Source organism: Prunus persica, chromosome G1 (assembly GCF_000346465.2).
Source record: "Prunus persica cultivar Lovell chromosome G1, Prunus_persica_NCBIv2, whole genome shotgun sequence".
Classification (NCBI taxonomy): domain Eukaryota; kingdom Viridiplantae; phylum Streptophyta; class Magnoliopsida; order Rosales; family Rosaceae; genus Prunus; species Prunus persica.
This window is the reverse complement of record NC_034009.1, coordinates 46277540-46346552: the sequence shown is the minus strand read 5'-3', so window position 1 is coordinate 46346552 and position 69013 is coordinate 46277540. Positions and strand designations below refer to the sequence as shown.

At 36.6% G+C, this 69013-nt stretch overlaps 12 protein-coding genes and 1 long non-coding RNA gene across 14 annotated transcripts; 8 read left to right on the top strand and 5 right to left on the bottom strand.

Annotated features, from left to right (window-relative positions):
- On the top strand, positions 1172 to 7168 carry LOC18792356 (transmembrane emp24 domain-containing protein p24delta3). The gene is made up of 4 exons (XM_007225751.2): positions 1172 to 1582; positions 3893 to 4105; positions 6624 to 6700; positions 6795 to 7168. Exons 1-4 carry the CDS (start codon positions 1376 to 1378, stop codon positions 6937 to 6939), a joined length of 642 nt encoding a protein of 213 aa, XP_007225813.1. The 5' UTR covers positions 1172 to 1375; the 3' UTR covers positions 6940 to 7168.
- Positions 1593 to 2804, top strand: LOC109946473. Its single transcript, XR_002269619.1, has 2 exons — positions 1593 to 1868; positions 2453 to 2804. It is a non-coding gene; the product is annotated as an uncharacterized LOC109946473 (long non-coding RNA).
- Positions 8172 to 10912, top strand: LOC18792183 (transmembrane emp24 domain-containing protein p24delta3). Its single transcript, XM_020561059.1, has 4 exons — positions 8172 to 8522; positions 9775 to 9987; positions 10364 to 10440; positions 10527 to 10912. Exons 1-4 carry the CDS (start codon positions 8175 to 8177, stop codon positions 10669 to 10671), a joined length of 783 nt encoding a protein of 260 aa, XP_020416648.1. The 5' UTR covers positions 8172 to 8174; the 3' UTR covers positions 10672 to 10912.
- LOC18790108 (F-box protein At1g10780) lies at positions 11846 to 14657 on the bottom strand. The gene is made up of 4 exons (XM_007222538.2): positions 14232 to 14657; positions 12756 to 13498; positions 12323 to 12603; positions 11846 to 12234 (listed from the first exon to the last, which is right to left on the bottom strand). Exons 2-4 carry the CDS (start codon positions 13495 to 13497, stop codon positions 11998 to 12000), a joined length of 1260 nt encoding a protein of 419 aa, XP_007222600.1. The 5' UTR covers position 13498; positions 14232 to 14657; the 3' UTR covers positions 11846 to 11997.
- LOC109947699 (zinc finger MYM-type protein 1-like) lies at positions 19059 to 20135 on the bottom strand. Its single transcript, XM_020558537.1, has one exon. The coding sequence runs from the start codon at positions 20133 to 20135 to the stop codon at positions 19059 to 19061; it is 1077 nt and encodes a 358-aa protein (XP_020414126.1).
- On the top strand, positions 23977 to 31397 carry LOC18789090. The gene is made up of 5 exons (XM_020555232.1): positions 23977 to 24588; positions 28185 to 28294; positions 28385 to 28756; positions 29252 to 29858; positions 30780 to 31397. Exons 1-5 carry the CDS (start codon positions 24351 to 24353, stop codon positions 30866 to 30868), a joined length of 1416 nt encoding a protein of 471 aa, XP_020410821.1. The 5' UTR covers positions 23977 to 24350; the 3' UTR covers positions 30869 to 31397.
- Positions 37771 to 38987, top strand: LOC109947698 (extensin-like). Its single transcript, XM_020558526.1, has 3 exons — positions 37771 to 37905; positions 38410 to 38732; positions 38894 to 38987. Exons 1-3 carry the CDS (start codon positions 37771 to 37773, stop codon positions 38985 to 38987), a joined length of 552 nt encoding a protein of 183 aa, XP_020414115.1.
- Positions 41167 to 44681, bottom strand: LOC18792512 (RHOMBOID-like protein 10, chloroplastic). The gene is made up of 9 exons (XM_007226061.2): positions 44089 to 44681; positions 43732 to 43943; positions 43489 to 43543; positions 43313 to 43393; positions 43136 to 43232; positions 42983 to 43050; positions 42269 to 42367; positions 42068 to 42109; positions 41167 to 41482 (listed from the first exon to the last, which is right to left on the bottom strand). Exons 1-9 carry the CDS (start codon positions 44251 to 44253, stop codon positions 41339 to 41341), a joined length of 963 nt encoding a protein of 320 aa, XP_007226123.2. The 5' UTR covers positions 44254 to 44681; the 3' UTR covers positions 41167 to 41338.
- LOC18792471 (probable E3 ubiquitin-protein ligase RHC1A) lies at positions 44907 to 46280 on the bottom strand. 2 transcript variants are annotated; one of them, XR_002269698.1, is made up of 3 exons: positions 45429 to 46280; positions 45202 to 45328; positions 44907 to 45110 (listed from the first exon to the last, which is right to left on the bottom strand). XR_002269698.1 is itself a non-coding variant. In XM_007224654.2 (3 exons), exons 1-2 carry the CDS (start codon positions 46261 to 46263, stop codon positions 45294 to 45296), a joined length of 870 nt encoding a protein of 289 aa, XP_007224716.2. In that variant the 5' UTR covers positions 46264 to 46280; the 3' UTR covers positions 44907 to 45110; positions 45283 to 45293. The 2 variants fall into 2 exon arrangements, 1 of the variants encoding a protein (XP_007224716.2); XM_007224654.2 differs by having other exon boundaries at positions 45283 to 45328.
- On the top strand, positions 48691 to 56458 carry LOC18791121 (protein RETICULATA-RELATED 1, chloroplastic). Its single transcript, XM_007225658.2, has 8 exons — positions 48691 to 49011; positions 50512 to 50676; positions 50794 to 50886; positions 51051 to 51166; positions 52760 to 52858; positions 52945 to 53250; positions 54655 to 54819; positions 55789 to 56458. Exons 1-8 carry the CDS (start codon positions 48691 to 48693, stop codon positions 56075 to 56077), a joined length of 1554 nt encoding a protein of 517 aa, XP_007225720.1. The 3' UTR covers positions 56078 to 56458.
- LOC18790136 (F-box protein At3g07870) lies at positions 58588 to 59526 on the bottom strand. Its single transcript, XM_007223989.2, has one exon. It carries the CDS (start codon positions 59524 to 59526, stop codon positions 58588 to 58590), a length of 939 nt encoding a protein of 312 aa, XP_007224051.2.
- Positions 61548 to 62833, top strand: LOC18790460 (elongation of fatty acids protein 3-like). Its single transcript, XM_007222814.2, has one exon. It carries the CDS (start codon positions 61810 to 61812, stop codon positions 62623 to 62625), a length of 816 nt encoding a protein of 271 aa, XP_007222876.1. The 5' UTR covers positions 61548 to 61809; the 3' UTR covers positions 62626 to 62833.
- Positions 65072 to 67047, top strand: LOC18789346 (putative elongation of fatty acids protein DDB_G0272012). The gene is made up of 2 exons (XM_007222839.2): positions 65072 to 66102; positions 66154 to 67047. The coding sequence occupies exon 1, from the start codon at positions 65280 to 65282 to the stop codon at positions 66087 to 66089; it is 810 nt and encodes a 269-aa protein (XP_007222901.1). The 5' UTR covers positions 65072 to 65279; the 3' UTR covers positions 66090 to 66102; positions 66154 to 67047.

Here is a 69013-nt window from a genome sequence, read left to right as displayed (position 1 = left end):
TTCCTTCTCCGTCTGACTTTCTCCAGCTATCGAAGTCAACTTCGAGTTTTATCTTGGATAATCAGGCCACTAATCGGGTAAAAAAAATTTTGAAATATAAATAATGGCTTTATTTTGGAAATTCAAAAACATTGGCCCTACGTGAAATTGGGCCTATATCACTTGCGTTATTGTAATCGATGAAATCTTGTTTGACATTCCATACAAGATTTCCAGTTTGATCGCGTTCAGTGAACTCACTCTCTAGCAAACACTTGCACACTTATGTTAGTATCTCTACACGAATGACCCGAGACTAGTCACCCTCCATATGGAGCATATATAGTGTGTAATAGTCGTTGCAGTTCATCAATGTCCAATTGAACGATTCTATGACCGAAAACTTTCATGGTGTGGGTTACAGAGAGAGGTTTCTCCACATCTAACATCTCTAAATCACCTTTCTTTTCTCACGAATCCATGGACTTGGCAATAGGCTAATGATCGCCATCTGGAGACCTGAGTTGAGATACCTGCCCTTAAGTGTTTAACCTAAATGGTTAATTTAAATGAAGTTTCCATGAAAGATTTAATCTAATGATTGGCATTTACGGCACATTTCTAACACATAGCACATGACTTAAATTGATGGAAGAATGGATGGAAAGTGGTGGATTTAGATGTTGGGGTGAACATTGGAGGAAAAAACTAATTTTTGGGCACCTCAAACTGTGCAGCCTTAGACTTGATCGATATCTTAAATAAGCTAAGTCAGCCTGAAACCGGCAAAATAATGTCGAACACCAAAAGGAAAGAAGAACACAAAGAACACTCAGAGATTTGGGAGAAATAATACTTGTATTGCTATGAAGAGAACTACACAACTCTGAGATGATTTGGCCAATCCTTGTCTTGAACTGATGACCAGGATCATACATCGTATCTAGACAGTACTAAAAGTCAACTCACATATTCAATTGTATGTGCAAAGATATAACGGGTTGGGCTATATAGACTGGGCTTGGCGGAAATGGGCCCCTCCTACTTGCAGGCTACAGCCGTAAAATAGCGGGTCCGTGACAATATAGGCAACCTAAAAGTTAATAATAATTAATGAAAGCTGGTGGAATAAGTGCAAATGGCGGGGTTAGATTTAAATAAGTCAAAACTTGAGTGGGATCTACATGAAATTAACCTTAGTAAAGGGTAAGAAGAAATTGAGAGAAGCAAGCAACTTGTGAGCGATAGATCCAAAGTGTTTATGCTGGTTTGGTCTTCGCAATCTTCAAAGACCAACTGTTTATGCTGGTTAGATTTCTTAACTTAATTTCTGATTTCTGTACAGAGAAAAACACAGAGAGAGAGAGAGAGAGAGAGAGAGAGAGAGAGAATTGCGATGACGAGTACGAGTGCGAGTGGGAGTTCGGTTGCCATCATTTTCTTGATCCTGTGCTTGGTACGGACGAGTCAAGCCATTTGGTTGACCTTACCCTCCTCCGGCACGAAGTGCGTTTCTGAGGAAATCCAGAACAACGTCGTCGTTTTGGCCGATTACGTCGTCATTCCCGACGATCACTCCCACACCCCCACCATCTCCGCCAAGGTCTGTTCGCTCCAACCCCTTTCCTTTAAATTCAGCTTGGTTTTATTTTAATTTGCTTTAATTTCGTGTATTTCATGTTGATCTTTGAATTAAGCCATCTTCTTTTGGGCATTGCATTGAAGCTTTGCCTTATCTTTTGCTTTAAGGTTTTCTGGAAACCCAAAAAAGAGAGAGGGGGGAAGGAGGTCTACGATTCAATGCCTAAACTCTTTCAACAATGCTTTGATGATTTGATATCTATGGGCTCATAAAATGGAGTGATTTTATAATGCATATCCACGTAAAGGTCCAGAATCCTTAGCTTGAGTAGCTTATTGAAACAGCTTTTGGCTTGAAGTCTTTGGATGTCTGCTATGTGAGCTGCAATTTTTGTGTGGGGGAGGGGAGAGTTGAGTAAATTTCTGTTTAACTTTGTATACCATGCTGTTTCTATACTTAAGCGGTCAAAATGTCACCATGTTGGTGTGCACTAGAAAGGAAAAGACATAAGCTTTCTAATAGGTGACATCCTAATTTAATTGGAAACAGGAAATTAAACATCAAAACTAATATTCTAGAAAGTCAGACTTGTAGGTTTTAATTTTCATCCCTAATTGTAAGTACGTAGATGCATATATTATCAATAAAACCCAATATATAGTGGATTGGTTTTTTCTGTCCTTGTGTAAAATTAAGAAGAAAAGAAGATTTAAAATGTAATAATCGGATCTTGTCTTCTGCTTTATATGTTTCTTGCTTTTTTTGTGTGAAAATGGAATCAACTTGGGATTCATATTGTGGACTTATTTATATTTCTGCATTGTCTGCATAAGCGTAAATAGATTCCGATGCATCAATCATTCAAAGGTATACTGCTTTGGTATTTGACAGTGGCAACCTTAGCCCTTGTTCAGTTTGCTGTGGAAGTATCTCCAATGTGGTCAGCCAAACACCAAGGACTTGCCAGGTTCTAGAACAAATACAAGTTCTGTCAAGGAAATTGCTTTGATCTGCAAGTTTGGTTGCAGGATTACGTCCACCTTTAGCCGGGTCACAATTTTTTTCAACAATAAGACTGTTGGCCATCTTAGTGGGAGTTAGTAAGTCCAAGGGATTCTCTGGCCTGTATTGGGAACAGTGGCTGAGTGGTTGTTGTTCATTGGTATCAGCTTTGTTTGAAGTGTACTTTTTAATATTACAATTCTTCTCTAGAATTCTAATATTAACCTCCTTAAAAAAGGAATTCTAATATTAGCCAACAGGAGAAAAGATACATTTTGCTAGAACATTAGATGCTTATACAATATTCAATCCTGTTATTACTTTGTTTCATTCAAGTTAGTTGAGCTGTAGATTTTCCCGTATGGATAACTCTAAATTGCAAAAGGAAAATAGTGGCAAATTGAAAATGAAGTTTTAAAGAGAAAGTAATTACATTGACGAGTTCTATATCATTTGACTTGGATATTATGTTTTCATTTGAGATTTTTTATTCTTGTTCTTTAGGTGACATTGCCTTATGGGAACAATCTTTATCACAGGGAGACTGCAACTTTAAGCATTCCCACCATTACCCAATATTTAGTTGATTGGCTCCTGCCCTTTTGTAAACATTAAGGAAATAGGAAATCTAAAATGTAGTAGTAATGACTACGCATTTTTCATTGGTGGTGGAGTACATTTAACCTTGGATCTTGGATACTACTTGGATGCTTTTGTTGCTGGTCAGTTGTCAAAGAATTTCCAATGTGGTCAGCCATTTACCAAGGAGTTTCCAGGTTCTAGTCTCTATCAAAAAGGGGTTATGTCAACTGTCAAAGGGGCAGTTGCTGAGATCTGCAGGTTTTGGCTGCATAGTCTCTTAGACCTTTTTAGCTGGGGTAAAGCTTTAAGTAAATCTGGTAACAATAAAACCATTGGCCATCTTAGTGATTTCTAGTAAGTCCAAATGGGTTCTGGTCTGTATTGGGAAATTTTATATTAGTATTTCTCTGTTTTTCTTCTCTAGAATTCTAAAATTAGGAAACTTGACAGAAGGTATTATCGCTGAACATCAGATACTTACATGGGATTCAAACCCGTAAGTTGATGTCTTAGGAGGGACTTAGCCGACTTCTTGAGCAAAGTTTTGTTTGTAGTCAAGTTAATTAACCATTATATTTTTCAGCTATGGATAAACCCTTTAGATTGCAAAAGAAAACATTACTGGAAAAATTGCAAATGAAGTGTTAAACAACTGTTGTTCCGTTTGACTTGTGTAATTACTTTTTCGTCTTAAATTTGGTTCTGCTTTCTTCAAACTTTAAATAGTACTTCTTGTGCTTCCTTTAGGTGACATCACCATATGGGAACAATCTTCATCAAAAGGAGAATTCAACACATGGTCAGTTTGCATTCACAACTCATGAGGCTGGAAACTACCTGGCATGTTTTTGGGTTGATGGTAATAATCCTGGAGGTGGTGGAGTAAGTGTCAACATTGACTGGAAAACTGGAATTGCAGCTAAGGATTGGGAATCAGTAGCAAGAAAGGAGAAGATTGAGGTAAGCACTTAATTCTTTTTATAGAATATATATACATATAGGGTTAGGATCCTGGGACAAAGCTCTTTACATACATTTTCACACTTCTTTATAGCCTTTAGATATTTTAAAATCCAAGGGTCTTACATAAAAGTTAAGATGATTCTCTTTATACTACAGAGTGATGTGGCAATGGCATGGAATTTAATTAAACTTTCAATTAATAAAATATGTTGATAAAAGAGTAATATGCTAACAACGTAAACACCTTCAGCCTCCACCCTCTTCTATGCCCTACACCATTGTTACTTCCCTGCCATAGACCTCCATGTTAGCAGAAAGAAAAAACTTAATCTCTGCCATGGTTCCCCAAGATTGATGGGCAATTTATAAGTTTGTTCAATGAGAAAATTACAACAATTTAGCAATCTAATGGAAGATTTACAATTTGTTTCTATGCTTGGTTTTTGTGTTAACACTTTAATTTTCCAACTTCTTGATTAGGAGTGAATTTTGCACTTCTTATAGAGATGGATGGATGGATCTCTATTTTCCATTCCAAATCATGATGATTGTTTCCAAAAGTTGTGATAGGGCCAGTCACTGAACTTTTGATCAGGCTAGTGTTTCAGATGAACTACACAATAGAGACATTAAAACTATACAAGTGTTTACTCTTGATTTTTTTTGTCGAAGTTTATTAATTCTATTGTCATATTGTTCAAAATTCATCTATGGCTGAGAAGTTGCATATCTGCAATGGAAGATAAGCGTTATTAAAGAAGAAGAAAAAAAATATTGAGCTAATTTTCTGTTTACACAATTCTTTTTTTCAAATTCTTTAAACTGATTTTTGTTTTAAATTTCCATGTTATTGCCACATCATTTGATTGTGTGATGACAAACATCTTGTTTTCTACTTAGGTCCCTTGGATGTAATTAGATCTAAACCCTCATATTTCGATTCTGTAAAAAAAAAAATTTAGATCTAAACCCTATGTGTAATTTTTTTTTTCCCAGGATGCTGACCTATACTTATATGTGTGTATTGCTTTTAGTAATGGTAACATTTATCTATGCCTTGCACTTTCCAGCTTCAGTACTAGTGTATATAGACTCAATACGTAGAACGCTGGTCTCTTAGGTGCAACATATGCTACCTAGAGACCATTAGCTGGGCTAGTTGGTGCTTTCATACGATTATTGTTATACCATTCCCATTGCTACTAAAGTTTCCAGCAATCTTTACTTTCATATTTTCTTTTGCATCCCTAAGCTTGATTTTGCTTGTTTCTATGTATCCGCCCACCAGAGGTAGATCGCTATAAAGCTAAACTAGCCTAGAGAGGTGAATAGGTGTCTAATCAGAATTTTTTGAATCACTCAGAAACACAGTATTAACTAATCTAATTGCCATCAAATCACCCTAACAAATATATCAACAAACATACAGCTTAAGCATGCAATGGAGTTAAGTCTTGAAGCTATCCAAGCCTACATGAATGTTAGAAAAATGTATACAGAAACTTGAATTGCTTGGCGCACAGTCAATCGCTAATCAGTAAAGTAACGTGCACAAGCCTTTACATGGGCAACCCAAAAGGGAAAACAACGAGATCCAGCAGCAAAATTCCACAACAAAAGCTGGCCAAAACATAAAAGCCCACCATGAGAATAACATTAACAACCAAATGAAACTCCACATTTGTACTTGCACAACGATTCATCAAATGATCTACTTCTGTGTATACATATTTTTTTTGTTTATTTGGCCCTTGACTAGAAGTATTATTTTCTATACCTTGACTCATGATGGACCTAAATTATTTTCTAAGGTTAAACGGGTCTCATACAATAGATGCACTCATCTCTTTTGCCATTGCTATGGTTTCTTCAAGTGATCTCAACTTCCACCCTCATTCTCCTGGACAAATTCCAAGGGGAAAAAAAAAAAGAAGCTTCTTTACGGAATTTATCCATCTTGATCTCCACCAAGACACAAGTTCTAATGCAGAAATTATGATCAAGATCCTAAAGTTTGTATACCTTTTATGGCACTTCTAAGAATCCCAGTATATTCAGAAGTAGGTTGTGGCCAAGCGGGGAGGTTTTAAATCAATAAAGAATGCAAAGTACATTGAAATTGACATTCCAAAAATTGGCGTTACAATGAAAACTCTCTGTGAGACACCATTTGAATGAGAGGAAAAAAAAACAATTGAATGAAAATTTAAAATGTATTGGGCTATAGGCTCAATCGTTATTTATCAGAAAATTTGGCTGCTCGATTTTTTGCTGAAAATCTGCCTGCACAAATACCTTTCACAAATGTATTATATGACAAATCGCATTCAGTAATGGGAGAAATAGGAAACCAATAGTTAACTTACTTCAATATGCAGCAATGCTTGATCTTCTGCACAGTTCTTGGGATTCAACTTCACTTAGAATTTTCACCCACTTGACTAAACTAAAAGACTCGAGTGTTTTGGATATTTAATTGCCAACACAGACATGGACTAACATTGCCCAAGTATAGGGTCTTGAGCTCGAGCTGCGGAAACTTGAAGGAGCAGTGGAGGCAATCCATGAGAATCTACTCTACCTCAAGGGCAGGTAATGTTTACCTACCTAATAGGAATGTCTACATTTCCTGTACTGTATTTGTGCTCTAACTTATTCCTTGTTTTTGTTTTGGATGTATTCTCAGAGAATCAGAGATGAGGGACGTGAGTGAAAGAACTAACGCGAGAGTGGCATGGTTCAGTATGATGTCCTTGGCTGTCTGCATTATAGTTTCAACTCTTCAGTTATGGCATTTGAAGAGTTTTTTCCTAAAGAAGAAGCTTATCTAAGTTATGCCACACTAGTTATCTATGTAGATGAAAATGATATTGAGAAAACAAAATTTGAATGCCATGTAATGTAACCTATTATTTCACAGAACGTCAGTTTCCCCCTTTTTTTCGAAAGAGACTTGAGAAAGGGAAAATAGTTAATAGATTTTAGTTGACTGAGTATTGTATAAGTGATCTCTGATTGCCTTGCTAAAATACAGAATTGCCTAGTGCTGACCAAGCTCAAGCATGAGTTGTCAACCAGTAAACTAATGTATGCTAGCTTTGTTGCCTTCTAGAGAATCTGAAAAGATAGGAACTGTTTAGTTTTCAACCACAGGTACGGTAAGCCACCTGGTATTGCCCAGCAAGCACTGCGTATATGAGATGTATTTCGAGGTCTTGTATACCATGGGGGATTAGATCGTGAGAATTTTCTTGGTCGCTCAAAAATTACTACCAAATTGAACTCCCCAAGATAAAGACCTTACGAAGACAAGACATGGCTCAAAGAGAGCAGATTACTGGTATGGTTTGCCAAGAAAAGATTGAAGGGAAGTTACTGGTATGTTTTGCCAAGAAAAGAAGAGGATGAGCACATTAGGTTTGTTGGCTTTGCGTAATTATTGAGGAGGAAGGAGATGCAAAAGGGTAGTTTTTAACTTCACATGGCCAATGAACTAATCAGGTTGGGGATCTCGCAAACCAGGTAGACATGCCTTTCTCTATGCAGCCACTTACCCTTACGGTGAGTTTGATTTATGTTTGATAAGGGTAGGCATAAGAAAAGGTTTCTTGGTTCATGGGAAATCAAGGCTATTTCCCTATTAGCAAGGAGCCGTCATCATAAACCATGGCGCATGAATCCCACGTAAGCAAGTGTGACCCTATGGCCACGTTGATGCTTAGGGTTGGATTAGATTATATTGCTTTGGATTAGATTCCTCACAAGATTCAAGGTATGTTACCTTCAATTTAAACAAAATTTAAACGTTTTCCTCTATTTCTTCATTTAGCATACCTTGAATCTAGTGAGTTGTCTAATCTAATCCAATTTTAGGCACCAAACGTGACCTAGATTGCTCAAAAGCATTGCTAAAGTCGTTTTGGCCCGAGGCGAGCGCATTATGCTTCATGAAATCTTGGGCTTTAGTTACTTTAATCCAAGGCCCATCAATGCCTTTTGGGCCATACCATCAATGTAGCCCTGTGGGACATTTATGTTGTTTCCTTTCCTTTTATTTTATACATTTATGCGCATTTATATTGTTTCTTGCTTTGATTACTTTCTTATGTTAATCTCCTCCGTTTTGAAACCCAAGAAACAGAGAAAAACTGAGGGAGGGAGTGAGAACAGAGAGAGAGAGAGAGAGAGAGAGAGAGAGAGAGAGGAGATTACGATGACGAGTAAAAGTGCGGTGGGCATCATCATCTTCTTCTTCATCCTGTGTTTGGTACGGACGGGTCAAGCCATTTGGATGACGTTACCGTCATCCGGTACAAAGTGCGTCTCCGAGGAAATCCAGAACAACGTCGTTGTTTTGGCCGACTACGTCGTCATTTCCGACGATCACTCCCACTCCCCCACCATCTCCGTCAAGGTCTGTGCTGCTCCAAAATTTCCTCCTTTTGCTCCTCCCCATCTCCCCTTTTTCCTTTAAATTATAATAATCAACTATCACATATGGTTTTTTTATTTTTTGTAATTTCTATTGTCAATGCATATACTAATATAGCAACAAAGAAAAACCCAAAATTTAGCTGATTGGTTTTTATCCTTATGCGCATAAATTAAGACGAAAAGAGATCTCAAATGTGATACAATTAGCATTTTTCTCATTGATGGTGGAAATGGAAAAATGCTAATTGTATCTTTTGTTTCTGCGTGTATGTATTTGTTGCTTATGAAATATATATATATATATATATATATATAATGATGATGATGATTTATGTAAAAGTGGGGTCAACTGGTGGTGCACATGTTATGGACTTATATTATTCATGTGCAATGCACGGTATTTTTGCACATTGCTAGAGGCTTGCTCTTGTTTAGATGTGATTTTGTTTCAAATGTAATCTTCCTGCAGTTTCTTGTTGAGCGTAAATAGACGACAATGCATCAAGGCATCATCGGATACTCTGCATTGGTATTCTAACAATGGCATCCTTAGCCCTTGTTCATTTGTGGTGAAAGTATTTCCAATGTGGTTGGTAAAGGTTCTAGAACAAATACTGGCTGTGTTAACTGTCCAGGCAGTGGCTTTGATCTGCAGGTTCTGAGTTAGTTAGACACCTTTTGCTGGGTTAGCTGCACACTAAAGATCACAGAAAACTGTGAATAAATTTTATTGACATGAAGGCCATTGGCCATCTTAGTGGGAGATATTTGATCCAGGGAAGGGGTTCTCTGGCCTGTATTGCAAATGTTGGCTGAGTGGTTGTGGTTCATTTGTGCTAAGATTTGTTTACAGTGGAGCTAATGAAAAGGATGCATTAGCAGTGGTTCTCTAGAGTCCTAATAGTAGCCAAAATGACAAAAGATACATCATTGCTAAGAACATTAAATACTTATACGAGATTCAAAACTGTTGTTACTTGATGTTTGAGGAGGGGTTTGAGTGACTTCGTACTCAAATTTTTTTGTTGTGTCAAGTTAATCAAGCTGTTGATTTTTCACTTCTGGATAACTCCCCTAAATTGCAAATGGAAAATTAATGGCAAACTGAAAATGAATTTTTAAAGGGAAAGTAATTACATTGGCGGTTTCTCTATATTTGACTTGTATAATTGTATTTTCATCTTACGTCTGGTGTGGTTTTCCTGTAACTTTTGGTTCTTGTGCTTCTGTAGGTGACATCGCCTTACGGGAACGATCTTCATCACAGGGATAATGCTACACATGGTCAGTTTGCCTTTACAACTCAAGAGGCTGGTAACTACCTGGCATGTTTTTGGGTTGATAGTAATAATCGTGGAGGCAGTGGGGTAAGTGTCAACCTTGACTGGAAAACTGGAATTGCAGCTCAGGATTGGGATTCAGTAGCAAGAAAAGAGAAGATTGAGGTGAGTGCTGGGAAAATACCTAATTTTTTTATTTACTAATATGCATATATACATACATGTTTTATGCATTTCATTAATGCTAAGATTTTGGTATCTGATAAGGGACATTAGTAGTGAACTGAGTGCTGTTGTGAAAAGTTTATTAAAGTTTTAGGTGTCTGCAATGGCATAGAAATGAATTTCTAGATTGAATGCTGTAAATTTATGTGACGGAAATTTGCTTTCCGACCACTACTAATGGTTTGCTATTGATTCTTGACTTATCAAGTGCAAGTCTTCACACTAGTATAGGTTATTGTGGGGCAGGATTATCAATATTCTTTTGGGCATCATTATCCTTTAACTGTGCTTATTCTAAGTATCTGCCCTCATATAGGGTCTTGAGCTTGAACTACGGAAACTGGAGGGGGCAGTGGAGGCCATCCACGATAATCTACTTTATATCAAGGGCAGGTAATCTTTGCGTTCCTAATAAGAATTCATTCAGCATGTCTATTTCTGTTGTAATTTATTCGTTGTTTTATCTTGGATATACTCAGAGAAGCGGATATGAGGAATTTAAGTGAACGAACAAACACAAGGGTGGCGTGGTTTAGCATGATGTCCTTGGGCGTCTGCATTGGAGTTTCAGGTCTGCAGTTATTGCACCTGAAGCAATTTTTCCAAAAGAAGAAGCTTATTTAAATTCTTCTACCCGAATTTTTCTTTCTAGACAAAAAGTGAAATAGAAAAGGAAAATTTTAAGACAAAGTAATGTAAACTATGAGTAGACAGACTGGCAGTTTTCTTGTTTTGGTCGAAAGAGAAATTTGAGAAAGGAAAAGCAATAAATTTTCAGGAAATAATGATAGTTTGAATTTCTTGTGTACCAATAGATACTTTGTTAACTGGGTAATTGATATGCATTCACTTTAGCTCTTCCTTATGCATTGGCTTTGTTGAGGTTCAAAATTGTGTAGTGTTGGCCAAGATGAAGCAAAAGTCGTTGTCAAGGAACCTCTTAATGAGTCTTTACTGAACCATTTGATGTGCATCAATGTACGGTCGCTTCGATATTTCGGATAACTTGAACTCTAGGACAAATTTGGTGTCCATCACTTCATATTGCCTGTGAAGTAGAAATTTGACATAGCAAATGGCTATTTCCATGAAGGGAAAAACTTCCCTAACACAACCATGTTCCTATTCTCTCGTCAGGTGATGAGATACATAAGAACATGGTTGTATAAAGTTGGTTACATCTGAGATAGGATTGGCAATTTCAGTCCTAGCAAATAAATTAATTATATAAAAAAGGGGGGAAACACCTTTGCTCAGGAGGCAAATAAAGGTAGCCAACAGAGGATGCTTAGAAGAGGCAGCTGAACGTGAGTTTTGCACTTTGCTTCATGATTAATCCAAATGAAGCATTTCTATTGTTCCATGAATTTTTTTTGAATTAAAATCCGCAATTTGACTCGATTGAATCCTAAATGCATTGAAGCTCTTGGTGTTAGCCTAAGTGATGAGGTGGGACAACGGGTTAGGATTAGGATAGGTCTAGGGCTTGATTCCATCCAATGTAACCAAGAATTGAATAAAACTGGACCCTGGATCTGATCCCAATCCATGCCACCTCTAAAAACACAGATGACTTTGTTTCCTACTTTAATGGCTTTTGCCCTATATCCACCCCTTAACTGGAACCAAGAGTTCCTCAATCAAAGAATCAATTACAAACCAATTACACCGTTAACACAAATTTAGCTGTTCACTTTTATTAGGTTTTTATTAGGTAAGGATTAGCTGCATTCAACTTTCTCAACAGACAACAGTTACATCCATAACTTAGGTGAAAATATAGCAAAAACATAGAACATACTTGGCGGTGTAAATTAAAGCTAACAAACTCAATTTTGAAACCATTAAGAATGATCATAGTTCAATCAAATTAGCAGTCATGCTGTAATCAGAGAATTAAAGGAATGAAGTGAGTAAAGAAGGAAAAATCAGGAAGTCCCCGAGCGAGCTTTATTCTATTCTAACTATCTTGCGGTTCATGTATCTAAACCTGCAAATCTCATCGAAGAAATCATCTGCACTGCTATGACTGCTCTTCATCTGAAGAATCTTTATTACAATTGCCTTTAGATTCTTCCCATACTTCAACAAGGACTCAAGAGTGCTCATTTTCTGTTCAGCATTCAGTGGTGATCTCACGGTGATCACCACTTCTTCCAGACAAGGAATTGCAAATCCTGAATCAACCTGATAAAAACAGAAATATAAACTCAATTATTACCTTGAAGATTGACCTAAATTGAAATAGCAAAGTTACAAAATAGTATCGACTTACATTTTTCAGACTGTTCTTCTGACAAAGAGCAGCAAACATGGCTCCATGGATATCAAACTTTTGCAGCTTGGGATGGTTATTGAAAAAATCAACGAAGTCAACCTCTGGAAAAGGTTGAAGGGTTTCAAAATCCCCTGTGAATTCCACCTTCATAAATAGGTGCTTCACTTCACTTGCCCATTGAAGCATATTGCTTATTGCGTCCCAACACCACTGGACACCCCTAATGGATAAGAACTCCAGAGCCCCAAGTTTTTCAAAATCAACCATGTAGACTCTCCCTAAAAACACACCAGAAAACACAAAGATAAATGAGTCATTACTATAATTCACAGCAATAAGGAAACGGCCTCTTGGGCGAAAAAGAAATTAACTGCACCCAATACTGTACTTTTTTCAAGTCATCCAAGGTAAGCTTGTAACCAGTTATTACCTGCATTATTGGCAATCGAAAGATTCCTCAAATACTTTGCCTCACGAACCCGAATCCAACTGCAACCTTGCACCTCAAGCACTTTAATTTTTGGGCACTCCATGGAAAATGAGCAGTTTCCCAGGCCATAAAAATCCAACTTGCACTGCTCCAGATATGGCAACTCGATCGAAACTGATCTCACTCCTTCACAACCAAGCAGCAACAAGTTGGTCAGATTAGGACAAGCCTGAAGCACAGTTGATAACGCAGGATCCTCCAATCTTGCACCAACAATTTCAAGGTTACTGAGTTTCTGGAAGACATCCCAATTGGGGGAGCGGGTCATTAAGACTCCCCAAAGTTTTAAAGACTCCAAATTTTCTGCAGCTATTAAGCAATCCAATTTTGAAGGGATTTCATGACAGGCCTGCTGTTCAGCAAGATTGTCCATTCGGAGCTCAAGATACCTAAGAGTTGGACCTATGAGCATTAACCACGAAGCAAGGCCAGCAGCTGAGAATGGGCTATACACAACCAGATTTTCTAATTTTTCAATCAGAGAAATCATCTTCAATACAATGTCATCAGGGCTGTCTCTGCCTAAATGGTTATCAAAGGAGTTTCTGGGGAAGTAAAGGCTCCTTATATAAGGGATTGAGTCCTTCCATCGTTTGGATACACAATTACATATTGCAACGTCTCGGGCATTATTCATATGCGACAATATGTATTGAACAATAGCATCAGGGAGAGAGTCCATTCTGTGAGGACAGCAATCAAACATTTAGCAGTCATTACCAAGATACTTACTACCTTAAGTTAAAAACTTGACAAAACTAATTAATACTACAGAATTAGTACAGTTTCAGAGAGAAATAAGATTGGTCAATAATATTTAGTTATTATGACCAGGCACTGGCGATGTAAAGGAAATCTGTACTCTTTGAAGCACTCTTGACTCTTGAGATTAGTGACTTGTGCTCAGCATTTAATAATGTTCCTTGTCCCGGGAACACTAAAATAAAATATGTTTCTTTAATTTCTGGGATGCAAAAGAAACCCAGAAATACTAAGATAATCATTCTATAAACAGAAAATCATAATTCAAGGAAACAAAATTATTGAAAATGCAGTTCGTAAGACTTGTAACTGAAACGAAGGAAGCTAAAGAAATTAGGAACAATCCATATGGGAAATGCGGAATTTACATGACTTGTGCAGATTGGATTAAGCTTTTGTTAGAAATTTATAAAACCCAGATAGAAGATGAAGATTTAGAGCAATTTGGGATGAACCCAAATGAGAAATTCCCAGTTAGGTTCCTAAGTGATTAAGAAAATGAAACCCAATTCAAACATCAGCTGTAGAGTGTGCTCCTTCAGGAGAGATATAACAAAATACCAATTAATATCAGTAGCAATGTTAGAGGCAGAAGCAAATCTGTGAAACAAATGAAGCACACAAGGATAAAAAAGAGAGAGAGAGGGAGCTTACAGATCAAAATTTGAATGTGGAATAAAGAAGAAGGGATCTGAGAGAGGCTTCGGCTCCCTGGCTCACTCTCTCCCTAACAACCAACAATTATATATACAGACTCAACACAAAGAGAGAGAGAGAGAGAGAGAGAGAGAGAGAGAGAGAGAGAAACGAGCGTGTCTTTGTGGGGAGGCGCGCTTGTGCCTCAGGGTTTGGGGGTCATTTCAAAATTCAAAAGCTTTTTTTAACGTTTTTCCTTTCAGTTTTTAGTTTTCTGTTTAAATTTGAACAAAAATATTTGTTTTTTCTTTTCTTTTCTTTTGTTGGAAATGCGCCGAATAAACAAAATAATCTATTTAATCTATTATTTAGGAGAATAATCTTTGTTGCATTATTCCCTTATTTAAATTACGCTAAATAAAGAAAGTTTAATAGAGTTTGAGCAAAAATACGATTATTTTCCTATTTCTCTTAACTTCTCCATAATAATTGTCTCAAGTGCATAGAATGTGTAGTTTTTGTTATCGAAAGAGTTTTTTTTTCGTGTTCAATTTTATAAAATAATTTTTTGTTCTTAGTAAATTTAGAAAAAGACAGAAGGAGTATAACTCAGTTGGTTGAATTCTTCAACCTTCATTTATTTAGGCAAAGATCTGAAACCTCCAAACACCCAACCCAATGAATATTTGCTTGTGAAAATCTCACTCTCCTAATCGCTTATACTAAAAACAAAAACAAAAAACTAATGATTCTTGCCAAATATGACTAGATCTTTTCCCCCTTTAGGTATTTTCCTTTTCCTCCATTTTAATTGCTTATAGCACGCTGTTTTTCAATTCATAGGATGCATGATAGGAAATTTAAAACCCAAAAGTGGCCCGGTAGGTTTAAAATTTTGAATTTTCGACCGTTCAAACATGTTTTTTGTTTTCAGTAATAATATTATTCAATTTCAAACATACGGGAGGGCTCCTCGCGATTGTTGCCTGCCCATATACAATACAAATCTTAGCACGTGCTGCGTAGAAATTGGTCGCTGCTGTTGAAAGAAAAAAAACTTTTATGAGCCGACAAATTGCTGACTCACATGTAGGATGGTGGGGCCCACTACTCTTCTTTTATATTATTTTTGCGTAATGTATAGTGTATTTGCTCACCGCCATTGATCCTCTTCATTCATTATCTTTAGAGGTGCGGATTGAAACCAAACCATTGGCAACCAAAGAGGAATTCAAGAATAAATTCATCAGTTCAATGAAGTTTAGGGTTTATAGAAACAGAAGTCGATGTATTTCTCATACAAGGTACATAAATTACGGACTCGTGCATTTTTTTTTTGGAGGTGAATGTGAGGTTATGCGTTCGTACCACAATACGAAAAATCGATAATTTCGCCTATAAAAATTAAAGAAAACTCACTTCACGCATGCAGGGGTTTGAACCCATTCCCCATTCTAAGATCTGCAGCCACTTAACCATCACGCTAGTCATCACTTTGTGATAATAAGCTATGGAATATGTATTTATAATACATGCGAGCTGTTTCTCAAAATAGAAATTAACATAATTACTTATTGTTTTATATTGTTAATCAGTTACTTAATTACTTAATATAATTGATTTCTTTTCTATTTAATCCATTTAATGTTATTGATTATTTTATTATTCATTATAAGTACTTATATTACTAAATTTCCCTTCAAATTGTTGCTTAATTACTTAAATCTCTATAATTATTTTCTTTGTTTACTACTTAATTCTTCCTTTGATAAATTTATTTATGTTATTAGTTAATTTTCAATCTTCACTATTATTTTTTAAGTATGGTAAAGTGCCTAATTTTCATGAAAAGTCAAGTTGGTTTAATTATTTTTCAATTTTTGATAAATAATAAATATAAGAACATGTACCATGTCCAATGAATAATGTGAAATAAGGTTACACATGTATCTTACCATGCAATTTATAAAGTGTAAAATATTGTACTAAAAAATGATAAATCAATTACTATGGGGTGTTTAATTCTCTTCATTAATCACTCCATATTTTCTAAGTCACGGAGTTTGTCAGCTCGCAATATAATCAACTTAAATCACTCAAACCCACTATGCAATGCATTTCCTTCTAATTTTTTGTGTCAAAATAATAGATGATTGACTAAATAAACTTCTTCTTAAGTTTCATTAAAAATTTCCATGTATTTATCACAATTTTTGTGGTTTTTATCTAATTTTTATCGATATCGATATTTTCCCGATATTTCCATCGATATTTCTGTGTTTTTGAACCACCGATATTTCCGAAACTATCGATATTTAAGACCTTGGTTCATACTACATATGTGTATGCAACATAAAGTAAACAAAATCTACGCAAAAAGATGCAAAATTCGATTCACAATACGAAAATTGTTTCTTGTTGTGCAGACACCATCCTAGTTGATTTACAAAATATTCCACTTCCTGGGCAATGCTGTACTTATCCTTTTCAGGCAAACCACAGCACTCAGCGGATGATCAGAAACTGCAAGCACACAAACAGATTTATTAACAAACAAAATCATAAAGAAAAACAATATAAGAGCTTTTGCCATGAAGAGGAAAAAAAAAACCTAAAACAATATCATGGCAATCAAAGAAACCATCAGACTGGCCAAGACTGCTTGCGGTGTTCACCCTCTGCAATGTTTATGCAAAATGTATTGCTTAAAATTTTTTTTTTTCTTCCGAAAGTACAACTCAAAAGACGAAGATAAGTTATGAGAGGCATAACTTGATATGAAATCACTATCGATTGTGTCATGAGCCATTGCACCAACCTGAACTTCAGATTAGTAAATGAAGTAATGAACCAAACACCTAATCTAATACCAAATGTGTAATGCAAACATAATCCCTTAAGTCAACTGCCTTCTGCGAACTCATGGAAAGGCATGAAGCGACAGATGTTTTCTGTCAAAGAAGCTTTTAAATGAAAACAGAACCGTGCACATTATTTTATTTGAGGCTTACCTATCTTGAGGGAATTGGAAGGTAAATGCTGATCTACAGGGTTCTTAACCACACGCAAGAGTCTTTCACGTCGACCCTGGGATTTAATCCTGAACTTTCGCAATAATTGTGCTGCAATATATATGAAGAAAGATAATAATGTGGACGAAAATAACCAAGAACAATAGTTCACTTTGTTATCAAAGAAAAACTAACACATCATAGCACAAAACTGTTGAAGAATATAAGTCCCACATCATAACACATCATAGCACATCATAGCTTAAAATAAAATATATAATGAATGGTTCTACTACTAACATCAACGAGGCTTTTTTGTGATAAAACCTCACATACTGGGCTTTATAGGTGGTAAAGTTAGGGATAATATCAATGTTGCTAGTAGTGGGCCGCTGTCCTCAATAGCGGATCCAGGAAATTTCCTTCCAGGGGTCAACCTCTAAAGGTTAAATTTTTTTTATACAAAATGCACCCATAGAAATGAAACGATAATATTTTAATTCATCATTAATAGAAAAAACCACATTACAATTGTCCACAACGAGTTTTCATATTCTGAAAACGTGACATTATAGTTTCATTAGCAATACAAGCAAACACATCTCTCTCAATATAAACAAGTAAGCTATCACTCAACCATTGATCTCCCATTCTGTTGCGAAGTGGACCTTTCACAATATTCATAGCAGAAAATGCTCTCTCCACAAAAGCGGTTGCAACCGGTAAAGTTAAGGCTAATGTGAGAAGCAAATAAACATAATTATATGTTCTATGCAACCCTTTCTCCACCATTTTTCTTGCAAAGCTACCAATCCATTTCAATTGAGAAAAATCAGTCATCGTATGCATATGATTAATATAAATCTCAAGTTGATCTTCAAGTCCCAAGAGATCTCGGGGATTAAAATCTTGAGGATAAAATTCAGCAAAACGAAGTAGTTTTTGTTTGTCAAAAGCTCTGAAAGAATTATCCGGACTCAAACATGTCAAACAAAGAAGTAACTTAGTATTTACCTCACTGAAGCGATGATTTAATTCCGTAAGTTGCCACTCAATGATTTGAATAAAGATGTCCACACGATAATGATGGAGGTGTGTTATTCTAGGAGCTCTTTGGTGTGATCTCCATTGAGCTACATATGCATCATCCATGTTTGGAACCAAGATATCATGTTTGACACAAAAGGAAGATACTTAATCAAGCAAGGCTTCAAATCTCTCTCATGTGTTGTAGTTGGTCCTTGCAAACTTTGACTAAAGTAATTGCATTCCCAATGTCTTGATATTTCCTTTGTAATGCTTGTGACAAGTCATTTGTGGCTCCCAATATAGATCTCATGAAAAATAAGTGAAATACAAACTCAAAAGATTGTATTTCTCTCAATGACCTATTTACTTCATTTAGATTATCAGTCGAGACATCCTCAATAATCAATTTAAGCACTCTCACCACAGATTTAAACATGGAGATGATACTAAGTAATGTACCATAATGTGAGTTCCAACGTGTATCACCGGGACGCTTGAGACAAGTTTCTTGATTTAAGCCTCGCTCTGTTGGAAAAGTATCTTTTTCAAGAACTCCCATAATATCCTTTTGGAGTTGATCTCTAAGCATATCACGATGCTTACACGATGCTCCAACAATATTAACCAAGCTATTGCAAGATGTGAAGAAAGTGGCAATATCAGCATTTCCATTCGTCATGGCCACAAGAGCTAATTGAAGTTGATGTGCAAAACAATGAATATAATAGGCACAAGGATTTTCTCTCAAAATCTGTGTTTTTTGACCATTGAACTCACCCTTCATATTACTAGCTCCATCATATCCTTATCCCCTTAGCATGGAAATACTCAATTCCTCTCTTGAAAACAATGTGTTAATAGCCTCCTTGAGTGAGGTTGATGTAGTGTCGCTAACATGTTGAATGCCCACAAACCTCTCAATTACATCCCCATTTTTGTCCACATAATGAAACACCATCGCCATTTGTTCTTTTACTGACACATCGCGTGATCCATCAACTAATAAAGAGAAGAATGCACCATCCACATCCTTAATGATTTTCTTAATAGTTTCAGTGGCACAAGCATTCACAAAATCTTTTTGAATTGTTGGAGCTATTAACTTGAGATTCCTGAGAGCATTTTCTAACACAACGGCTTTCACTTTCTCATCACGATCAGCAAGAAATTGTAAGAACTCCAAATAATTCCCTTTGTTGCTTGAAGTGTCACTCTCATCATGCCCTCGAAAAGAAAGACCTTGCCTCAACAAAAATCTCACACAATCAAGAGAAGCTGTCAAGCAAATACGATAATCAATACGAGCTTGCTCTGATTGCTTTATCAAAACTGTTCGAATGTGTTGCTTTTGATTCATAAGATCCGCACAATATTGTCTAGATTGATTATGAACACTTCCAACAGCTCCAACATGTTGCCTAATTTTATCTTTCTTCTTCCAATTCCTAAAACCCATCTCTGTGAAGGCATCACTACACCCTTGAGAAATTATGAAATTGGATTTGAAGAGATAACAATAAAAGCAAAATGCAACATCTTTACTAATATTGTACTCTAACCAGTCAAACTCATCAAACCACTTGACATTCAAGCGTCGATCATACCCTGAAAGATCAGTTTGTGAAAATGTGTGATCCTTAGGCTGACATGGACCCTTTTGTAGATATGCTCTTCGAACTTCGTCTCGAATGTTAGGATCATAATCCAACATTTGAGGTCGAAGTCCAGGGTCTGCAATAAGATTAGCCAAGATATCTTGCAACTCACTTTCTTTCGAACTATCCACATCACTTGAAATACCCACATCTCTCGAACTCGAACTATCCACATTATCCGAACTAGAAGTAGTTGATGCGAACCTTCTCTTAAAGTAGCGTTCCATAACTAAATTGGTAGAAATAATCATTCAAGCATCAACATTATAAATATAAAAAAATTGATTACTAACTTATGCAAACTAACCAAAATAAAATCTCTACTACTAATCAAATTTAACAAAATATAATTTAACATAAACACTAATTTATTCTAACTAACTAACCAAAATCAAAACCCTTAATTTAATCATGCTAACCAAGAGATATAATCTAACATAAAAGTAAAACCCTAACTTATTCAAACTAACTCACCAAAACCAAAACCCCTAATTTATTCAAACTAGCCAAGATATAATCTAACATAAAAATAAAACCCTAATTTATTCAAACTAACCAACTAAAACCAAAATTCCTATTTTATTCAAACTAAAATAAAAGCATAACCCTAATTTATTTAAACTAACAAACCAAAATAAAATCTCAACAACAAACAATAACAACAAATCAAGAAAAACACAAACATATAACAATCTTTACTAATTAATTAAAGCATAAAGAAATTAGAATAACATACCTTCAAAATTGAGGGACAAATCCACCTTTGAAAATTGAAATCATTTATGCAATTTGCTGCTGCGCCACTTTGCTGTCGCCGCCGCCACTTTGCTAGAGTCGCCGCCGGATTTGTGGGGGAAGGAAGTGAATGTTGAGTTGGGGATTTAGGGATGAGAGGTTTAGAGGTGAGAAGAAATAAGTTTTAACATTTGGGGAGGGGGGAATTATCGGGCAAAACATAACAGATCAGGTTGCTGCGCTTTTTTTTTTAATTTAAAAACTTGTGCCGAAACGACGTCATTTTGGTCAGTTTTTTTTTTTAAAGGCCTTTAGTGGAACGACGTCGTTTTGACGTCGAGCGAACAAAAAAAAAAAAGAAGGCCCGCACGTTTTGGTATAGGTTATAAAATAAAAAAAAATAAAAAAAGCTTTAGTGGAACGACGTTGTTTTGCCGTCGAGCGAACAAAAAAAAAAAGAAGGCGCGTGCAGCACACAGCTTCTTCTCCTCCATCTACGCACAGACACAGCTTGCCCTTTTGGGGCATTTCGTCGAACACTTTGCGAGGGTCAACTTCAACTGCTCTAATGGAGGATTTCAGAGGTTGCAAGGGTCAATTGACCACCCTTGTTCCTCTGTGGATCCGCCTTTGGCTGTCCCGTCTCTTTCTGAAAAGTTACTTAAGTTGCAACTTTCATAAATATTAAGCACATTATCAACGAATGTATTGAACTAATAAAATTCAAAATATACGAAGTATAAGATGCATATGATGAAATGTACATGTATATATACACCTAAAAAAAGGCTTACCCGCTTGTATCTGTATCGACACCTAAAAAAAGGGATATGTCGGCCGATATTTTCATCCTTGTCTATGACATTGAAAAACTTGATAATTTGAAATGCTTTGCTGATGGACGAAGTGGGGGATGCTTGGAATAATAAGCCTATAAAGAAAGAAGATTTGGATGAAGTGACTAGCTATAACAACTACTAGTAATAGTGGGGGAGATGTTGGCTGCGTGAAGAAGTGGGGCTGGGCTAAAAGATGGGGTGTCTGCTTGAGTGGGCGGCGAGGGTGCTTGTTTGGTTGGCTAAGTCGAGCTAGGGGGAGAGCTGGGAGGAGAGCGATGGAGGGATGGCAAAAATCCCCACGGGGGTGGGTCCTCGATCCTAACGGGGGGAGATTTCGGGGCCAAAAGGGTATCAGGTATGGGGATCCCCGAACTTGAAAAATCCCCGACAGGTATGGGGAGGGGATGGTATTGGCGTCCCCATCCCTGAACCCGACCTGAAATTATACATGTTTATATGTAAATAAATATATAATTATAATATTTATGTTTAACCTTAAGTTAACCTCCCTCTTCTAATTCTTCCTAATCTTCTTTGGAATTTCATATTGATGTGATTTTGAATGGTTGAGTTGAACTTTATTGTTAATTTGGGTGTATTGAATGATAATTTAATATGAAACTTAATGTTAAAATGTATGATAAATATTTTTTATGCAAAGGAAATCGGGGATTCGGGGCGGGTATAGGGGATAGTCTCCCGACGAGGACGGGGATGGGGATTCCCCGAAACTATTAAACGGGGATAGGTTTGGGGACGGGGGTGGGGACAGGGATGGTATTGTCATACCCAGCCCCTACCCGACCCATTGACATCCCTAGATGGAGAGATATTTTTGTTTTTTTTTCTTTTGATTTTTATTTTTAACTTTCAATAAATTTTTTATCTTTCCTTTTTTTTTTCTAGCTTTTGTTTGGACCGTAATGCCCCTCAACAAATAACGGCAGTTACTTTATTTTGAAAAAAAATTAGAATTTGTCTTTTAATTACTTAAATTGAAAACTACATAGACAAAATTGATTAAATTGAAACAATAGAGACCAAAGTGGTAAAAGTAGCAAACTACATGGACCAAAAACGACTTTTTGCCTTGTCTATCTGGGGAGATTCTCCAATAAGTATTTTATGTTAAGAATTGGTTACATACTAAAAGAAGACTTGTTCTCAACTCTACTAACTACTAGTTTACTTGCACCATTGCCCTTCGGCACATTTGCATAATTTCCCTTCGAAACCTAACTCGTGACACACAAGTATCATTTCTTTTGGTACCTACCTTGTGACACACAAGCATCTTGCCATTTGGCAATTGCCTTGCGACACACAAGTATTATGCCTTTCGACACCCCTCCTTCTTTCGGGATTTTACCTATCAGCACCTACCTTGCCACACACAAGTATCATGCCTTTTGGCACCCCGCCTATTGGCACGTTATCATTGACCAATTGGTACGATTTCAAGACTTTTCCCTTCAACATCCTTGCTTAGGCACCATAAAACAACATGATGGGGGACTTGGAAACCATTTGGTTTTTTTAATTCCCAAGTCATTCCCTTCAAGGTCCTTCTTACATGGGGACTTGGGGGGACTGGGTGTAGTGCACGATACGGCCTTGTAGACAAACTAAGAGGTTGCTCAGGACTCGAATTACAAGTCCCTAACCAAGAAGTACCCTCTTACTCAGGAACTTGGGGGGGGGGGGGGGGGGGAGAGGGTGGGGGACTTCTATTAGTATTGTGACTGGGAAAGCAACTAGAAATAACACCAAAAAGTCCCACTTCGACATATTGTAAGGGAGGACTCTCCCTCACCTATAAAATGAGACCACTCTCTACTTTTAAAGGGTGTTATCTCTCTTCTTCCTCTTCTCTTTGGGACCAACCCCTTGTACTACATCATCACAACTTATTATAATGAGAACATCTCTCTGTGGATGTAGCCCATTCAGGTGAACCATGTACATCTATTGTCTAATGTATGTATATATCTCACATATCCTAAGTTATGTCCAATTTTGAGCATCAACAAAACCTATGAATTATATTCTCATGTCTAACATCTACTCTTCTGAAGGTCGTTGGGCTGATTAAGTAAGAGTACGTCAGAGGATACAACACATTTGTGGCTATAAAGTTCAAAGTTTTAATTGGGGTGGAGCTTAGTAATGGTATTCATACATTTGTTTCAGGTCATGATAAATGGTGATTGGTGTGTATAGATGGACTAAGGTTAGGTTATAAGTATTATATAATTTATTGTCCTTTTACATTTAAAAAAAAAATGATGTGAACTCATACTTACATTGGATTTAAATAGAAAAATTCAAAGTTAAAAACATACATAAAAAATTAGCAATAGTGTTGAAATCCACCATGAATATGGTAGATAGCCACTTTTCAAATTAAAATCATTGTGGATGGAGCATTTTTTTGGTTTCACTTTTGTAAGATAATATTATCCATCAATAGCTTCATCTCTTTAATCTTTATGCTCTCTCACACTTTCTTTTTCAAACTTTGCTTCTTCTCAACGTTCGGTAGCCTAAAGAATAACTTGGAATAAAAAAAGATTAAAAAAAAAGAAGAATAGACTCAGTAGAGGAGTGTGTGAGTGACAGAGTGTAGAGAGAGAGACAGAGAGAGAGAGAGAGAGAGAGAGAGAGAGAGTGTGTGAGTAAAAAACGAAAAGAAAAGGAAAGAAGGTTATTGTCCTTTTAATGGTTTAAACAGGGCGATACCCACCATGAACACTTGTCCCTCACATCTTCACCTTAATCTTCTTCTTCTTCTTTTGCTTCTTGTGTCCTTTGTATTCTCTTCTCTTTAGACTGAGAAAGAAAGAGAGGGAAATCCCAGATGCTCTGCAAATGGGGAAGGGTGAGCAAAATCTGCATCAGCAGCAGAGTCATGGGGGTGAAAATTCTTCGGAACTCATCTGTCCTGGATGTTCGATGGTTTTTAATAGAATCGCCGAAGACTTCAGCTTTAGATGCGTTTTTGTGTTAATTCTCAGCTTATCAATTTTTCTCTCTGGGATCTTCTGGATCCTTCCTTACCGTTCAACCAAGTCTGGGTTTGATGCCAAAGAGGCAATTAAGCTCAGTGGTATGTCCTCTCTCTCTCTCTCTCTCTCTCTCTCTCTCTCTCTCTCTCTCTCTCATCTATATATAGATATATATTTATATATGCTTCACTTTGATTCTTCTTTTATTTATTTATTTATTTTTCATTATAAGATTTTTCTGATGCTTTGAGCAAATGGGTATGTGATTTATCTTTGTTGTAAATTTGGGGGTCTTTGAATGTTTTAAGCAAATGGGGTTTTGGCAGTTTACCTTGTTGTGTTGATGTGTGGTAGTAGTTTACCTAATTATTAGGGATTTTTGGTGATTTTAAATAAATGGGGTTTTATGGTTATTTTAGGGAAGGCGCAAGTGGTATTACACTGTGTTCTATAATTCAGGTCTTGCAATGTTTCACTCATCTGGCTATATATAGGATATGGCATTCTCGCTTCGTTTTAAGCATTTCTGATGTTCTGAGGAGATGGTTTATGCGTTATTTCACCTTCTGGTTAAGTAGTTAAGTTTTCAAGGTGTTTTGTGGATCTGGTACGAGTTAATTCACCTTAAATTTAGGATGAGGTGGGAAAGGAATTGGTTCTCTCATGATTTCTCATAATCTTGTGCGTGTGCACTTGCATACACTCCTGTGTGTCCTAGTTTCCTTGATGCTATTTTATATATGTCAGATGTGTGGCTCTGGCTAAAGCACAAACTGAAGATTATCATGCACAGATTTGCTCAGTACGGAGCTTTCCCTTAGATTTAGTTGAATTCAGGAGCATTTATGACGCTTAGGGTTGATGGATCTAGTTAGACACTAAGACCTAAATAAGTTTCATATTTCCAGAAATGCTTTTCTGCTGGTGGTGGATCTACTATAGGCTCGGAAGTGACCATAATGTCCTGTCATGTCAGAATTGCTATTCTAATAGTTACCAATAGATGTATTTGTCTTAGGTGTGCATTCACGAGGAACAGGGCTTCTGCAGTTGACTGCAGAGGTGAAAATTGTCTGAAATTGGATATCTCACCACGTAGTCTGCGTTCATGTAGCCAAATAATCTGTTTTCCATTAGTGGAAATAGCAGTTAATGAATTGTGTGGAATTACAATGTTAATGGTCTATGTTATTTCTCATATGTTTTCTCTGAAGTTGATTCTTGGAAAGAACTGAGAATAATAAATGTTTCATATTCAAGAAAAGTAACTTTTTATTTCCTCATGAGAAAGGAAATAGATATATACCTACGAAAAAGGGAAATAATTGACCAGCAGTCTTAATAGTTCTACTGATGTAGAGGGTGGTTATAGAGGCCATTTCAAGTTACAACTACACAAAGGAACAAAAATCAAATAACATATTATTCCCAGGATCAAGAAAGGACAGACTACACCAAAATCATGCTACCCTATCTCCATCTACTTTTGGATATTCCTGATGCAGGACATTGCAAGTTATGTTGCCTAGGGTTATGGTGGCCGTGGGCTTAAGATTGGAACTTTTAGAAGTAAAATATTTTAGCCAACAAACAAGCTGTGTATAATTGCTGTAATTTTAGAGAAATCAGAGAGATGGAGAAGAATTTAGAAAGAAGAGAGAGGAGAAGGTAGAGGGGATATGAAGGCACCAAGCCTTAAAAAACACTTATAATTTCATTCATCCAAGACTCATAAAGTATTATAGAAATATCCTTAGATTCATGATGAGTAACAGGAGACTCCTTTAAAACTTAAAGATATTGTGTTTTCCTAAGACCAAATAAATAGACTCTCATACCAATTGACTTGTACTCAAGATTAATAGCAATTGACCCAAATATATACTCTTGCCGTTAAGTTGTAGACTTTGAACTTTTTAGTTATTATCTCTTTTGATTTTCTGATTATTGTACTACCATGGGCATTTCTCTTATTCAGTCTCCTATTAAGTAAAAAAGAATGATGATAGACCTGAAAAGTTTTTCCTTTTTAAGAATAAAAACCAAAAATTTAATTGTAATGTAAATTAACTCATATAAAAAACTTGTCATGCAACCAAATTGACCTTAACGACATATGAATTCTGAGCAGTCTAAGAGTGTGCCTGGAGAATTTTCCAAAAGAACCATATCTGTTTTTAGTATCTGCAATGCCAGACAAAGTAAAAATTGTTACACAAGATTTGTATAGGTTACTATCGTGTACTTGTGATGAAGCAGGATACATCTTTATGTAAAAGTATCATGGCGAATCATTGAGTGGTCTGACCCTATTTTGGTGCCTTCTCCATTTATCCGAAAGAGAAAGATTGGAAAACAAAAAAGGGGGTCTGAGTTTGTATTAGAAGGTTAGATTAAAAGTTAATGCCCTAGCAAAAAATAAAAAAAAGTCAAGTAATGCCATGACAAATTCTGTTGCTAGATCTGTGATATTAATCACAGTCTCTTTGTTTATGCAGATTGGGGGCTGCTGTGTATCGAGTTTTTTGTGCGCTTTGGTTTCTTGTTTGTTGCTTTAACTCTGATCAAAATTGCCTGCTGATAGATTTTATTATTTTAGCTTCCGGGAACTGGTTGTTCACTGTTGTTGTACTTTTATCATTTTATTTTGATAATGGTGTTTTTCTTCTTATCAAAATAATAATTTACATAATTACAGTAACAATAATAAAGAGTAATAATAATGATAATAACAATAGCATTTGTCAATAGTAAATTCTAGAGAAATATCTTGTTAGGAAACACTAGTTTTTATGTATTTTTGGTCTCGTTAGAAAAGACTAGTTTTGATGATACAAGCAACTAACCTCAAATGCAAAATAAAAAACAATTGTCAACTTACGAACTGGAACTCCAGTATCCTAGCAATTACATAAAATAATATATACATCGTAATATTAGTACTGCCATAAACATGTTAGGTGTCATGTAATTCCCAAAAGTAAAGCATGTCCTACCATGCCTAAAACACAATACTCTAGGATCAACAAAAGTTTATGCCTCAAAGATAGAATGTGGATGGACAGAAATGTCATTATGTATAGTGAACTATATCAATTTCCAAATTTGGGCAATTCAGAGGTCTTAAGACAAATGTTTTCAGTCTAGGGATACCAACCTGAGACTCACTGAATTTCACCCCAAACAACTCCAAAAATCAACTGGGCTCCTAATGACTGCATGGTGCAGCGACTGGATTCTAATGCATGCATATTATTTGAGGGCAAGAGGCAATTAGATATATGATTATAGTAATTGGGGAAATATATTTTTTGATATTTCGATAGATAAATATAATTATATTAGTCTAGGCCGTATATGTGATTATGGTAATATTGTACCAATTTGCTAATGTCGGAGATAATTGCTGCTGAATTAAGACAACCCATTTATGTAATATCTTTGTACCTTCCATACCAGAACAATCTTTTTCACTGGTCGAAAAAGAAAAAAACCATTTAATGTTTTTAGAAATTAAAGATTAATTGGAAATTTGATATTTCCAATACTATTTTTGATGATTTGGAGCTAACATGCATGTTCTTTATTGCTTTAACCTTTCTATCTTTTTATTATTAAGATTTAAGGTTTCTGATTTCGTCTCATGCTTACAGAAGTAAAAAGGTGAATGCTTATGTGTTTCTTTATCTTTTTCCAGCCACAGTTCAGGCATACTTCAGACTGGAAAAGCCAGTTATGGACCTTGTTCCACACATCAGAAGATTAGAATATGATATCAATGGGGAAATAGGTGTCCCAGGGACAAAGGTACAATTTCAAGCTTTTGCATTATATACCATATCATATTGCTTTCATGCAAAGTGAATCGTCAAACTGAAGTATGCTTATTCTCAACAGGTGGCTATTTTGTCCATGCACCAAAATGATGCATATAACTGGACTGATGTGGTTTTTGGGGTTCTTTCCGATCCAATAAATGCTCCAATGATTCCAGTGTCCTTAAGTGTACTGAGGTCATCTTTCGTTGAGCTGTTCCTTAAGCAAACCAATCTTACGGTGACAACATCAATTTTTGGGCAGCCATCTATGTTTGAGATTCTGAAGTATCCGGCGGGAATCACTGTGATTCCTGGGCAATCTGCTTCGATCTGGCAGATACCCCAGATCCTGTTTAATTTTACTCTCAATAATTCTACATCAGACATAGTGGAAAACTTTGTTCAGTTAAAGGAGCAGTTGAGGTTTGGATTGCATCTAAGGTCTTATGAGGTATAACACCACTATTTGAGTAACTTTTCGCACTGTTCTTTCCAGGCACCAACTTTTGGGCTTCTGATTTATGAACTTTGGTACAGCACTATTTCCTAAAACTTTAGCTGTTAGAACGTGGGGCAACAGTTTATTTAATATTCTAACATGCTGGAATCATCATTTCAGATCCAAACCTTTCTTATAGCTGCTAAGTTCTGCACCATACATGAGATCTATGCAAGAATTGTTTTCAGTTATGAAATATAAATCTTAACAGTTATGGAAACAAAGACACCAAAAAGGTAGCAACATAGAGTACCGACCTTTCTTCCTGAAGATTTAAAAGGATAATGTGTATACAAGTGTGCATTTTCCAAATTTAAATGTCCATCTGGATTTTCATAGTTGTTAAGGACCCATATTATCAACTTAAACAATCTTGGTACTGGATGATGCTCTCAAGTTTGCATTGTACTTTAGTGATAAATAAGTGCAATTTTTCTCTTCATGCAGAATGTATTTTTGCAAATTACAAACAAATTGGGTTCAACTACAGATGCCCCAGTTGTAGTTCAAGCGTCTCTCATGTCTGAGTTTGGGGGCATTGTGCCACAGAGATTGAAGCAGTTGGCTCAAACAATCACTGGTTCTCCAGCAAAAAATCTTGGCCTTGATAACTCAGTCTTTGGTAAAGTTAAAAGTATCAGTTTATCTTCTTATCTTAAAGGTACACTTACTGCAACCTCCCCTACTCCTTCTCCCGCTCCATCTCCAGAGCCAACAATTTCTCCATATCCTGCTTCTCCAGTTCACTCTCCAGCACCCTCACCTGACAGTAATCATCTCCCACCAGCACCATCCAAGGTAGCCCCACATCCTCGTCCATGTCCATACCACGGTTCTGGAATTCCTCCAAGCTCCTCACCAACTTCTCATCCTAACCCTACTGTTCCTCCTACTTATGCACCTAATGGTTCCCCTTACTCGCCTTCTATGAGTCCCTCATCTCAATTGTCTCCCCATGTGTCACCTGCACCTGTAGTGTCCAATGCTCCAAGTCCAGGAAACAAGGGAAGTGCACAAGACTTAATTTCTCCATCACCTTCCCCATCCTTGTCATGTAAGTTACAAGCAGTAAGATTTACATTTTTTTTTTCCTCCTGTTTTTTAGTTGGCATGTATGTTTGGTGACTTAATGCATTATGTTGTTTGTTTTTTATGATTTTGGCAGTGTTAGTTATTCATATAGAATGCAGGCTCAGAGTTGGAGTTTATAAGAAATTATGATTCTTTGCTGTGTTAATAAGATATTAAGCATCTTTATTCATAATTTTGTCTTTTGGCAGTAGAGGTTTTTCTTAATTGAAAATAGGCCCCTCTGTAGTTGAGGTGTTGGTAGTCAGTTTATGTGACTTCTGATCTCATGAGTTGATAAGAGTAGAAATTGCCTGCTTTACTAATGCCGGGTTACGAGAAGTTAATCCTATAGACCAAAGAAATACTATTTGAGGTTTAGCAAGATTTAATTTTGAATCTGGTTATTTCTGCTAAATCCTTTGATTGGCTTTTCAATGCAATTAGTCATATGGCATACAGTTCATATTCAAATTACATAGGTATTTTATACAAGAATATACATTTGGAATTATATGAACTTGTCTACAAAACAAATATTTGAAGCAGATTTTGGAATCCTTTTGGATAAACAAATATACAAAATGAAATTTGGTGCAACCTTAATGGAGACTTGAGAATAAACTTTGACTTAAAACTGGTGGGACTAATGTGATATGATGATGAACCGAAATCAGTAATGGAATTTTAATACTGACCTGATCTGTAAAGAGCCAAATGTATGTAATAACTTAGGAATGCTGCAGCCATTTGACAACCAAAACAAATAAGCTAATGTTTTGTTAGATGCATCCATGGACATTGTCTTTTGCTGATTTCATTTACTTTTTGCCTTGCTTTGCATGCCAAATTATTTGATATTTACATCTGATATGCAAGTTAATCACATGATGTATGCATTTTGCAGCTTCAGCAGTAGGACCTTTCTACAAGGAGATCCGTTTCTTGGAATTTTCAGGACTCTTGATCTTTTATCTCCTCTGTTGGTTACGTTGATGGTTCGTTTTCTCTATGCAAAGGAGAATTTGCAAGGCATACAAAAACACAACAGCACAATGATGTGCCATGCTCAGTTTTGTTTTGGCGAGGATGGTAGAGTGCCCATGTGAAAAGTTTGACACAACAGGTTCTTTATGCAACAACACATATAAAAGTGAATCAGGAGATGATTGCAGGTCAAAGCCAAAAAGGTGGCAGGCCTCTCATCTCTCTTTTACATTTGTAATGTCGCAACTACCGGGCGGTCATTCCTAAGGGAAAACCTCCTAGAGATAGTGTGACCAGTTGAAGAATACTTGGCTTGCAGAATTTTCAAAGAGAACCTTATCTTTCTTGAAATCAATTGTAAAATATGCAGGCTCTTTTTGAGCATTTGCAATGCAAGGCAAAGTAAAAATTGATACACAATTTGTATAGGTTAGTATACTTGTGAAGGAGCGGTGACTACGTCTTTATATGAAGGAAAAAAGTATCATGGTGAATCATTGAGTGGCCTGATCCCTTTTTGGGTGCCTTGTGTTTTTAATTACAAAGTGAATCAAAAAGCCAAATAGTTCCTCAAAGAGGCCTTGTTATGCTCTGACCTTGGGATGAGGTGGCCTCTCCTATCCCTAAACTTTTCTTCTTTAAAAAAAAAAAAAAGAAAAAAAAAGAAAAGCAAAATAGTTGTAGTGATTTTTGAGTTTTTGTTTGCACCCACAAAATGCTCATCTCTCCAACTTTTCTACACTCAACATGAAAGCTTAAATTGTTTACTTCATCATACGTTCTATAACCTGTAAATTACCCTTAGTAGGTCTATACTTTTATTTTCTTGCTTTGGTCTATGTTATCTATTTGCTTGGAGATTGCCACTAATAACCGATACCTTCCGATTTCTTATATAGAGATGAGATCTTATTATGTTCAGGCATCTATTATCTAGAGATCACACACCAATGGCTTTTTTCAAGCGCTGGGACAATGCCCTCGGATTCCACAGGCTGGAAGCTCTCCAATTTTTTGTCCCTGGGGGTGTGGTGAGCGTATAGCCGATCGGCCATACTCATGGAATATATTTAAGGAGTGCAGCCGCTCGGCTATACTCTTGAAATATAGTATTTAAGCCAATCGGCTAATTTAAGGCGTACAGCCAAACGGATATACCTTTCAAAATATATTATTCAAAGAGTACAGCCGATTTTTCGAAAACTTGAATGGCCTTTTTTTTTTTTTTGGATTTCTTTTTTCGTGGCGGTTTGGCATCTCTGCAGATACATTTTTGTCAATTCTCAGTAATATAATCTGGGTGAAATGCAGTTTTTGGATCCATAAGAGGCCTAGGTATGCCCTGACCTTGAGATGGGGTAGCCTCCCCTCCTCCTAAACACATGCTAGAGCTTTCACTTCATATACTGCAAGGTGAGTCTTGTTTATGGCAAGGAGGTGCAGCTCATTCTGGTGAATTTGGATGTAAGTATCTGACAATGATCTCAACTCCTTCCCATCTGGAGTCTGCAACAATTTGCTTCTCTGTTTTTCCCATACAAAAATCTGAGGGTCAAAACGACGTCGTTAAATAACAGAAGTCTAGCCATGTGTAAAAGTAATATTGTAGTTTCCAATATGCATCAGCACCACAAGAAACTAGTACATTCAGAGTGTTCGAGAAGGTAAGGCTAGTGACTCTCTTTTGGAGTGACCCTCAAGCTTCCTTGTAACCTGCAAAATATAAAAATCAAGGCAATGACAAACTTTTCGGGTTTGCTTCATCACAACATCGAGCATGATTTGTTTTTTAACAAGAACAAACAAATTACCTCGTATGAGTGGAGATTGTATATTACAATGGTGGAATTATCCATGCCAATAACAACTATACCATCATCTCGGGAGTGAAAAGCAAGACATGTTGCCGCAAGTGGCGGTGGCATGACTTTCTTCATCGTATGCGTGTTTACGCAACAGATTTTTATGAGTACAATGAGTTAGAGCATGAGAAATTTGCAAACAGAACCTAAGTATATTGACAAACAAGATTTGGGAAGTTTTGGCTGGGCAAAGAAAATTTCAAGAATACTATGTGTTGGGTTTACCTTAAATGTTGTCATGTCAAAAATGGAGATCACCCCTCCTGTTGCTGACATGAGATATGAATCATTCTTGGACAAATCAAAGCAGGACATAGAGTCTTCAGGGTTGATGCTGGGCAGGTCATTGTTCATCAGCTCTAAGCCACTCCTTGGTTTCCATAAATTAGGGTGAACCTTGGGAGTTGCCTGCGTTCAATCAATATCATTAGAATCAAATGACCAACTGTCGCTTCGGTTTCAATTCGAAAGGAAAGAGAGGAGAAATCTAATAGGAAAGAATTATGGTTTCAATTCGAAAGGAAAGAGAGGAGAAATCTAATAGGAAAGAATTATAAAGCATGTCATTCTTTACCACTCCACTAGAATTAAGGTCCTGTGGCCATTTCCAGAGAAAATGAATGCCATTTGATGCTAACACCAAAATGGCATCACCTCCATTTGTGTAGAACAGCCTTGATATAATGAGAAGCTACCAAAACATTTTAATGGCGAAATTTGGAACTTAAATATTAGATATTCCCAAGCTGATATGCTCCTAATGCATAGGCAATGAAAAACTACAAATCAGTCTCAGAATTGAGAGACCTCATATTGAATTATTTATTTTTCTTTTTCTGAAAGATAGAGTACCTTCAAACAGAATTGCAATTATGAAACTTAAATATAGTATAGCAGCAAGACTATACTATTTATTTTATTTATAAAAATAAAAATTTATTTATTTATTTAAAAAAAATATATGGAACGGCCTAGCCCACCTAGGAGGCCCATTTTTCGAAAACTTGAATGGCATTTTTTTTAAAGAATTCTTTTTTCCTGGCGGGTCTGTTGCAATTATGAAACTTTAAATATAGTGTAGCCGCGCGGCTATACTATTTATTTTTATTAAAAAAAAAAGAACTGCCTAGCCCGCCTAGGCGGCCGATTTTTCAAAAACTTGAATGGAGTTTTTTTTTCAGATTTCTTTTTTCCTGGCCGGTCTGGCATCTCTGCAAATACATTTTGTCAACTCTCAGTACCATAAGAGTAAATCAAAAACTCCCAGAGAGATGCAAGATAATATAGCTGTTGGTATCGGTGGCAGCTTCTTAGGTCCTCTTCAAACAGGTTTAGATGATTCTTTCCATGCATATATTTTGCAGTCTTGTTTACTATTTCGTGTGAGTTTCCTTGTGAAAATGATTACGCTTTCTTTTCAATAAACTTTGGGTAGTGTTCACTGGTTTGATTACATTTTGCAGATCCAGAGGCAATCGAAACAGCAAAAGGGGAAGGCAACTGCATTTGTAAGTACTTACGTATCAATTTTTAAGTGATTATTTTCCAGTTCTCTATATCAATGAATTAAGAGCCGGTAAGATGCTAATGGTATGAATCCATGTCTTGAGGCTTTTGAAGTGATTTCCCACTACTGCTGTCAAACATTGCGGATTAGCTTTCTTTTAGCTCCTTCATTTTAGGACCTACCTGATTGGAACAATGAGATTGTCTGTGTTCATGAGTTTATTTCAGTGGCATAGTTCTTGAAGGAGGGATGCATTGATCTGTTAAAGACATGTAGAGAAGCATTTTGTATTTGACACGGCACATAGGATTTTAGGACATGGCATGCTTTTGCTAATGCTTTCAAATTTTCTTTTATTTTTTATTTTTGAAAGCAATCTGTATTCTGTGTGTTTGGTTGCAGTTGTGGTGGTTGAAGAAACATAGCCCATATTCAGAGACTATGTTAGATGCATTCTCTGTGTAAATATTTTTGGTTGTAGTCTTGGAAGTTGGGTTAAGGGATCAGATGCATTCTGTAAAAATCCACTAACATGGCCCATAAAGAGTGGCAGTATTCCATTTCTGATATTTGCAGTTGTGGTAGTTTCGAAGACCTTTACAACAGCTGAAACTATGTTGAATGTTTGAACCCTTAGGGAATGGATTTCATCTTCTCTCGGGTTAGTGCACTGCTAGCACTTCTTCAAGTATATGAACACGTTGTTTCAGTTCAGGATTTTTGCTTAATAATCTTTGGGTTAATTTAAACAAACGTGAATGAGCTTGGGAGCGGGCGGGAATGAATCATATTTGGAATAGCTTAGTAATTTTATAATTGAATAATTTTGTCCTCAAGATGGTATGATGGAGTGAAGGTTTATTATGTCTTTGTAGTTAATCATTGAGTTTGTCAGATAAAATGTAAGTTTTGAAGATCTGCCTGCTCCTCTCTCTTTCTCATGATTGAGCGTAACAATTTCAGGCTTGATGCAGTTGCAAAGCATATGGAATGGTAGCAGTCAGCACTAATCTTACAGTATGGAAATTTCCTTTTTGTTCTCTTGCCTTTAATTGATTAAACATTCAGATTATCACTAAATTTAATTAACAATATTTCATTATCCGTTGGTAATTCTGAATTTATGTGCTTTTTCCTTTTCGATTTTGACGGTGATGCTATTTATTGAGTTCATGAGGACAAAGGTTCTAAAGATATATCCTTGTTATTTCTATTTCATATTGACATATTGGAGACATCAAATCAGGTTGAGAGGAAAATTGTGAGGGTCATTTTTTGAAGAATTAAACTTAGTTTACCTAGACTGCAAAATGGTTCTTTTTCATTGCTCATGAGTTTGAACTCCAGCTCTTCAGTTAACTGCATCTAGAATATTGGTTTTGATCATTTTTTCATCCCTTTCAATCATATTTCAATGGATTCAGATGTTGAAGAACTGTTCAACGAGCATAAAGATCAATTTTCTCCGATATGAGCAGTCGAGTCAGTGTAAAACTATGAGGGACATCAGCGTAAGTTATGCATCTGCAGCGGCAAAGGTAGATGCCTGAAGATGTATTCTCCTTGGAGACATTAAGCAATTTAATTTTCATCAAATTGACTGTAATGTTTAACTCAAGTAAATATGCATTTCATGAACCCTCATAGGGTTCCTCCTGCTTGTAGATTGCCACTAATAACCGATACCTTCCGATTTCTTATATAGAGATGAGATCTTATTATGTTCAGGCCTCTATTATCTAGAGATCACACACCAATGGTTTTTTTCAAGCTGGGACAAATGCCCTCGGATTCCACAGGCTGGCAGCTCTCCAATTTTTTGTCCCGGGGGGGGGGGGGGAAAAGCGTATAGCCGGTCGGCTATGCTCTTGAAATATATTATTTAAGGCGTACAGCCAAACGGCTATAACGTTCAAAATATATTATTCAAAGAGTACAGCCGCCCGGCTATACTATTTATAAATAAAATAAAAAAAGAACCCGCCTAGCCCGCCTAGGCGGCCGATTCTTTTTTCCTGGCGGGTTCAGGCATCTCTGCAAATACATTTTTGTCAATTCAGTGATGTAATCTGGGTGAAATGCAGCTTTTGGATCCATAAGATGGGAAAAAAGAGTAAATCAAAAACTCCCAGAGAGATGCAAGATAATACAGCTGCTGTAGAAGAGGAAAAACCCTCATCTTTTCGGCCAAGAAATTGCTGAATCATTGGTTGAGATTCAGTTTAGTTTTACCATGCATATATTTTGGTTTTAATTTATGTTTCAATTACTAGGCATATATATGAAGCCTCGTCTGATCCTACTTTCTGCAACAGGAACACTTGGAGAGCAATGAGGGTGATCCTGAAGGATGTCATTGCTGTTGGCATCGGTGGCAGCTTCTTAGGTCCTCTTCAAACAGGTTTAGATGATTCTTTCCATGCATATATTTTGCAGTCTTGTTTACTATTTAGTGTAAGTTTCCTTGTGAAAATGATTAAGATTTCTTTGGAATAAACTTTGGGTAGTGTTCACTGGTTTGATTACATTTTGTAGATCCAAAGGCAGTCGAAACAGCAAGGGGAAGGCAACTGCATTTGTAAGTACTTACGTATCAATTTTTAAGTGCTTATGCTTTCAAATTTTCTGTGTGTTTATATTTGAAAGCAATCTATGTTCTGTGTATTGATTGGAGTTGTGGTGGTTGAAGAAACATAGCCCATATTCAGGGACTATGTTAGATGCATTATGTGTGTAAATATTTGGTTCTAGTCTTGGTAGTTGGGTTAAAGGATTATATGCGTATTTTATCTGAGGATGAATGATTCCGGTCTAAGGATATTCTAATAATTTGCTTTACCCTGTGTGCAATCTTGCAAACGTTGATCCTATTGACGTTGCCAGAAATACTACCCTTGGTAAGCATTTTACTTACGTGTATAATACAAATATTAAACGGAAAAATACTAAATTCTTTATATGTGTATTATTATCTCTTTACTGACATCTTGTGTTGTTTCATTATGCTTAACTTTTTGTTATTATATATCCCTTGACGTTAACCCTTACGAAATTTGGTGTCAGTGTTTGCACTTGACAGCTTTTCCAGAAGCTGTATCCAAAGGAAGAATTCTTTCCCGAGACACCCTCGCTTGAGAATTTGGAGGATGACATTCCGATTAATCTAGAGGACTGATAGTATTAAGCCATAACCCGAGTCTTTATTGCTCCATTTTAATTTTTCAATAATACATCCGTGTTCTGTACACATCTTAAAGACTTGGTAAAATTCATTTTTTTAAAAAATGCAAACATGCAATACGCTTATTATAATTATACATGTACGTACATATTTTTCATGTTTCAATGATACACACAACTTTACATATTATACATATAATTCTCACATATTATTGAATAAACATAATATATATTAAAAAGGTTTATATTCTTTTTTTTTATAAATAATAAATAGTATAGCCGGCCGGCTATACTCAGTTTTTTAAACAGTGTATCCGGACGGCTATACCAGGTTTTGCTAGATTTTGCTAACTTTTTAAGAAATGGCGTCGTTCTCCTCGCCTCCAAGACTTCCCAGGGGGCTCAGACGGCGGCTGAGTCTTGTCGACTGTAACAAGACTCCTAACACCACCGAAAAAATCGAAACCAAGCTCCGGTTCGCCGATCTTCGCCAACAGGTCTTTCTTTCTATCTCTCTTCTATTTTCATTTTTCACTTTCATTTTTTTTCTTTTTACCCTCATGAAAATTTGTCTCCTTGATTTTGTTCTCTCTCTCTCTCTTTTCTTGAATTTGTGATTTTCTGTTTGCTCATTGAGAAAATTTGATCATAGTTTGGTTGATCGAACAACTGAACTGACCCAAATAGTTAAGTCAAGAACTGTTTTTCTTTGAACTCAGTTTTTCTAAAGAAATAGGCTATACTCGGTTTTTAATTTTTTATAAGAAATCGTATAGCCGCGCGGCTATACTATGTCTATTTAAAAAGTATAGCCTAGTATAGCCGTGCGGCTATACTATTTATTAAAATAAAAAAATAAAAAAATAAAAAAATAACCCGCCTAGCCCGCCTAGGCGGCCCATTTTTTGAAAACTTGAATGGCGTGTGTTTTTTTTTTTTTCCGGCTTGATAACTCAGTCCGTGGTAAAGTTAAAAGTATCAGTTTATCTTCTTATCTTAAGGGTACACTTACTGCAACCCCTCCTACTCCTTCTCCCGCTCCATCTCCAGAGCCAACAATTTCTCCATATCCTGCTTCTCCAGTTCACTCTCCAGCACCATCACCTGACAGTAATCATCTCCCACCAGCACCATCCAAGGCACCTCCACATCCTCGTCCATGCCCATACCGCGGTTCTGGAATTCCTCCAAGCTCCTCACCAACTTCTCATCCTAACCCTACTGTTCCTCCTACTTATGCACCTAACGGTTCCCCTTACTCGCCTTCTACGAGTCCCTTATCTCAATTCCGCCAAGCTGAATCACTGGTTGAGATTCAGTTCAGGTTTACCTAAAACAAACATAACACTTAGTGAGTTTGACGGGATACTGTTGGACTACTCACGGCAACGTGCCACGCCTGAAACCTTGGAAATTGGCAGAGGTGGGGGAAGGATTGGGTGAATATAGTGTTTTCTAATTAATGTTGTCTATGCCACAATGCAGGCTGCATCCCTCAAAGAAAACATTAACCGAATGTTTGGTGGAGAGCATGTACGTTTCAAGTTTATCTTCCTTTGGTCGAGTATTATGTGGATAGAACTACCAGTAGAACAATAGCTAGTTGGTGTCTCCTATTTAAAATTAGGATGCCCAAATTTCTGACCTTTAACTGTCTGAAATCACAAAAACTTATATTTGATAGCTTTATAGGATTTATGGTAAAGATCATGAGACCAGCTTATTTCTGAAACCATTGTCATGTGATCCCTTTGCATTCTGTTTTTCTTTTTCTGGGTGGTGCCTTCTGATAAACAGCACAGAAAATAGATCAGTGCTTCATGTAGCTCTTCATGCTCCAAGGGATGCAGTCTTGTTTACTATTTAGTGTGAGTTTCCTTGTGAAAATGATTAAGCTCTCTTTGGAATAAACTTTGGGTAGTGTTCACTGGTTTGATTACATTTTGCAGATCCAAAGGCTATCGAAACAGCAAGGGGAAGGCAACTGCATTTGTAAGTACTAAGTACATACGTATCAATTTTTAAGTGATTATTTTCCAGTTCTCTATATCAATGAATTAAGAGCTGGTAAGATGCTAATTGTATGAATCCATGTCTTGAGGCTTTTGAAGTGATTTCCCACTACTGCTGTCAAACATTGCGGATTATCGTTCATTCATTGCTGAAACTACGTTGAATGTTCGAAGACCTATACTTTTTAAATATATTATTTGAAGAGTACCGCCGGACGGCTATACCTTTTACATATATTATTTAACGAGTAAAGCCGTTCACTATACGTTTTAAATATATTATTTAACGAGTATAGCCGCTCGGCTATACTATTTATAAATAATAAAAAAAGGAGCCGCCTAGCCCTCCTAGGCGGCCGATTTTTCGAAAACTTGAATGGGGTTTTTTTTTTTGGATTTCCTTTTTCCTGGCGGGTCTGGTATCTTTGCAAATGCATCAAGCTAGGGTTTTAGCGACTATAGTGAAGACATCAAATCAGGTTGAGAAGAAAAATGTGAGGGAGAATAAATTTTTTCAGCGACTGCAAAATGGTTTTTTTTTTCATTGCTCATAACTTCGACTCCAGTTCTTCAGTTAACTGCATCTAGAATATTGGTTTTGATCATTAGTTCATGCCTTTCAATCATATTTCAATGCATTCAGATGCTGAAAAACTGTTCAACGAGCATAAAGATCAATTTTCTCTGGCATGAGCAGTCGAGTCAGTGCAAAACTATGAGGGATAGCAGCGTAAGTTATGCATCTGCGGCAGCAAAGGTAGATATGCTTGAAAATGTATTCTCCTTTGAGACATCCAGCAATTTGATTATCATCAAATTGACTGTAATGTTTAACCCAAGTAAATATGCATTTCATGAACCCTCATAGGGTTCCCCTGCTTGTCGATTGACATTAATAATGGATGCCCTCTGATTTCTTATTAGTTGCAGATCAGATCATGTATTGGGTTATCTTTAATTTCTCTTAGAGATTCAATCCCACTCGAGCCTAAACCTATAATAATGCTCGCGATCAATCGTCTCCACTCTTTTCTTCTTTGTCTTCTATAATTTTTGGCATGGCCAAAATGAAGTTGTGAAAGAGAGATTGGTGATTTTTGGCTAAAAAATGACTGTTGAAATGTGGTCAAGATCATCATAGAGAGAGAGAGAGAGAGACCAATTGCGCAAGAAATAATAGTTGAAATTTAAAAGAAATAATGGCTCCAAATTTTCCAAGAAACTTCTGAATTTATTTTGTTGAGGAAACATTAAATTTGCTGACGCAAGTCTATGTTAGGTCCGGTTACGTCGTACTAACCCAAGATTGAGATCGAAACATTAATCGTAAAGCCCTAGGTCACGTGAGTATCGAAGCTTAATCGAGTCCTACAATGGGTTTACGATTAGGTTTCGAGGCTTGCACACGGTTTTGGAACAAGTTCGAATAAGTTCAGAAGCTATGGTTTTTAGTTCGAGGCTCGGATTAAGGATTTGGAGGCCAAAATTCATTTTTGGAATACTAAAATAATTTTCTAGGATTTTTAAATAAATGTAACTATTTTTAAAATATAGAAGGAAATTAAAAATATTTTTTAAGTTCACAAAATTATTTAACACAAGTAAATATAACAGCAAATGTTACAAAAGTCAACGGCGTTATGGTCACACCCAAAAAGTTTTCGTTTGCAGAAGGATATTGTGTGACTTAGAACGCGGATGCTCTGCCTAATTTGAGGTAAACTTTAAAATTTGCAACACTTTAACTGAAAAAAAGTGGTCAAAGTAATTTAATTCTTCTTTATAGTGAGAAACAACATTACACTTGGATGATACAGCCTACCAAAGTAAATTAGGGTTTAGGGCTCTGCTACCCTACAAAGTCTGTTGATCACAAAAAGTTTAGGGAAGTCAATATGCTTCCATAGGAATAAAATGTCTAGGATCTCTTCTTTGCGTTGATGAGGTAGAAAATAGGAGCCTTGTCAGAAAAGATTCTTCGACCATCACTGGAGGGAGATTCGTACTTCCATGCAGGACCTAGAAGCCATGATGTGGCAACTCCACCGAGCAAGCCTCCAAACTGAGATTCAAATGTCACACTCAAAACAAAGATGAGGATAACACAAACAAGAATGAATTTTAGTGCAGACATGTAAGGAACCATATGCAAGCTCGTGTGTTTCAATTCGTCTAACAGATCCAGATAGGTTGCCTCAAATGATTATTTCACCAATACAACGCTATTCATAGAGACTCTTCACATTTTGTTACAGTTTTATGGCTAATCTAAAAATAGCAGAAAAGAAGTAATCAAGAAACTCAATCCTTGGCACGAAAATTAAAGATTGTGCTTTACCATGGGACTCAGAATTCAAATGCAACTGAAAGTTGAAAGAGAAAAAAATGAGGTCCAAATGTTCCACAACCCTAATTAGCCACATGCGCATGTGTGCACATGTGACAGTGTGGGGAGGGAGCGGGGATAGGGAAGAGAGAGATCCACACGCGCACTCAAACACTAATTAGCCACTTTTCTTTGTCTATGGTCAAAAATTAATCAAGGGATACACAGTGAAGGAGGTTCATTGAAATTCAACGCTCCTAATTTCTAAACAAAGCATTAATTAGGAGTGAAAAAGAGAGCAAGCATTCTTGTTCTACTTACATGTCCCCAGTTATCAATGCCTTTGAAGAAAAACCCCATAGCCTGCAAAAACAAAAACAAAAACAAAAACAAAAAGTTATGTTTATTTATCCCTTTATCCAGCCAACATAAATTGGAAGGGGAGCTGATTAAGTTATTAAGATAGATAAAGGACTGAGTTGGGCAAAACTTAAAGACACAGTAACCAGAGAAGGAACATACCATATTTACGGCAATTACATGTGCTATGTGCTGTAGATCTTCTTTGCCACGTCCAACCAGACCTCTATGCCTCATGACAAAGACAGCAAGAGATCCAACCTAAATCAAAGATCAGAGCCAGCGGTTTGATTAATTATAGGAGATGAGAAAGAGCAATACCATGCCAGAATAGCTTGAAAGAAGATTCACTTGGCATCCCATAACACTGAGTAGGTACATAGGCAGATTTTTAAAATTCAATATATAAAGATATGAACTAATCTTCCTTTTTCAAAGCAGCATGTCACTCACAAAAATGTTTCTTTTTCATTTATACTTATTGTTTCTCTTTTGGAGGAGGAAATCCTGTAAAATGATATTCAGAAGTTGCAGAGGTTTATTTTGAAACAAATTTAATAAGTTTGCAGCTGACAAATTTCATGAAAACTGTAAAAGATGAAGTTATATATTAAATGGTGAAATACAGGAAAAGGAAAACATTATATCTTCTGAAGAGAGATGAATAAGAAATGGGGGAAAAATAAACAACAAGGTAATAATTGCAGGAATATCAACTTTGTTTGTGTGACTGCATGACAATGAACCTGATTTTACTGGATTCCTCTACTCTATTGCCATAAATAAATTAAACCAAGATTATCTGGCAGGTTATATGGTGCATCTAGGAAATCCAGAAAAAGAGTCCGGCTAAGAAAAAACAATAAAATGTCTTACTAATCCAAAGACTGCCCCTGATGCACCAACTGCGGGTGCCTCACTGAACCAATAACTCATCGCTGAACCTGATTTTCTCGAAACCACTGAATCAGAATACTAGTCGCTAAGCAATTTTTATTGGCTATTGTAGATAGATCATAAAGCTGTTACTTGCAATTGCAGAGGCAAAGTAGAGCGCAAGATATCTATTAGGACCACTGATCTTCTCCATGGTAGGACCAACTGAATTTAAAGAATAACAATTCACCTGAAAAAATACACAGAAACAGACAAAATCAGATTGAGATGCAGACATTAGAATGCCAAGCCGTAAGATTCAAAGCATACCATTAGGTGCCCAACATTTGCATGTAAAAAGGAAGATGTGACCAGCCTCCACAATTGCCCTTTGTCGATAAGCCTATTTATCTACGATATATCAAGACAATGGGAAAAAAAATCCACTTAGTGCCTGTTTCGATACTGAAAAGAATATGTACCCACATTTTGTTTTGCCATCTTACCTTGGCTCCCCATAGGAGTAACTCATCTTGTGTTGCAATTTGTGCAATGTAAACTCTGTTCACGCGATTTAACAAACAATAAGTTGTATAGTGGATTGCTGGGATTCAATTTGAAAAAGGTCAAAAATGAGGCACATGTATTAAAGTATCAAAAGAAAAAACAAATTTCTCATTGGATTATGTTCATAATAAACTACATATCCTTCATCCTTTGTTTTGGAAAGGTGATAAAGTGGAACTTACAAGATATTAAGAGCAAGGAGGACATTAGTCCATTGCCTCCCATTGAAGAAGTTTATACTGGACACCTTAGAGTTAGACATCGCTTCATTTGTGGAGTCATTGCTAGTTTCTCCCCCATTAAAGAAACTAAAGCAAGGTGAAGCATGACTCGACAGTGGCAGAAAATTAATTCCTTCCTTCAATCTATGCAGGGGACTAATATGAGCAAGTTTCTGCTTTCACAACAAACAAGAGATGGAAAACCCATAAGCCAAAAATAACAAAAACCCATCTTTTATATTACCCATTTACATCAAATTAAGACATTTAATCCTCAAGGGCACCATAGAAATTGAAGAAAATGGAATGAAATAATACCTGAAAGTAGGAACGAAAAAGAGAATCAAGGCGGAATTGGTGATGCGCGAGATGGTGGCCGAGGCGGAGAGAAGCGGCGGTGGTGATGTGATGAATGGGGGTTGGAGTGGGACCCACTTTGGGTAATGGGAACCACTGCCCCTGAAGCTCAAATGATCTTATCATTATTGCTATTACCTAACCATCAAACCATGAAAATGGAAAAGAGGGCAAAGGCAGAGAGAGGCTCTGTTTGTAATAAGCCAGTTTCCTCTTTGGTCCAAAAGGCTCTGTTTATGTAGCCCACTAAAATCCCTCTATCACAACTACTTCTCAAAATACATTAACTACCATTTGATAACATTTTTATTTTTGACTCGTATTATATTTTTGTTTTGTTTTTTATTCTTGGTTTTTATTTTTAACTGAAGATATATACTATATAGAGGGAAAAGAAAATGCAAGTTAGGTTAGTTGATTAAGGCAATGTATCTGTCCTTTTGAACTCGATTTCGATATTCTTATCGTATATTAGATTAGTTTAGAATATAACTTTTTCAAAAGAAAATATATAGAGGGAATAAGAAATGAGAAGTTAGATAATACATTTGCCTCCAATGAAAGTTACCGACATAGAAGAAAATGATCATGGTTATAAAAAAGTATATATATAAATAGTTTAAATAGTATCTCATATATATATATATATATATGGTTTTTTTTTCCTCAATATTTTAACAAAACCCAAATACAAAAGTGATGTCAATAAAATGCCATTCTTTTTGGGCTTTAAGGAGATTCAGATTAAAAGTGTAAAATAGAATAAAATAAAAACAGGATAGACATAGAAACAATTTATAAATGAGGCAAGAGATGCCATTCTTTTATTCATGTACAATTCTGTTTGAGGTCGGAAGCAACACAATTCCTCAAATTTTTATTTATTTTTATTTGTATCGAACCATTGCAATTCTTTGATAAAGAAATCCCATAAAATTAAATTAGGAAGTGCCCCAAAGTGCAGAATTTGTCCTAAAAAGAAACTGCAAGAAGCAAAATAGTTAACTATTAACATTTCTACACATTAAATTATAGATTAAAGAGAGAATAACTAGTCATATAGATTCATCATACCTGTTGAACTTTAATATCTTCTTTACATTGAGTGCTTGAAAAGCAAGTAATATTCACAAATTTATGCAAATATGTTTTTACCTCTAAGCTGGCTATAGAAAGATCCAAGAGGTCCACCAGGTTCTGTCTGCAAAAGATCACGATCTGTTCGACAAAAGTTCCCAAAGAAAAAGCTACAACTCGTAAACATTATATCAAATACGTGCAGGAGTTAGAATGTTAATTACCTTGTTGGTTATCAAGGTAACGTTGCCTCCAATTATCCAATGCGCGAAATGGCCACAAGCATAGGAATTGCTTCCACCACCATTTTATGCTTTCTACGAGATTATTTTCATCACTATATTCCTCAAACTCATTGTTATTGTTGTCACAAGAAGTGCCTTCTTCTGGCAGCTCATAGCGGCAAACTGGACAAGTATTGTGTATGTGAAGCCATGGGAGTATGCAATCAGAATGGTAGAGATGCTTGCATGGCATCTCCCTCACTTCCCCACCAACCGCGAACACTTCCTTGCACACGGGGCAAGTGGGTTCGTTCCTCATCTGCCCTTCCGTGACTTTCACCAAGGGCAAAGCCTGAATGGCTGAAGCAGGTGCTGGAGGGGGACCTGGGCAGTCATTTTCAACCGTCCAGGTGCCCCCAGTGACATCATTTACCACATCTTCGCTATTATTTGCTAGAGGAACCAGAGGGGGAACAATTTGTCTTGGCGATGAGCGAGGTGGTCTATCAAATTGGAGGGTGATCCAAGACCGTCCATGATCTTCGTTTTCTGTTTGCTCTCGAGCTCTTCGGTGCATTGGATCGAGGATGAGCGACAAGGTTTGCAATAACTGGGCAGCTGGGGACAATGTAAGGTGGTCATTGACAAGCCTAGGGCTTAGAATATCAAGCTCATGATTGAACTCAGTTGAGCAAAATGGGCATAGAATTGCATATGGGTTGGAAGACGCAATCCTTATAGTACGTTGGCAATGTTGGCACCAAAAGTAACGGAAGGTTCTCATTCGTCTTATTCCGTTGACGATAACACGAGGACGATGAGCCTGCAGTGACATTGGTTACAATTTGAATAGGTTTTGGTTTGTCTTTGAAAGAAATAAGAAGAGGGAAGGTTTATTTATACACGTGGGTTTCATGCATGAAGAGATCAAAGGAGAGAAAAGGATGGCTTCGGGTGGTACAGTTGGAGATTCCTTTTTCGAAAACTGTGGTTTGGTTTTCTGCTTTCTTTTCTTCATCACTTTCTCTCTCTCTCTCTCTCTTCTTCTTCTCATCTTGACAAAGCAAAGGATGATTCAAATGTGATGCAAAGTCATAGCGTTTAATTAGTCATTGATTGATTTGGACGAGGGAAATAGATATGAGATTTTTACAAAAATTTAGAATTTCTAAATTGATATAAATCAATTCTCATATTTAGAGAACAAAATAAAGAAATTTAGAAATTCTACTTGGGAAAAAACATGAAATTTAAAGATCATAATTCCCAACTTTAGATTCTCTCTAAATAGTCATCATTTCTAAAATTTCCAAAAAGATTGAGCATTAAAAACAAATAACTTTACAAATAAACGTTAAATTTCGTGTTTAAATCTGTTAACCAAAAAAAAACTTACAAATTCTAAAACATTAAATTTCATCATTTATAAATTCATTTATGCTTTTAAATTTCCTCATACTAACACACTGTAAACGTTGAAGACATATACATAAATAGATAGTCGAAATAGCCTAATAGCTTGACTTTTTAAAAGCTGTTGCCCACATTTGAAAAATGCCTTTACCCAGGTAGGGGCGCGTTTACCCAAATAGAAGCTCAAGCTTGGAAGAAGTTAGGCGGCAAAAAGAGTAATAGCATAAAATGCGATTTGAACCATGAGCCTCTACTGAACCAGTTTTACAAACAAAGAAAGGACTAATAGCAAACTCAACCATCCTTTCACCAAGCGTGCGGATTCAACAACCAAGAGGTCTGTATATACTAGCAGAACGCAGCTCCCAAAACACACAACTTTTCTCTCAGAAAAAGACTTAATCAACGTTGAACTTAACCAATCTCTTTTGTATTAAGATATCCAGCTCACAATTCCTGAGTTATCTTTTAAGTTTAAGGTAAACTGTCAAAAAACACCCTGAACTATTTCGATTGTCAAACTTCACACCATGAATATATATACTGATATACAGAGAGCTTCCATTGAGGGATCCCTCAAATAAGCTTATTTGAGGGACACCCCTTGTAGGCCCTACTCCGTATTGTATTTCACTAATCCAAACCGTCTATTTTGTAGATACTCATTCATAGATCATTTCTATAAAAAATCACATGAATCCGATATCATTTGACCACTCAATTAAGTTATTGAAATTTTAGCATTTTCTTGAAGCATCGTGTTCATTGATTTTGTAAGACACAATTGGATGTCCAAACGGTTTCCGATTTGTCTAATTTTTTGTAAGGATGATCTATGAATGAAGACCTAAAAAATAGATGGTTTGGATTATTGGGAAAAAAATTGTAGGGTATCCTAAAGGGCGTTCCTCAATAGAAGGGGACTGTATATATATATATATATATTTTGCTGATTTAGCCCCCGGACTATTTTAAATGGTCAATTTAGCACATATCGTCAAGTTTTTACACTTCCATCCAATTTTTTTTGTTAACTATAAGAGTTGGTTTGTCATTTTACAAGGACAATAACAAATTGATGATGGCAACAGCGATGATCGACGAGTTCTTCATAGATGATTGCAATTTTCCAACAAGTGCATTTGTAATTTTTTTTTTCAAAGTAAACAAAACCCTACCAACGGCAACAATTCTAGAGTGACTGAAATGAGATCTCGTAAAGGTGTTTTTGGATAAACATAAATCTCACAAGGAGAGAGAGAGAGAGAGAGAGAGAGAGAGAGAGAGAGAGAGAGAGAGGAGATTGATTTCAGAGGAGAAACATAAAAGTGAGAAAAAGATGATAAGCGTGAGATATGATGTATTTATAGAGATCATTTCACAAAGTTTTAAGAAAAGGGGTCATTTGAGCAATATTTACTGGAGCCAGGGTCAAAACCGCTAATTTCCCTAACTTTTATTGGTTGTGAAATTCATTTTGTAGTGGATTTGGTGCGCGACTTGAACAATGTGGCAATGACAAGTAGACAACTAAATTCCCACGCAAACCGGGCCGGCCGAGTCGACTCATCCAAAAGTCCTAGTCAACTCACCTGGTCTAGGAAAAACCCAAAAAAAACGAAAAGAAAATAAAAAGAAAAAAGGAACTTCGCTTTCGGATTGGGTTGTCGTCGTTTAGTCGGCTATCTTCCTCTCAAAACCCCCAATCCCCCAACCCCTTGCTCCCCCTCTTTGTTTCTTCACTTCTCTCTCTCCAGAGAGAGAGCCAAGAAAATTCACGAGAAAATCATCACTTGATTTTCTCAGTATCCAAACAGAAATAAAAAAACATCAAAAAGAGAGAGAAAAAATGTCGCACGCAGTGTTCCAAACGGCTCAAATCATGCCGATAAACACCCAGCTCCCGACGAAGCCCAAGCTGATGGGTCCCATCCAGCTTCGGATGTCGGAGCGGAGAGGTCTGTTGTTGAAGGCCAATTGCGCGGCTCCGTCTACTTCTGGTTTTGTGGATGGAGACTCCATGGCTTTGTTGGAGAGGTGCTTTGTGGGGCCATCCGTCGCGGGCGGTTTTGGTCCGGTTATGAAGGGACAGTATGGTGCGTTAGGTGCGGTTACTCTTGAGAAGGGCAAGCTCGATATGTCTCAGAAGCAATCCAAGTCTAGCCCCGAGGTCAGTCTGAGTCTCTGTCTCTCTCTGTGTTTGGCAATGAAATTTTGATTATTCTTCTTTGCTCAAGTTAATTGAGTTGTTTGGTTAGTGAGAAATTGTGGGAAATCAAAAAGAAACTGAGAGTGGCACACTGAGCTGAATTGTGCGTTTAACGAAGTAAAGATAGATAAAGTGCTTGACCTAGGTGCTGGAGACTGCAGTAATTTGGATAACCAGATTCCATTTTTAGGTTATTTTATCAAAATCATTAGTGTAATATGGCCGCCTTGCTAATTTACAATTTTCCCATGCATACAATCTGAGAAACTTTCAATGTTTACTGTTTGGGAAAATAGGATCCTTAAAATTGTGCTAAGTTGCTAACTGATCGATTGAAATGATTCAATTCTTCCAGGATTCTGGTTTTTTCCTTCGTGTTAGAATTTTTATCATCTTTGTCATTCTTGTGTGTGAAAATGCATTAGATTTCACACTATATTGATTATGAGAGTAGAAATTTATTAAATTTTTGACTTCAAAGAAGATATAGAGGATGCATAGGAAAGCTAACTATGATGAGTTCTCTACAAATATCACCAACAGTGATCTGCCAACATGTGGTTTGTTTGGTTTTGAGAAAAGAACTAGCTCTATTTTAATTTCTTATGATATTGTAATTCATGGGTTGTAATGTTTTTTTAAATTAAAAAATTTAAGTCGGATGCAAAGATTGAATGTATGCTGAAACTGACATCAAAATTTATGCAGAAATTTTTAAGGGAGTTGAGTGTATATGCATACTTTAGAATCGAGAAAGAACATAGGAGAAAAGAAAACAGAACCAAAATGTATGTCTACTTGAACTTTAATAACAGACTTTAATCTTATATTCTCAATATCAATAGGTATGGATTTAAGTATCAAGAGTGACCTATTTATATAGTAATCTGAATAGACAACAAATAAACCATACTTATCTTTTCTGCAACTACACCAATAGTTACACCGACTGCCAAGATTCCAATTTCTGTATGTGTGAGTGATATTTTCTTATTGAATTTTGTAATTTTTAACTTTCAATCTAGCTCATTACTTTCAATAATTGCCGGGGAATTTTGACATCTGAAACTTCAATGTAAATGTTGTATTAGCTACCCATTAGTATTATGATAATAGTTATAAACTAAGGAAAGAAGAAATTTAATTAAGGCAATAAGTCAAAGTTCTTGAATGCAACAGAAAGAAAGAAAGAAAGAAACAGTTATAAGGCATCAATATTTTTGTCCTTGGTATTGACCATCAAATTAGTCTTTGTACCCTAATAATGGTTGATCTAAGGCATAGGTCTGCAAAATGGAAAACTCTTTCTAACCATTCATGCGATACTGCATTAGACAATTGTCTGAGTACTCAGGCCTCTGCTTTCATTAAGCAATTCTGGCCATATAAATTGGAATGTTTCATTTACTTCCCTTTATTCTGTTCAGTATTTTGTGAAAATCCTAATAATTGAAATTGCAGACTGCAATTGGGGGAGGTGGCGGAGATATTGGAAAGAGGATAAATAATGGTGGTGGTGATGGAGGTGACGATGACGGTGATGATGATGATTATTTTGATGACTTCGATGATGGTGATGAGGGTGATGAAGGTGGTCTGTTTAGAAGACGGATGTTTCTTGAAGAGGTTAGGAATTTATGCACATAAACAATATTGCTTATTTGTTGAATTTTTTTTCTTTCTCTTTGCTGATGTTAATTTGTAATGTATAGATGTACTGATGCTTTGTGATATTTTCTCCAGCTGTTTGATCGAAAATTTGTAGATGCAGTATTGAATGAGTGGCAGAAGACAATGATGGATTTACCTGCTGGGTTCCGGCAAGCTTATGAAATGGTGCAGTACTTTTGATATCACATTTTGTCTGAAATCTCTAAGCTAGATACTACAAATCCCCCCAATTTTTTTTAAAAAAAAAAGAAAAAAAGAAAAAAAGAAAAAAAAGAAAAAGAAAAGAAAAAGAAACACTCTTGGCTAATTAACTGAAATATTGCCTCCAGGGACTGATCAGCTCCGCTCAAATGGTTAAATTCTTAGCAACCAATGCCAGGCCAACCACTACCAGGTTTATTTCTCGTGCACTTCCTGATGGAATATCAAGGGCATTCATTGGCAGGTAAGTTTATTTATTTCTCGAGCTATTCCTTAAGTCTCAAGTTTATCCTTTTTGCCAATAAGTAGCTTTTGGACTGTTCTAAGTGATAATATCATTAGCATTTTTCCTTGTTTGATTAATGTTGGCATGTTAGATTCTCAATGTCATACCAATTAATGTTTCCATACACAAAGTTTTATTTTTATTTTTTTATGGTAGGAAGGGGTAGTAGAAATGTGCAGAAAACTTTATTTGCATACCTCAAGACATTGTGATGGCATCAATGCTTGATAGCGTAGAAGTTAGCAGGCTATTAAGAAATCAATTCTCTATGATCCGTATAAGTGGGGAACTGTCTTGTTATATTGTTGAAATAAATCATATTTTTTGGGTGGTGTTTAAGGAAATAGCGACAGGTTGAAATAAATTAATCATAATTCTTAAAGGGTTTTACTTACATAAATCATGACCCTAAATGGATTTATTAAGGACCAATGCTGATCACCAAAGCGAACTAGCTATTAACAAAGGAAACCGGTATTCTCATAATCCTAATTATTTTTTATTCTCCACACTTCAAAATATAAAAGAAACTAAAGTAAACTGGATTTGTGCTTATGCTGCCTTAAATGCTGTGTCATACCACCTTGAATTTCTCCGTATATGATCTTCAACATGGTCAATACTCCCTTGCAAATTTATCACACATTTTGAACAGAAGTGTCTAGCTTTTGGATTTGGTGTTTTCCCTTGTAAAAACTAGATATATTACCAGTCTGCTTCAATAACTTAGGCATCATATGCCTGGAAATCTGATGGCATCATGTGCCTCAAAAACATGAAGCGATCATGTGTCTTTTTGAAACTCTAAGTTCGATATAAAGTGCTTCCACAATGGGCCTGAAAAAAATATATATTTCAGAAAATTCTAAAAAAATTTCCCATCATCGATTGCATTTTTCATAGCATCCCTGCAAAAAATCTCGTCCAAATACCTTGTATTTATTTTTTTAGAGCCCATTATGACTCCTCTTACTTTTAAATTTGCGGGCATAAATATAGTTGACCAACAAACTCCTACTCTAACTTGAACAATCAAAACAATTGAATCTAATCTAATGTAGTGACCCAACATGAGTAATCAACGGTCAACTATTAATTAAGGAGCAACCAAACGACATTTAAGTAGCCCAGCAGCCAAATGTAACCAAAAGAGCAGTTTCAATAAGGTTCTCGTTGAACACTTGCAAGCAAACTGAAACATGTACCAATCCACCAAGAGTTTTTCCTGTGAAGACCACGATTGGGAACACAACAAAAATGAAGAGACAACAGAGGAAGTTAGTGAATAAGTCTGAAAAATAAGATATGAAACGACAAAAGACGAGGAGCCATAGATAGATAAATAAATAGAAAACATAACTTACTGATTTTATGATGTAATAATTTATATATTTTCGTAATTCAGTGGCAATGCTTTTATATGTCCTCCCTTCCTGTAATGCTTTCTACAACTGAATGAGGGTTATGTTTTGGTGTCCGTTGAATTCTCTAATAAACATAAAATAGTGCTTTGTTTCCTTAATTTGATGTGTAATATAATTTGTGGTGCAGAATGCTTGCAGATCCCGCTTTCTTATATAGGTTTCTTTTAGAGCAGGCTGCAACAATTGGTTCCTCAGTTTGGTGGGAGTTAAAGAATCGTAAGGGCAGGTGTGTTCATGTTATGACAGAGCATCAAATTTTTCTGAAGCCTTTTAAATATTGGACTCATTGATGTTTCTTTACTTTGAGAATAGGATAAAGCAAGAATGGGATTTGGCGCTTATAAATGTGCTCACAGTAACAGCATGCAATGCTATTGTTGTTTGGTCACTTGCTCCTTGTCGTTCATATGGGAACACGTTCAAGTTTGATTTGCAAAATACGTTACAAAAGCTTCCCAACAATATATTTGAGAAGAGCTACCCACTGAGGGAATTTGACTTGCAAAAGAGAGTTCACTCGTTCTTCTACAAGGCTGCTGAGTTGTGTATGGTTGGACTAACAGCTGGAGCTGTGCAAGGTTCTTTATCAAATTTTTTGGCCCATAAAAAAGAGGGAAGGTGAGCAGTGTATCGCTGACATGTTTTTGTTATCTATATTGGGCTCATATTAGAAATGGAGAAGAAGTCAAAGAAGGAATTTGTCTTACTTTTCCGTTAAAGAACCATGAGTCCTATCGTTTCTTCATAGAACACTGATTCCCTTTGATAAAATTTTACCAATTGCTGATAAAGTAATTTATACCACTTTTACACCCTAAAACTTTGTGTTTGTCTGTCTTTGCTTCTTTTATTTTTATGTTTTGGTTTTTTCCTTAACCAGTACAATTTCTGATGAAATAATTTATACCACTTTAACCCTAATACTTTGTCTTTGGTTGACTTTATCGCTAATACTTTTGATTTGCCCGTCTTTTCTGCATTTGTTTGTTTTGTTTTTTCTTTTCCATAACCACTTAAACTAAGCAATAAGTCTATATTCTATAAGAAAGTGTAGATAGGTGTTAGCTGTTCACTGGACTGATAATATGCTTGTTAAAGTTACTTCGTTTAATCAGACCAAAAAAGAAGTTACTTCGTTTAATAAGTTTCTTTGCCAATTTATTGAATGACAAGTGACCTCGTAATAAAAATCTCAGTATTTAATTTTTTTAATGATTTGGTGACCTTATCAGTTTGGAGTATGTTTTCTTTCTTTGTAATACGTAGTATACTTTGATGTTCTAAGCTATTTCATCAAAGCTATTCATAGCTTTATTATATAGATGATTTGCAATGTATATTTGGATTACATACCCTTATCCATTAATATCATTATTTGTCATAACTTTCTCTCCTCCTTTCCCCTTTCTCCTTTCATACTCTTGCATCTTTCTTAGTGCTGCTCTCATCCCCATAACGAGGTGATATTATTGCAGCAGTTATTTAGGTGTAGTACTTTTATGTGTGTTTTTAATTGAGTTCTGTTACATGTATTACTTAACCATTAAATTTAGTCTTAATGGATACTGTTTGTAGCAATGGGAATTGAATTTTTGTAGTTTAAGCGTACTTTGTAACTGTGATGTAAATACAAGAATTTTTATACTTTGAGGTATTGAAGTTTTACTGTAATAATAGGTTGGTTTAGTTTTTTTACATTTACCAATAACGGTTCCATACTTGATAGTTACGATTTGGCAGAATGTCTTTGGCCAAAACAAGACTAAAAAATTTACACTCTGTTGATTCTGTAATCTTTTCTTTTTTAGACTAAATGATGTAGTTTGGTTTGTTTTTGTTGTGAATAGTAAAAGGGTTCCACTCAAACAAAACATTAGCAGAAGGGAGAATGCTTCAACTTCTTTGAGATTAATTTTCACTCCTCCCTCCCCTTATAAAAAAGACAGTTGTTTATTATTAGTCGGTAGTTCCTATGCTTGCTCGAAGAATTTAGTTCATATTGAATTTTTAACTTTTCAACAGGTTATCTGTGACTATCCCAAGTGTGAAAGCAAATGCACTTGGTTATGGTGCATTCCTTGGACTTTATGCAAACCTGAGATATCAGCTGTTATGTGGATTTGACAGAGCTGTGATGAACCATTTTGATGTTATTGGAGTGGCGCTGTTTCTAAGCACGACATTACGGTATGCTTTTCATTATATGTGGGGACTTGCATTCAAAGTTTACACTGCTAAATTTCTTGTACAAACGTAACCCCTCACTTAGAGGGTTGTCCTTTCATGCTTATGACATTCTTACCGTTTCCCGTTAACCTTTTTGTTGAAGTATTGATGAATGCTAGCTACTTTCCACTCTGCCCCTTTCTACCTTCTCGATTTTCTCTGGCCTTTGCATTTATTATTCACTTAAATCCAAGCATTTAATATTTTGAAAACATATCTTTTTTCCCATAGTTTTCCTTAATAATCTAAAAGTATAAATCCATAATGAAAAATGCTTCAGTTCTCTCATCATTGGCTTTACTGGCGCCTGGTGGAGCCAGCATAGTGCTTTTATATATGTTGCTTTGATGTTAATTTGCATGGGAATTGGTTGAATTCTCATATATGGATATACCTAGTCAATGTCTTTCCTCCAAGTGCAGAATCGTAGCAATCATTTGTAACTTATTTCCACTGCAACTCCCTTAGGGATTCTGCCTTTCTGTCCCCATTTACTTTGCCTCGTTGTGAGAAACTTGGTAGACTTAAGTTGCAACGGAGATTGTTTGGTTCTGTGATTCTTTCAAGAATTTGTAGATATCTAAATCTGAATAAAATTAGTGGGCAGATCCAAATCCGAATATATGCTGTCATCAAAACATTAAATGCTTAGTTTGAACTTTGAAATGCGTTGTGGTGTGATTTCATCCCGTGACATTTACTTTTGTAGTTACCTCTGCATGTCAGAGATATGGTTCTGTCATAAAACCAAGGCCATCTTGGTCTAACTATACTGGGTTTTTCTTTTTTATTTTCTATTAAAAAAAACTCTACTGGGATTTTCTTTTTATTGAGAAAATCTTAGGTCTTGCTTTTAAATAGTAATTGCTGCACATATGTCGACTACTGTTAAGAGTTCTTCTTTTGACTCTTAATTGGGAATGTGCACAGGCTTTTGAATGTACAAGTAGGGGAGAGATCAAGGCTGGCTTGGCTTGGGGTGGAGGCTGATCCACTGGTTGACTCTGATGATCTTTTGAAGGTTTACAGTAGGCCTTCTGACAATCTTGAACGGCCATCTTCAAAATGGTTTATTTCGAAGAATGCCATTGTTTCTGGGCTCGGTCTCCTTGGCATCAAACAGGGGAATGCTGACTCCGTTGCTGATGGGGAATCATCAACCCCTAAGACACGTAGAAAGAGGATTGTCCGGAAGAAGGTGACTGCAAGTTCAGCGTAGTTTAGTCAAATGTAATCACCAACAGAGTCCAATTTTGTTGCCAAGGGAGATACAACCACTAAACAAGAGGCGCTAAGGAGGTGTTGTGCAGAAATTTCTGGCATCTCTTGCGTAGGATTGCTGAATGACAAGATATAAGGAGAAGATTTCTAATTTTTTTTTTCCTTCTATAGTTTCTCCCTCTCAAACGAAGTGTATTGTACTACTGTGCTGATTTCAAATTTTAGTAAATTAGAAGCTTTCGATTCTTTTAGCTACACGTGCATTTTTGAAGAAGACTTAAAAATTCTTGCTGTTTGTAATTACAGCAGTGCTAGTTTGTCATATTACTGAAAAATTAACGGTTCAGATTATAATATATATCATAAAGTTGTGCGGGAATTATGTCCAACTTATTCAATTTTTTCTCGTCAAAATGGAACTTTGTCATGACAAAACAAAAGATCCACCACAAGAGAGAACCCCCATTTGCTAGGGCACAGCAATCATACAATACAATAAAAGCACTTCATTAGAAAGAATTACAACAATACAATCCATTCCGATGATGAAGATCGAAAGTTTAACAAAGCATTCTACCTGTCCATGAATTGGCTACACCCAAGACTTTCATATCTAACTTGGCACCTTTCATGGAGGTGTTCGGCAATTTCATGTTCCTTGCAGAGATGCTGTGCTTCCTTCTGGAAGGCCAGGAATTCCTTGAGAGGTACGAGCATGACCCGCATTATAAGTTGTTATACGACAGTGTTTGTGGAGAACCTCAAGTCTGATATTGAAAAATTGAAGCGGCAGAAATTAAAGCATCCTGATATATACCTTGAAATGGATAATCCCTTCGGCCGGAGTATAAGCATGGCCGGATATTCTTATTTTGACTACCCAAACATGTGCCCCATTTCGATGTTCCGAAGCATTGCTGTGAAGCTTTTCCCTCGAGAATCAGACCCGGAATTCCAAGGTCTTGAAGAGGCTGATTACAAGGGTAGAGCTTGGTCACAGCTCTTTGAAGTTTTGGCCACCTTGGCTCACGCCTGCGGCACTCGGTACAAATGTCGTGATCCAATAGAGCCGCCTGCTCATAAGACGTATTGTCCAAGCTTCGGGCCGATGCTTTGCTTCCACACCAGATCATAGCTTATGTGCATCACTGGGATTTCGGGAAGGTGGCTGAGCTTCAGTGGAACGCAATGGAGGACATAAAAAAGCAAGGCAATCATACTCAACAATTGTTTGGTTCTATGGTGTCGACCCGAAATTCATGTGTGAGGACTCCGTGGAAGTGTCCATTGCTATGGGACTCTTGGTTTCTCAACTGAGTCAAGAGCCATGGAAAGGGAAGGTGATCAATTACCATGAAGATTCGCCTCAGCTAGAATTGATACAAGACGGCCACGAAGTATGAGTTTGTGAGGAGGAGGATGATAACATGCGATCATACTGCTTTTAGAGAAATGTTTGATTTGATTCTTGAAGAGGCTGTGAAGAGGAATTTGAAGCCAGAGCAGATGGTCAAGAAGGTGTTTGTGTTCAATCACCCTGGCTTTAAACGTTTTGTGGAAGTCAATGAATGGATGTATATATATAATTATATAAAGTCCAAGTTTGAGGACAAGGGGTACGCGAATGTGGTGCCACACTTTGTGCATTGGAATTTGTCAGAGTACAACAAGAATAAGCCGGTGATACCTTATAAAGGACCAGGGTTGACGGTGTTGACTGGCTTCTCCAACAAATTGCTCAAGTTGTTCCTGGAAAACGATGGAGAATTTGGCCCTGAACATGTCATGGAAGTGGCCATCTCTGGCGACGAGTTTCAAAGCTTGGCTGGAGTGGACTGATCCATGATCCATCATCTCTGTCTCTTTCCGTCCCTCTAATAATCTTGCTAACATGTTTCGACATAGATTCTGGTCATGTTCTTTGTTTGTTTGGGTAACTTCATTCAATGATATTTCGAAACAAACCTGTTTAGAGACCTCTCCCAAGATCTAATGATACTTCAACCAGGTCAACACTACTTCAAAGAGACAGAGAGCATAAACGAATATGTGTGTAGAGTGAGTATTTTCTGTTATGGATATTGTGAAAAATCGGTTACGCAATCAAATGGGGAATTTATGGATGAATGATTGCTTGGTTGCACATATTGAGAAACACATTTTTAGTAGTATAGCTAATGAGGTTGTTATGCAAAGATTAAAAAGTATGAAAACTCTTTGAGAACAATTATGATTGTAATGAACAAGAAATATGGTTTTTGATGTTTTGAAGTATATTGTCCAACTTCGGCAAGTCTTCTTGCATACACTGATATTCACAGAGCCTTAATTATTGCAAAAGATAGATGTTCCGTATATCTCCCCATTTACAGCCTTTTATTTATTTATTGATTGGAAAGTAAAATTGTTTCGCATACACAACACACATTTGAGGTTAAGGCTTTGAAGCAGAAAACAAAAGGAACAAGCCAGAAACAAACAGTAAGGGCGAAAGGAATTGGGCTGAGTTCACATATGGTTTGCACCACCACCACCCTCTGCTGCTGTTACTGGCGAAACTAAAGTCTCTAGGTAAGTAGTTGCTTGGAATTCATCATCTTCTTTACCATTAATAATATTCCTAAATGTCCTAGTCTTGGGATTATATGATACCAAGACCTTTCCTTCATGATCCATCAAAACTTCACCATTCTCTAAAATGCAGACAACCTTCAGCTCAAGTTTATCCACTTCCACGAAAACCTGTTGAGCCAAAATCTCTGATGAAATTTTTATGACTCTAGTCCAAGATTCCTTGACACCATATTCCTTCATAATCCATATGCAAAAATCTGTGTCTTCAGTCGGGTCATTATACAGATAAAGACAATTTCGAGCACTCGTAACTCCCTCGAAGCTATAATCCGTGTTGCCACAATAGGGTAATGGCACAATCTCCTTAAATTCCTCATCTGCTAAATCCAGAGAGGTGATAGTTCCAGACGTTATCCAGTGAAGAGCTCCGTTTAAGAAGCACCCCTGCTGATCAGTCGTTCTCAAATCAGCAAGGTATTCATAAGTCCTCCATGAATTCCTTTTAAGTGAAAAGACATTCATCATAACTTCAGAAGGCCCCTCGGTGGCCAACATTATCTTGTAATCTTCAGTTAAAGAATCATAACCGAATCCGTGAAACATCTTGTCTTGGAAATGATATGGAGGTTGTGCTAACACCTTGGTATCTCTAGTACAAGGGTTCCATAATATAATAATGGAGTTGTCGTCGCCGATTTCTAGACATACCAAGTCATTGCAAGAGCCCAAAATACACAAACACACATCTGGGTCCATTACTGCAGGATGATCAACCTTCTTGATTGCGAGATGACTACCATCTCCATCCTTGGATCCTTCGCAGTACATCGAAAGAAGAGAGTCATTATGTGAGACCAAGAGATTCATGTCCATGTTCATGTTGATGCCTGTGACTGTGTTGTTGAGGTGAGTCATAACAAAACGAGGATCGAAGATGAGACTACGCAATGACTTGCACACACAACCACGTCTTATTAGAGATTCGACTGGTAGCCTTAAGAGTATGTCGACAATGAGTTCTATGGGGATGCTGCAACACCTACACCGAAAGAACCAAAAAAAAAAAACTTGGTTCAAAACTTAGTTTTTGCTTGGCTTCAGAAACTTGTGTGGATCAAAACTTCAATGAGCAATAAGAACTCTACTCAAAAGTATGAAATCCCAAGGAAAGAAAAATGGAAAACAAAACCAATTTGAAATATGAGAGATATCTAATAGGGTTATATAGATTTCTCACTTTGGAAATAATAAACCTCTAATGCTTCTTTTGCGAAGCTTAAATAGTAAATCATTATAGCTCTGTATACCTCTAATCTTTAAATATGGAAATTAGACAATAAATCACTGGTATATATATCTAACACAAGCGTGTCATATGTTTCATGAAGGCTCTTGATGTGGATTACCGAACATTTGAAAAAGAATGTTAAAAAATTCCAAATTAAATTACTCATAAGTGCACGAATCAACGGTAGTCACAAGAAATATACATGAAGGAAAATAATAGAACCTCGAATGGTGGCGTGTCTAAAGCTCTCTTCTTCTAGCATAGAGAGCTTAGACTGGCCTTATATAGTATAATAGAACATAAACTTACTCAAAAAATGTCTGGAAAAACCTACCAAAACAAAACAAAACCCTAAACAACTTAAAGGAAACTAACTGTATGACAAAAAAAGGAAGCTAACATCTAACTTTCACGTACGTTTTGGGGTTGTTAAACCTTCTAAAAAAATTCTGGAAAAATATGGGAATTGTAGTCTGTCTCTTAGCTTTCCAGGCATATATCACACGTCGCTTGGAAAAATCGGGAAAGTCTCCAACTCTTGAATCTCCACAGCAGTGCAGTTTTGACGGGAGGCTGTCTTGACTGGAAATTCTAGAACAAATGACTTCATAAAAAATTCTCAAAAATTCACACAATGATATACAATATCTTAGTTTTCTTCTCCAATTGACACCGTGCTAAAATTCTCCAAAAAATCGATTTTCCGTCAAAAACCTTATAAGTACACAGAAAAGATGAAAATAAGGAAAGTAAAGTACTAATACTCTTTTTAATCAACTTTGCGTACAAAAAACTAAGTCAAAAGAATATAAAATTATAAGGAGAAGATTTCTAATTTGTTTTATTTCTATAGTTTCTCTTCTCTTGATCGCAAACCAAGTGTATTGTACTACTGTGCTGCTCTTGAAATTTAAGTAAATTTGAAGCTTTTTCAATTTTTTTTAGCTACAATCATACAATCAAAGCACTTTATTTGAAAGAACTACAACACTACACCCCATTTTATAAATTTCTCAAGGAGCCAAATTTCTTGGAATATAAGATTTATTCTAAATTTTTGTATATTAACTGTAAACAGGCTATTGAATGGTTTTTCAAAACGATAATTTTAATATCGTAGAAAACATTTGTAGTACATGAGACTTTGTGACTTAAAAAGGAATAAATAAATAAATAAATAAATTTAATCAAGACTATCCTATATGCTCCTAAAAATTAATCGTGTGCATTGTACATAATGGAAACTAGCCTCTCAGCACGCGCTTCCGCGCTTGCGAGAGGCTTTTTTTTTTTTAATATAAAATTTAAATTTATTTTAGAATTAAAAAAATAATGAGTAGTTGTATTCCATAAAAATAGGATCCATTATCTGATTTTAATTTTAATTTTTTTTAAATATGAAAAGTATGAATTTACTACACTATCCTCATTTAATTAATAATTTCAATTCTTAATGTTTGCATTAACCAAGGGCATTTTTTGGTATTTTGAATGTTTCACCATTCTCTACCTTTTGCTTTATATATATAGATTACCGAAAAGGGGAAATACAATCAAATTAAAATTCAAAGGATAAAGTCGAACAATATTCCGGTTTCATACAAGTTTTTTTTCAAAATTAATATTCTAAAATTAATAATTATTATTATTATCATTGAATTCGACAGTGGATTTAACTGAGAAAGAAATTACACATATCAAAAGATAAGAAAATAGGCTAAAAAGAAGGTGGGTAGCACATAATCATCGTCAATACCAATGAGTTTCTCACTTCCTCACCTTATCTTAACTCAGCAGAAGACCCCATAGTTCCCCATCTCAACTACAAACTCAGAACTCACTCCCACTCACTCACGGCAGCGCGTACGATGAACGCCATTTGGTCAACGCTCCAATACTGGCTGGTCAACCACCCATCCATCCTCCACTTCTCATGGGCTCCAGGCCAAACCCCAGCCTCCACCCCGCTCTTCCTCACTCTCTCTCTCCTCTCCTACCTCTCTCTCACCTTCCTCCTCACCCGCCTCCCGCTCTCCCCCATCAACCCTGCCCTCCTCAAACCAATCACAGCCGTCCACAACCTTCTCCTCTTCCTCCTCTCCCTCGTCATGGCCGTTGGATGCACCCTCTCGATCCTCTCCCCCGTAACCCCAAGCCTAGACTGGATCCTCTGCTTCCCACCCCATATTAACTCGACTGGGCCCCACTTCTTCTGGGCCTACATCTTCTACCTCTCAAAAATCCTCGAATTCCTCGACACCCTCTTCATCATCCTGAGTGGCTCCATCCAACGGCTGACCTTCCTCCACGTGTACCACCACGCGACCGTGCTGGTCATGTGCTACTTGTGGCTGCGCACGTGCCAGTCCTTGTTCCCGGTGGCGCTCGTGACCAACGCGTCGGTTCACGTGCTCATGTACGGATACTATTTCCTGTGTGCGGTTGGGATCCGACCCAAGTGGAAGAGGGTGGTGACGGACTGCCAGATCGTGCAGTTTTTGTTCAGCTTCGCGGTGTCGGGTCGTATGCTGTACCTGCATTTCTCCGGGTCGGGTTGCTCCGGGATATGGGGCTGGTGCTTCAATGCGGTCTTCAATGCCTCTCTTTTGGCTCTTTTCGTTGACTTTCACGTCAGGAGTTATGCCAAAAGAAAGAAAATGGGTCAAAAGGATAAAGGGTCCTGATCTTTTTGATCAGAGTGTGGTAGTTGTGGTTGCAAGCTTGCAATGATGCCATTTTTAATGCCATTTATTTAGACGGCAGCGATTGGTTGGATGCATTTTTCCTTCATTTATTTCTCCCCTTGTATCTTGGCTTCTCATGTAACCATTCTTTTCTTTCGTTTTTTCTTCCTCGCCCAACAAAAAATATTGTGGAAATGGTCATTGGCAAATTTGGAGTCATAACTGCAGTATTTCTCTATGAATTTAGAAAAACAATACTTTACACAAATTAGTAAAAAAGAGAAGAAGGGATTTAGTTGAGTAACGTCTTGTTGATTTAATTTCTCGATTGAAGCTGCCCTTACAAACCAAACAAACTAGGCAAATAGGCAAATTTCATTTTGCTTACTTGTGTGACTTTAGTATTATTGAGTCGTGGGCCGGAGCTCTGAATTTTCAATTATGGGAGCTTCATAACCAACTTATGAAATTCAATACGGCCTTTCATGGTGCACCTTGCCTCTTTTTTCTTTTTCTTTTTTAAAATAAAAAACTCCGAGTTGTTTGGATTCAAGTGCATATTCACTCAATAGTAAGGAAAGGAAAAATTAAAATTTCAAAAAAAAAATGGTGGGGGCCAAAAGACCCCATTGCCCATATCTATCAATTTTCCACTTCTTGTTGTCCTCTTCCACCCATCAAAAAAATTGGTGAAGGGAATGGAAATAGGTCTTACCTAGCCCAGTACCAAAGTGGAACCAATGCCTGGACATATAGAGATGATATAGATGAGAGAGAGAGAGAGAGAGAGGGTGGTTGGAAACTGAAGTACATTTCTGGTTACCAACAGAGCAATATGGAGAAGCTTAAATGTGGAGCTGCCCAATAACCTTAATTCATGAATCATACGTGATGGTCAAACATTGAAGAGAAGTGAATTCACACATAATGGGCTCCATTCAAATGGATTGTGCACATACTCCCACTTGTCTCCTTTAATATATGAAGAAGATACAAGTTAGAGGGTAGACCTAGCTACCAATGGCTGATTACTAACACGGATATTGTCCCCAATTTAACTATTGTAATCATACAAAATGTGTATCGATGTTAGTAGTAATGAAACCACTCATGATATGTTTTATTTTATTTTGTGATGTTTTCGATAAAATTTAAAGCCAAACCAACCATATCAACCTCCATTAATTATATATCTATGTATATGATTCTAAGAAAGCAACAGTTTGAAGCTTTAGTAGCTAGCTATATCATCTACTACTGGCATTCTGCTCTCATGGCTCATGAATGAATGCATGAATTTAAAGTTTTTGACTTGTCAATAGTTCACTCACACACACACACACACACACTCAACAAATAATGAAATCAAACTCATCATCTCCACTGTGTTGAGAAGTTTATTTCATTCAATCGGGTTGTACTGAACATATTTCTAGGACCTTTTAGACTTAATAGTCTGCTCGGTAGGTTTTAGTCAATACGTCTACTCGGGACAGTGGAGTTGCGCTATTATATATGTTGTTGCGATCTCTGGTATGATCACCGTTCACAGTGATAGATTTCCTAAATAATTACATACGCGGCGATTAATAATCTTTGACTAAATATTCATCTAGAAACAGAAATTAATGACACAACATACTCGAACAAAGATCAACTACAACTTGATTGCCACCTCTATTCATCCTAGATTATAAACTTTGTCATGCAAAATTGAAGGGCCTCCCAATTGGAGTTCAAAAGGATATAAGTTGATGAATTCGAGGGTTGAATCTTGATGGTAAAAAGTACATACATAGATCATCAACCCCCCATAGGAATAAATAAAAAGCGTCGAACTAAGGCTAGAAGTGGAAGATATTGACTTCTGGATTGGACTAAACTTGAGAAGAACAAGCCGCATGTGATGACACTGACTTGTGTTAGTAACTTTGAATTGATGAGAGTGATATGAATCTGATAGATGGGCGGCACAACAGAAATCTGAACTTGAGAAGGACGACGAGAAGAAATAGATATCGATGGCTAAAATCAAATTTCACAAAAGTAGAAGTAAATAAAAGGTACGTACGACTATATATTTACATATAAAAGATGTGCATGAATTAATCTGTAACATGAATTTGTATTCATATGTGCAAAACGTTTCTCTCACTCCAGGTTCCAACCAACGCAACCACTACCTGATTTTCTGACAAAACATGGAATGCATATAACAAGTGAGACTCCAAACTCATTAAAGATGGAAGGTCGATCCATTACAAGCCCATTTCTCTTTAAAAAATTAGGGTAGAATTCTGGTTATTGTTAGGGTTTTTAATTTTTCACACAGAAATAAATGGAGATGAGAGATAGGCGTTGGTTCAGGGTTTTACTTCTTTTACTGCAGCCAGCTTGCAGAGCTGCTACCTGCTTTTGTGGGCCCCACTTGACCCAAAGATGGTTAAATTTGGGCTTCTTAGAAATCCCCAACACCAGTCCTATGCTTCCCGCACTTCAACACACACCATCTCTTCTCTCCCATAGCTTTCACTTAAAAAAAATTCTCAAGAATCTCCCTTCCCGTTTGCCCGTTTGCCTGTTTGGCCCTTCCGGCGTTGCCTAAACCATCGTTTGACAACCGAGAAACGGCGCCTGAGCCTCCCCGATCACCCATGGACCTCAACATGAACCTCAACATCTCAACTACCTTTCAGTATTGGCTTGTGAAGCACCCAGCCATCCTGCACTTCTCATGGAGCCCTAGTGAAACCCCGGCCTCAAGCCCACTCTTCCTATCCCTAACTATCATCGCCTACCTCGCCCTCACTTTCCTCCTCTCCCACCTCCCTCTCCCACTTATCAAACCCCGCCGCCTCAAACCCATCACCGCCGTCCACAACCTCAACCTCCTCCTCCTCTCCCTCATCATGGCCGTTGGTTCCCTGGTCTCCATCTTCTCCTACGCACCTTACCCTTTCTGGATCATCTGCTTCCCACCCAAAACCCCACCAACGGGGCCTCTCTTCTTCTGGGCGTACATCTTCTACCTCTCCAAAATCTACGAGTTTGTGGACACCTTCTTGATCATCCTTAGTGGGTCCTTTCAACGGCTGACATTCCTCCATGTGTACCACCACACAATGGTGCTGGTCATGTGCTACATTTGGCTCCACACCTCACAGTCTCTGTTCCCGGCGGTGATCGTAGCAAACGCCACGGTGCACGTGGTGATGTACACCTACTACTTGCTGGCTGCGCTTGGGGTGAGGCCTAAGTGGAAGAGGAGGGTCACCGAGTTTCAAATATTTCAGTTCATGTCAAGCTTCGTGGGGTTGGTTTGGATGCTCATCTATCACTTTAACGGGTCGGGTTGCTGCGGGATCTGGGGATGGTGCTTCAATATTTTTTTCTATGTTTCTCTTTTGGCTTTGTTCATGGACTTCCATGCTAAGAGTTATGGCAGCTCCAAGAAGGATTTGTGATCATGATGATGATAATGTGGACAAATCTACCGCTAATTATGATCCTTATTCGATCAGTACTCAAGAGATCAAGTAGTTCCCTTGAATGTATTTTGTGTTATTGATTTATAATGCATCAATTAATTTCTTTCTATTAATTTTCATATTTGAGTAATTTTTTTAATTAATAGTGAAGTGTTGAATCACAGATCTTCTTCTCTGTATATTTTAGTATTATTGTTGGCATATTAGTAGCATATATATATATAGTTGCTATATTTTTTTTGTCAGCATCATCTTTGCCCTAGATAGTAGATAGTAGTAGAATTAAGAAAGTGGTTAACACCCCATTTTGCTTCTTTTTTTTTAAAGTTGTTTTTTTTTCTTCGGTCGTAGTTAAGAAGGAGATGTGGGTTTTCTCACACACTGCCAAAGTGCTTAAGTGTCATAAAAATTCAAACATGAGATCGTTGATCCTTTTTCACCGAATTAGACTCCGTTTACTTGTGTTTTAATTTGTGGGGTTTATATGAGGGTTTGGAAGTCATAAGATGCAAAGGGACACGCATCCCTTTTCTTGGAACGCAGTCCTTTTGCGGTAAGTCAAGTGTTAATTGCGCACACAGGGGACAGACATAAGCTAGGGCCTGCCATACACTGTAGTATGGGTTGCGGATCATATTTTGAGCAAGGATAAACCATATAACCCCCCAATGCAATTACTTTTTTTTTTTTTTTTGTTCAATACCCCAATGCAATTACTAGTAGGTGGTTAAATGCAAACAGTATAGTCGTCACTTCATAATAATTTTATTAACAATTATATAGTAAATGTTTATTGGAAAATAAAAAGGGAATGCACAGCCATATCATTAAATGCTCCATACTCAAGACCAATGTCTTTTTTTAGTCTATTATTTACTGTTGTGAGATTGAATTTTCCTTTCAAAAACTCGTGTTATTAATTCGGCCCCTCCACACATACAATCCTAGTTCCGTATATATATGATATCAATTGTTCATACGATGGGTCCTTATGGCCAGCTATATCATTAAACACATGTGATGTGTTTGGTGCTTTATATTTCTTTAACCAAAACTGAAAGTACGTTAACTTTGAAATCTTTGCTGGTATGCAACTACTAGGAATAGTTTTGTGTGATTTGAAGTGCCTTTGATATTATTTAGGACGTCCTCTCAGAAGATTAATTACAATAATTAGAATCGAGTTCATTTATTCGTATCGTCAAATTTCTATTAAAACAAATTAAAGGTTAGATACATGATATTATCTATGAATCTGTAATAGTTAAACTTAAAGATATATATAGATGATATAATCTATGAATTTACAATAGTACTACAAGGATAAACATTAAGTAATAATGCCAACACATGTAGAGAGGAGCCAAATTCTTGGACTTTATTTTTTCTTTTCTTTTTGAGTTTAATAATTGCTAACTATATATACGGTACACCATCACCGCTCATTATCCATGAGTTTATTGGTGGGCAGGGGTCAGAATGTAGGCAATGTCATTCCCCTCACAAACTCAGAACTTCTTCGAGCTCCATCCCTAATGGATATATAAGGGCGGCTTTGAAGATGTGCAGGTGGTGTTACCACACAAGATCCCCAATTTTTGAGGATTGCACAGAGCATCAGTGAACCCATGAGCAATCATACAACATTAACACTCCTTACCACTAGACCATGCATGTCTTAATGAAAGATAATTTTGCTCATTATACTTATTGTTTATAACATCAATTCATTCATGGTAATTTTAGTTTTAGTATTTTCATGTTAGATAATGTGAGTGTCTAATTTAAATTTCGCACGTAACTCTCAAAATCGCACTGTTGTCCAATGAATACTTTATGATATTCTTGTCCCTTAAGAAAATTAATGCTTCAAAATATATAGGTAGAATCCGACAAAAAATATAAATTAAGAAAAAGATAGAAGTGCCACCAAATTAATTTTGTACGGAAAGTTGTAAAAGACTCAAGCGTCAAAGGTTCAGATCCTCTCACCATGTGCAAAAACAATGTATCTCACGCGTTTGGTTTGTGAGTGATTGCATATATTTATTCGTTTTTCATCTCTTTCAAGCAATTTTTAGCGTCGCAATTTACTTTTGTAATTAAGCAAAAGATATAAATAAAATTAAAATTATATGCATCGCTACACTTTTACCTCTAGCTAAGTCATAAGTTCATAACTATCACTTATTACCTCTAGCTACCACCATCACTCCAACCTTCTCTCTTACTGATTTGCTTTCTTAAGACTGTTCTCTGAAACCAGTACATATATATATATATATATATATATATATATATAAGAGCTTCCATTCTTCCATTGAGGGATTCTTTAAATAAACTTATTTGAAGGACACTTTTGTCGGGTCTACTCCAAATTGTATTTCACTAACCCAAACCATCTATGTTTTAGATAATCATTCAAAGATCATCTCTATAAAAAAATCACTATTGGATGTCGAAACGGTTTCCGATTTGTCTAATTTTTTGCAAGGATTATCTATAAATGTAGACTTAAAAAATAGATGGTTTGGATCATTGAAAAAAGAAAATTGTAAAGGACCCTAAAGGGTATTCTATTTGAGGAATTCATCAATAAAAGGGGACTATATATATATTAATTTGGACAAATTTTTATTCGAATGATGTAATGATAGTACTTGCACTATTTACTATTTAGTAAGGTTGGGTAAAGAGATGAAAGACTAAAAGGAAAAACATAAATAGAGTACTTGCATTATATTTGGTGGGGATATGGTTATATATATATTAGGCAGAAAAGCACATGCATGTCTCAGAGATCCATTTCAAACAACGATTGAATTGAATGATGAGTTGATTATCAATAAAATGGTTTTTTTTTTTTGGTTTTTTGTTTTTGTTTTTGTGGGTATCTATCA

Coding starts and splice junctions, on each gene's coding strand:
- LOC18792356 (XM_007225751.2), top strand. CDS start 1,376: ATGACGAGTACGAGTGCGAGTGGGAGTTCGGTTGCCATCATTTTCTTG. Junction 1,583..3,892: donor CCCCCACCATCTCCGCCAAG/GTCTGTTCGCTC, acceptor TGCTTCCTTTAG/GTGACATCACCATATGGGAA. Junction 6,701..6,794: donor CTACTCTACCTCAAGGGCAG/GTAATGTTTACC, acceptor ATGTATTCTCAG/AGAATCAGAGATGAGGGACG.
- LOC18792183 (XM_020561059.1), top strand. CDS start 8,175: ATGCGCATTTATATTGTTTCTTGCTTTGATTACTTTCTTATGTTAATC. Junction 8,523..9,774: donor CCCCCACCATCTCCGTCAAG/GTCTGTGCTGCT, acceptor GTGCTTCTGTAG/GTGACATCGCCTTACGGGAA. Junction 10,441..10,526: donor CTACTTTATATCAAGGGCAG/GTAATCTTTGCG, acceptor GGATATACTCAG/AGAAGCGGATATGAGGAATT.
- LOC18790108 (XM_007222538.2), bottom strand. CDS start 13,497: ATGGACTCTCTCCCTGATGCTATTGTTCAATACATATTGTCGCATATG. Junction 12,604..12,755: donor TTCGATTGCCAATAATGCAG/GTAATAACTGGT, acceptor GTGTGTTTTTAG/GGAGAGTCTACATGGTTGAT. Junction 12,235..12,322: donor AGAAGAACAGTCTGAAAAAT/GTAAGTCGATAC, acceptor TGTTTTTATCAG/GTTGATTCAGGATTTGCAAT.
- LOC109947699 (XM_020558537.1), bottom strand. CDS start 20,135: ATGGAACGCTACTTTAAGAGAAGGTTCGCATCAACTACTTCTAGTTCG.
- LOC18789090 (XM_020555232.1), top strand. CDS start 24,351: ATGGGGAAGGGTGAGCAAAATCTGCATCAGCAGCAGAGTCATGGGGGT. Junction 24,589..28,184: donor AGAGGCAATTAAGCTCAGTG/GTATGTCCTCTC, acceptor ATCTTTTTCCAG/CCACAGTTCAGGCATACTTC. Junction 29,859..30,779: donor ACCTTCCCCATCCTTGTCAT/GTAAGTTACAAG, acceptor TGCATTTTGCAG/CTTCAGCAGTAGGACCTTTC.
- LOC109947698 (XM_020558526.1), top strand. CDS start 37,771: ATGGCGTCGTTCTCCTCGCCTCCAAGACTTCCCAGGGGGCTCAGACGG. Junction 37,906..38,409: donor TCGCCGATCTTCGCCAACAG/GTCTTTCTTTCT, acceptor TCTTATCTTAAG/GGTACACTTACTGCAACCCC. Junction 38,733..38,893: donor CTGGTTGAGATTCAGTTCAG/GTTTACCTAAAA, acceptor GCCACAATGCAG/GCTGCATCCCTCAAAGAAAA.
- LOC18792512 (XM_007226061.2), bottom strand. CDS start 44,253: ATGATAAGATCATTTGAGCTTCAGGGGCAGTGGTTCCCATTACCCAAA. Junction 43,051..43,135: donor CTTTGCCTCTGCAATTGCAA/GTAACAGCTTTA, acceptor CGAGAAAATCAG/GTTCAGCGATGAGTTATTGG. Junction 42,368..42,982: donor CAGGGGCAGTCTTTGGATTA/GTAAGACATTTT, acceptor TCTTTGATTTAG/GTTGGATCTCTTGCTGTCTT.
- LOC18792471 (XM_007224654.2), bottom strand. CDS start 46,263: ATGTCACTGCAGGCTCATCGTCCTCGTGTTATCGTCAACGGAATAAGA. Junction 45,329..45,428: donor TTACCTTGATAACCAACAAG/GTAATTAACATT, acceptor GATCTTTTGCAG/ACAGAACCTGGTGGACCTCT.
- LOC18791121 (XM_007225658.2), top strand. CDS start 48,691: ATGTCGCACGCAGTGTTCCAAACGGCTCAAATCATGCCGATAAACACC. Junction 51,167..52,759: donor TCAAGGGCATTCATTGGCAG/GTAAGTTTATTT, acceptor TTTGTGGTGCAG/AATGCTTGCAGATCCCGCTT. Junction 53,251..54,654: donor GCCCATAAAAAAGAGGGAAG/GTGAGCAGTGTA, acceptor ACTTTTCAACAG/GTTATCTGTGACTATCCCAA.
- LOC18790136 (XM_007223989.2), bottom strand. CDS start 59,526: ATGGACATGAATCTCTTGGTCTCACATAATGACTCTCTTCTTTCGATG.
- LOC18790460 (XM_007222814.2), top strand. CDS start 61,810: ATGAACGCCATTTGGTCAACGCTCCAATACTGGCTGGTCAACCACCCA.
- LOC18789346 (XM_007222839.2), top strand. CDS start 65,280: ATGGACCTCAACATGAACCTCAACATCTCAACTACCTTTCAGTATTGG.